Source organism: Python bivittatus, unplaced genomic scaffold (genome assembly GCF_059951505.1).
Source record: "Python bivittatus isolate LINGU-HERP-01145 unplaced genomic scaffold, Pbiv_v1 ctg000560_np1212, whole genome shotgun sequence".
NCBI classification, from domain to species: Eukaryota; Metazoa; Chordata; class Lepidosauria; order Squamata; family Pythonidae; genus Python; species Python bivittatus.
The window spans coordinates 2,241,144-2,312,414 of record NW_028277083.1 but is presented as its reverse complement, the minus strand read 5'-3'; the positions used below and the strand labels follow the sequence as shown (position 1 = coordinate 2,312,414).

Below are 71,271 nucleotides of genomic sequence, written 5' to 3'. Positions count from 1 at the left end.
CCCAGGAGTATTATTGTTATTATTCTACTATAACTCAGGGTGGCCCCTCTGATCCTTTCCTCACTGGTTGGTTCCTCAGAACCGCCCTGTAGGGTAGTTTAGCCCTGTTGGATGATTGGAGTCCAAACATTTGTAGCCCTGTAGCTAAAGTTTGCTCTAACCACCACGCTCGGTGACTTTAAGTTCATTTAATCACCAACTTTTGCCCAGGCTGCAGCTGTGGAATCCTGAGACTATCCAAATTCAATCTGAGTAATTTCCCCGCTGAATTGTTTCCGGTCTGGATTACTGTTCTAAGAATTGTGTAACTTGTAGAACTAGACCCAACATTAGTTTTCCTCTTCCCTCCTCTTCCCCCTTTCCTCTTATGTGGCTTCTTTTTCTATTCCTACCCATAGGATTTAAGCTCTTTTGCCTATATGGCTCTTAAGAACTCAAGCTGAGAATCTTTTTGGTTGAAGAAAAGGGCCCAAGGGCTTTAAATAAAGGATGGTAGTGTGGCATGCTCTCAGTTCAGTTGCCGCGTCATGGATCTTCTCTCTTCCCTTCTGAAGCACCACAAACAGGATCAGACAGACCAGGGATTCAGAAGCAGAGTCAGAACTAAGCAGAGAGTTAGCAACGCTATTAAGAAAGATAAATAACGGCCTATAAATAAGCACGGAAGCCGCTGAGTCACTTTCACTTTTTCCCACATTAGATTTGCTGTAGCTGATTGTGGTTTATTTCCTTCCCTCCTCTTCATCAAGAAAGGGGCAAATGTGGACGATGACTTTTTTAAAGACGAGCAACTCTAGAACTACTCGAAACAGGCCGCTCCTAGCTCAGCCCAGCACGAGCACAGATTTTATTTTATTTTATTTTATTTTATTATTGTATTTACCTTATTTTATTTACTTTCTTTTTTATTTGACTTTATTTTATTTACTTACTTTATTTTTATTTGACTTTATTTTTTATTTTATTTTTATTTGACTTTATTTTTTATTTGACTTTATTTTATTTACTTTATTTTTATTTGATTTTATCTTTTATTTTATTTTTATTTGACTTTTCTTTTTTATCTGACTTTATTTTATTTACTTACTTTATTTTATTTTTATTTGACTTAATTTTTTTATTGTACTTTATTTTATTTATTTTATTTTTATTTGACTTTATCTTTTATTTTATTTTTATTTGATTTTTCTTTTTTATCTGACTTTATTTTATTTACTTACTTTATTTTATTTTTCATTTGACTTAATTTTTTTATTGTACTTTATTTTATTTATTTTATTTTTCATTTGACTTTATTTTTTACATTATTTTATTTGTTTTATTTTACTGGACGGAGCATCAAGAGTGAAAACGTGGGAGCCAAAGTAGTAGCATTCAAAGGCAGGATCCCTTGCATGAAAAGCCTTTCTTCCCTTTATTCCAGTGTAAAAATCTGTGAATCTTTGCGACTCACTATTTTGATGGGCAGGTAATGCTGTGACTTGGAACGGAGGCACTAGAGATGGGTGGGGCGTGTATCACCCTTTTGGGGTTGGATCCTGGGGGTCAACCCAGGGGGTGTCCAAGGGTGCGGTCAAAAAAGTCAAGATGGTGGTCGTGGTGGTGCGATCCAGGCTTTGCCTGTTTCTCGTGGGGATCGGTGAAGCCTCAGTCACACCACGGGGACACCACCTTGATGTTTTTGACCACATCCTGTGGACAACCCGCTTGGATGGCAAGATGAGGAGAAAGCGATGAAGAACTGCCCGGTTTCTCAGGGACCTGCTACCCGCTGTCCGAAGACTTTTTCCTCTGACCCACCAATCAACAGGGACATCTATGGGGCAGGTCAAAAAGGTCAAGATGGTGGCCGCAACTGGGTGATCGAAACACTGTCTCTTCTTTACATGCATTGCATGTGCAACACGGGTTGAAAAGGGTGGGGCTTGATCAGACAGCCAAGGATGCCTTGCTGAAGTTTTTGGACCCCCTCCCAGGGACCACCCTGTGGACAGGCGTCTCAGGTCCAAACAGCCCTCTGTTAGCCGAGCTGATTCCAATCCGGAGCTCCTGTTTTTGGTGGATTGACCCAGCGGCTGGCGGGGAGGAGGACAGCACTCTCATCTGCCAACCCCGCGATCCCTTCCTTTCCTTAATCCCCCCCTCCCCCCAAGAAGCACATTTCCAAAGCAGCCCTTTGAGGTGCCCAAGAAGGTGCTGAGCAGCTTCGGAATTGATGTTAGCTTGTTTTTTTCCTTGGACAAACAAAACTCTTTTAATCCTCTCCTCCTCACCTTTGGTACCCTTCCAGTTCATCATCATTTGCTACAAGGGGGTTCCTGAGCAGAATGGGAGGAGGAGGAGGAGGAGGAGGAGGAAGGGGAGGGGAGGGGAGGGGAGGGGAGGGGAAGGAAGGAAGGAAGGAAGGAAGGAAGGAAGGAAGGAAGGAAGGAAGGAAGGAAGGAAGGGAGGGAGGGAGGGAGGAAGCCAAGGGAGAGGAAGGAAGGAAGGCGAAGAGGGAAAGTGTCTGAGACAGAAGACTTACAAGCTTTGTCTGTTTTCCATAAGCACAGATCAATTACAAAGCAGACAAGGCAGCGATTCACAATGTCAATTTCACGCACTCCATAACCATTTAAGAAAGCACCTCATCCTTTTTTCTTTTTTTCTCCTTTTGCATTTGATAAGAAATCTGCTGTTTCTGCTTGCCTAAGAAAAGGAAGAGGGAGAGGGAGAGGGAGAGAAAGGCGGAAGGAAGGGAGCAATCAAAGTGACAGCTCAGTCAGATTGCTACAGAAACTTGGTCGTGTTCCTGTCCTTCGGCCCGTAAGTATTTATTTCAGATACGAGGGGCTTGTTTGTGTGCTGCGTTGGATGAGTGTGTGTCTTATATTTTATGTACACTTAGGAATATGCGTGTTCTCCTACTTAAAACAGAAAACAAAAACAGGATGTCAGGAAGCAATTGTCAACCTCTGTTACTGCAGCCAAAGTGAGAAATGTGATTTTTTTTTTTAAGTTCAACTGCCAGCAGGGGCTTTTGCAAGGGGGAGGCAGTTTAAAAAAATCAAGATGGCAGCCGGGATCATGCAACTGAAGCCCCGCCCCTTTTTACACGTGGTGTGAACGGCCAGGGGTCTAACAAGGGTGGCCGTGATGTGACGGAAGCAACAGGCAAAGCATGTTCAGGCCATTTTTCATTGATGTTTAAAGGGCTAGGGAGGATCGGGTTTCCTTTTACGGGAAACCACGCGTTCCACCTTCCAGAGGTTCAGCGTACCTATTTTTAAAAGGCATTTATTACATTTACATCCTGCCGTTGCTCTGAAAACCAGAAGAGAGAAAATACAGGCTTTAGACAGCCGATTGCCAAATATACTCTCTTTGCAAGCTCCTGTATTCTGGCCTCCACTGAGATAGAGGTTGGGCCGGATGATCTCGAGGAACCCTTTCGCTGGCCTACCGGCGATAACAGCCAGTGCATCTTTGCCTTCTCCAATTCCTAGATTAATTCTAGAAATGGTCCTGGTTAAAAGGGCCACCGGGAGACCTAAAACATACAGGACAAGGAAGGCGCGTTGGACGTGGAACCGGAAACTCCTTAACGGATGGGGCCGGGCTGTGTGCTTAATTGATTTCCAAAGGTTGCAGGAACAATATCGAAATTAACCGCATCGCCCGAGAGAAGATGTGGAGGAAGAAGGTGCCTTCTCTTCAGGTTTCCTTGGGAGCGGCCGTCGACTTTCCGGGAGCTCAGGAGGGATCATCAGAACACTTCACAAGACCAAATTAACCCCAGTGGACAACCCAACACTTGTTTACAAAGCCAGGATGGAAATTTATGGTGTCACTAAAAAGAACTTCTCCCCTGGCATGCGAGAGAGAGGAAAGGCGTAACAATAACTCCCATTGCAAGGAAGTGGGAAAGCTCTTAACAAATCAATACTGTTATTTAGTCAATAAACCCACAAAAACAGCCCCTCCAGGGGATAAACACAGAGAAAATTCACTGCTGGCAAACCGACAGACATGGCCCTTGCCTTAAATATGGGCCTGAGTGCATGCGTGTATCGATAGGAGAGTGCGCAAACGAGGTGGCCATGTGCACGCGTTGCGAGAGAGATCCTCGCCCTCCAGAAAGGAGCAGGGAAGCCCTGGAGATGCTGCCAAGGTTAAGATGCTTCATCCCTCGTGACAGGGATTGGTTCTCTGATTCCTTCCCGAAGAAGAGGCATCCATGGTTTGTTTGGTGAGAAGACGACAAGGGTGCCTTGATATGGCAGCATCCTCAGGAGCCGCAGACAGAGTGAAGGCAGAGACTAAAGACGATGCTTCTACATCAAGTGGCTTCCAGAGAAGATCTTCCAAGCAACGAAGAAAAGCGGGGGGGATCATCTAACGGTGTTCGGCGGTTGGGGTATCACGGGGTTTGGCTTGATTGGGTGCAGGAACCCAGCCAATGGTCTATCTTCAGGAACCCCTGGTTCGACCCATGTGATCCGTGAACCAGGTCTAGGCCCCAAAGCACCATCACCCTTCAGGCTGCAGATAGCAATCAATAGGTGGGTGCCCAACGGGGTGGATTTTTCAGGCTGGGCTGCTTGACGGGACCTCTTCAGCGGTCCCCAAACCAAGGCACCATTGAGGACGAGCATGTTCCTGGGGTTGAAAAGCCATCTGGCCCTCAGCTTGCCTCTAGCCCCTCCTCCTCCGCCCCCTCTGCCCCCCACCTCAGCTAATTCAAATGTATATCCCTAATGCAGAGCTTATGACTCTTTCCCAGGATAAATGTGCTGCTTCCTTAAGATTACGCTGAGAGAGAAATGCACAAGCCCACCATTGAAAGAAGCCAGCCTTAATCTGTTGGGGGTGCCAGATTCAAAGTGAGTCCTTCTTAATCTTTCTCGCTGCTGAACCGTTGAGTCTGTATCAACCTTCAGCGGGCTGAGCTAGAACAGGATGCTAAGCCGTCCTCGTGAAACTTAATAGGCGGGGGCTGTTACTAGCAGGGTGTTCTCCCCTAAACTCCTCCACCCGCCAACCCTTTCCTGACTGGGAGACGACAAGGGGGAGTGGAAGATAGAAGCCACCATTGATAGAGCAGAGATGAAGATCTCTCTGCTCCTTGGTCATCTCAAGCCACTTTGATCAACATCACTGAACCACCCGTCCCATCAACGGTTGCGTCCCTACTAGATGTACGCACGCTTGCACGTGTGTCTGTATTTATGCATTATTTCCCTGGGCATGGCTGGCCGTCTCCAGTTCACGACTCGTCTGGGTGGCTAAAACTATACAAAACTGTAGAACCGTGTAAAAAAACAGCCCACATGCCATCAGCAGCTGCAGTGAAAAGAACTGGCACCAATAACTTAACCCAACCATTGCATGGGCTCTGCCACACATCTGGATCCCCAAGTGACAAAACGAGGTCTTGTGGAAAGCCAGCAGAGTCGGGCCAAGCCACGCTCCGGGGATTTGATGTTCCTAAGGGCAAATGCCGTGGCAGAAAAGGGTCTCTTCCTGCGCCCCACCAGATGACGTTCCCTAATAGACAGGACCTAAAGCATGCCTCTTCTGCATTTTTGCATGCCTTAAAACCCCACAAAACAAATAAATGTGGTGCACATTCTGGGAAAGTGCCAATTTTGAAGGATTGCCAAGTGCCAGTTCACATTTCGGGCCCATTGTGAGAAATACAATGAGTTTGCACACTGACATGGGAATCAAGCAAAACAGTCTCTTGGCCATCACAGAACAATTAACTAAACATCATATAATCAATTGGCTCAGATTCCTTTGACCAGATGTGATCCACATTACAGAATTCAATAGGATTTACTCCCAATTATTATCGATTTGGGATAGCAGCCTGAAGTTATTTCTTGCACTGGTGTTGTTCCTCTTACCCTCTTTCTTGAAACTAAACAAGAAAGAGACCTGGAGGCAAATTCCAGTTTTCTTAGAAACTTAGCTGATTTTAGACTATATATATATATATATATATATATATATATATATATATATGTTAGCAATGTTGCACCAAGTCAATTTATATAACCCCAGTCCATTTCGGATTGTGCAGTCAGCAGGAAACAAATTCAACTTGAGCTTTTCAAGCCTCCTTACTGAATATTACAATCACTGGATGAAATCTTTTGGCATGGACAGAAATTGCTCCAGTTTTGTCCTGCAGATCTCTTTGGGGAAGATTTTTAGCCTATCGGAAGCAAGCTAAAAACTTTTGGATTGCTTGCTTAGGTAAGCTTTGTTAACTTCACATGGGTTAAAACACAGTTTGGCTTTGATTTCGTAAATGATGGAGTCTGACTCTTTTCTGTGACAGATGGGGTGAACAATGCATGGATTTTGTTCAACTGCAGAAAAGCATCCTGGGTTGCCAAAGACAGAATATAAATGTTTTAAATACGTTCCCTTCTAGGGTAGGAAAGGGGAAATCTTACTGATGAAAATGCAGGGTTAATTTAATAAATAAACTTGGAAGAAACCTGCTGTTTCAGTTGCTTTCAGACGGGCTAAGGTTGCCAAATTCAAATGAGGCCAAGGTGATCTCCTTCCATCCTTTGATTAAGCAGCCAGTTCATGGCAAAGCTTGTTTTAGAAATCTGTAGGTCCAATCTTGGGCTCTTTGCTACTGTTAGTAGTAGTACTAGTAGTAGGGATAGCTCAGTTGGGGAGATCAACAGTGCATCACTCTTGAGCAAGACGTTCTTGGCTGGTCACCTGAGGCTAAGGGAAGCCTATCCCATCCCTCACTTTACTGGATTAAAATTTAGATCCCGCCGTCCTAGTGTCTGTGCACCGTGGGAGGGGCAGTTCCTCCACCATTCTGGTCTGGTGCTTGTGGTCCAATCACCAATGGAAGGATGGAGTAAAACAACACGAAACCAATTCCCACAGGGTTATCACCCAGCTGGCTTTGGATTAATAGTTTGTTACTCATCCAAAGGAGCAGGAAATACCCCTCTCTGCGTTTCCTGGAGCTTGGGAACGATGATTTCCCCAAACCTTTACCTTTTTCCTGGCACGGAAGATAGATCTCAGTCAAACCTGGGGCCGTGGGCTCAGGCCGCCAACGGGTACAAACCCGTTCTCTAGGTGATGTGGCGGTTGCGGTGGTCAAGATGCCTCCTTGCCCATCCTGGTCCAAATTTGCTCGCACAAACCCACCAGATGCAAAACTGGAAGTCTGATGGCTTCCCCAGGGCCTTGCTGGACAATGGGGGGTCTGCCCCTTCCCCCCAATGCAGCTGTCAGCCCAACCCATATGCCAAGTAGCTTGGCACGTCAACCTCAAGGCGCTGGCCAGCCTGCCCGCCGAACGCCGGGTCTGAAAACCCCCGGCAGGGCTTGGCCCCCTCCATTTGCCAAGCCCACCAGGCAGTTGCCCTAAGCCAGCCTCGAGACGTCATTATTATTTTTTTATTCAGCCTCCGCTCATTATGGCCTCTCCCTCCTGCTTGTTCCACCTGGATGCCCGTCTCCGCCGCGGCTCACCCCGTTGGCTTTCGATCCGTCCCCTCCTTCAGCGCCTCGCTCGGGGGCCGAGGCAGGATCGGCGGATCCCCCGGCCAACGCCGCCGCCTTCCGCGGAGAGCCGTCGCGGGAGTCGGACGGGCTCTTTAAGGCGCCCGGTGCCGCCGCGCCCCCTCCCCGGGTGCTGACCCAGTCGTGTGCCGTATTAGAATTGTAGAAGTAATAAATGAACAGTGGAGGGGGTTTGTAATGATGATTAGAGACTGAAATTGGCTCAGATTTACTGTGTCACTCAGGAACGGAGGGAGCTGGGGGGGGAGAGAAGCATTTGGTGCAGTCTAATGGATCCATCAACTCGTTTTGGCTGCTCAGTGGGCCGAACAGGGTCACCAGGCTTTCCGCTGGCAGCACAAAGCACTTCAATTTTGTTAGGAAATGTATCAATTTAACTGACTTGAGCAGCACACTGCAAAACCTAATGAATCTGGACTCAATTTTCCGCCACACTGCTTCTGAGAACTGTCGGAAACAATGTCGGTGGCTGGGGGTGAAGCCGCCTCCGATAGGCTGCCTGGCCTTGCCTGCCTCCGCCAGGGTTAGCGGAGAAGAGACGCGGATCCTGCCTCCCGCCATCCGGTGACAGCTCTGGACCCGGTGCTTGCCACTCTCCTAACAATGATGTCATTAAAGGTAAATTGGCCTCTATTTCAGCAGGATGATAGTGCTAATTGAGTGGGAAAATATAATATAGGGAGCCGTTGTCTGCAGTTAAAGGGAGGAGGGGGACAGATTAAGTGGCCTACAATGGGGGGGGTGTCAGGCACGGCAGATGTTGCGTTCGGCTGATAACTGCACTGACGTATCTCCAGCTTGTCAAGGCCGGGCGTTTGCAGGGAGACTTACAGCAAAAGGCGGCAGATGGCCGCTCGGAAGGGAATGAGGTGCTTAACCAGCCTGACTGCTGAAGGCAGCTAGTTTGTAAACAGAGCGAGCCGGAGGCATCTTCCGGATGGCCCTCCCGGCCCGCCCGCCCGCCCGCCCGCCCGGCCGCAGGGAAGGCCAGAGCGAGGGGTGGCTTGGGCTGAAAGGTCAGGACGCCTCCGGGGAGGGAAGGGGCATCTGTGCCCAGCCCAGAGGGTCAAAACAACTGCCCTGCGGAAGGTCCAGATCAAAGCAGGGTCTTTCAGAGGCCGCCTTCTCAACCTCAGCTGGGGTAACCCGGTTCCTTGATTTGTTCGAGGTTGTTTTTGCTGAATTTTCCCTTTGTCATAGGCCGTCTTGGGCAACGTGAAACGGAAAGGCCGACGACGTTCAAACGAGCGTGGCGACAACTCCTACTCCTGCTCCCACCACTATCGCTACGGTGACGATGGCGATGATGATCGGGAACTCAGACACAAAGATATGGGTCTACTTGACATGCAGCACGAGGCACATGATGAAACGTGCTAGTCCTCTTGAAGCTGGGAGAAGGAAGCCGGGTGCACAAAGGTGGCACGCCCCCGAGTAGAGGGTGGAGCCTGACCCATTGGTGATTGAAACAAAAAGTGAAAGAATTCTTCAATGTGGTTGTGGTCATTCCACAAGGCTCATGGAGTTAGTGGGATGGAGGAAGAAGGGAAGGCTGGTTGAGAAGGCTGGGTGGTTGGAGCTGAGTTTTGGAGTGGACCTAAAAGAAAGAAGGATCGATTGTAATATTTTCATTTTCTGTTTTTGGACGTTCTCACAACCCAACAACTTGGCAAGAAAGGTGGGATAGCTGTTAGCCTGGATCCATTCTTCTCTTCCCCCAGCACACAGGTCCCTCCTTACAATGCCATAGATCTCCAACACAAACTTAGGAGCTTCCTTCTAGTCTAGTTTTTGCTGACCTAGACATTTTCTTTATTCTACCTTCCCTGTCTTTAAAAGAGAGAAAATGAGACGAATTTTTGGAAGCTAAGACCATCAGTGCCTGTCACTCCTCTTGGCTTTATACTAAGCAATTTAGTCTACTCCTCTACTTTAAATAAGGTTTATCCTAGAAAACTAACCACAAGTAACAGGTCTCCAGAGGTTGTATGTGGGTCTGTGTCTGCAGATAGCAGAACTGAATCAAAGACCTTCTGTGGACCAAGTACTGTATGTGCTCTAACCCTGAAGTACAATTCTTCTAGGAGAGATGGATGGAGATACCTACCAGGTAGACCTTCACCAAGCCTTCTGGCTTGTCTTGGACATCCCAGCCTGGTCACCCAGGGAGAGAATTTCTGCTTCTGAGCTTCCAGTTCAACAGATGTAATTATTTCTATCCTGTAAGTAAATCAGACAAACTGTTTTCACCGCGGGCAAGGTAATAGAAAGATGTTGTCCCAGGTGGACACAGGCAAATATCTCACCTTAGATCAGATCAGGGAGGAAATGTCATTCAGTTTGGCCTAATGGGAAAAAGGCACTAAAATGGTATTCCGCTAATATCCTGTAGTCTGGGATCAGGGGACCACAGGGTACTTGTGTGATCCTCCTCAAAGCTCTCCTCAGAGCCATTTAGGGAGAGAATATAGGATGAAATAGTTGGATAAACCTTAGAATAGTCTTGAAGTATCGCCATAAACTGGGAACAATCCAACATTCCTCTTCCAAATGGAAAACTATCAGGGAAAAGCTCTGAAAAATCAAGGTCCTGCTCATTTCCATGGTTCAGCTGTTTTGAACTCAGAAAATACCACATCTGACCCACTTAAATCAGGTCACTTTACAAACCTAGTGGCTGCCTTTGGACAACATAATAAAACTGGGTGTGTTTTCGTCTTGGTTCATTTTGGGTTTGATTTGGATTTTTGTAGTTGGCTTGGCTTGTTGTATGAATGGTTAGTTTATGGCTGTGTGAACAGAGGAAATGGTTGGATTAAGCCCTGGTTAAACATGTTGTGTGAACACAACTTGCAGATCTGATCCCTGGACAGTGAAAATGTGTTCACACCAAAACTCTGGGGGGAAAACATGAGAAGTTTTCACTGAATAAAGTAACCTTCAGAACTCCCGGCACTAATGTGGTTGAAACTCTGTGTGGAAGCAAACAGGCTACAAAGTGGGTTATAAAATATTGGAATTCAACTCGTATGTTGTCTGCATTTTGACATGCTGACATTTCTCTTCTTTTCCAAATGCAGTCTGATGACGCATGGGCTTTCTAACATGAAAATGAAAGAAAGATCTGTCTTTTGACAAGTGACCTGAAAAGAAATCAACTTGCAGAGAGGCAGGAGGGAGCTGTGAGCAAGGCGTTACCCCTTTACAAATCACCCTTCTATACTTCTGGACAAAATACAAAAATTAACCTAATAATGTGCATAACTGAAAATTAAGGTGACCTTTCAAGAGGTGCTGATTTGGGAATGTCTCTATGTCAGCATGAATACAGCGCTAAAAATTTTTTCTTGCAATTTGAAAGTTCCCCAATCTTCACCTTTCAACTTTTCTCACCTATCTTCCTTACTCTTCTTCCTCATCCTCTTCTTCCACTCTTTTGCGTTCACAAGGAGAACATTACACTTCTATCTGTTGAATTCCTCCAGTAATGTTGTGGTGGGGGTAGTGGTTTCTTTTAAACAAGTGTTATTCTTGCATCACTTTCCTTGCAGGACTAATTTCTAAAGTTTGACAGCTCCTACAATAAAGCATATTTCCAAGTTTCCCTATAAATCATCTCACCGTATACTCTGAAACACACCTAATTGAATTTTATTACGGCATTGCTGACATGTGGAAACAAGGGGAATTCCAGCAGGTGATCAAGGCTTTCCTGGATCCCACTAAGCGTCCCCTTGGTCCAGCAATCTGATTTTCTGCAGAGTCCACCTCAGGAGCTATTCGTGGTCTGATCACATCCTTCAGCACTTTGCACTCAAAGACTGGCTAACGTCATCCATGGAGGCTCCAAGAGCTATGAAAGTTAACCACCACAGCTCAAGCTATGCTCATCCCTGATGTTTTAGACCAGAAGGGAGAAACTTTTCTTTCTTCTGAAATATGCAGTCCCTGGGCTGAAAAATATGACTGACTAGGAAGGCAGTGTTTTCGGTTGGAAATAGGCACGGCCAGTGTTTAAAAAATGGCAGTATTACAAATGCCATATTTTGCAATGAAGACATGGCAGAAAGACATATCCATCTATCATTTCTTTCTTCCTTCCTTCCTTCCTTCCTTCCTTCCTTCCTTCCTTCCTTCCTTCCTTCCTTCCTTCCTTCCTTCCTTCCTTCCTTCCTTCCTTTCCATCACTTGGAAATGCAAGAAAGAAAAATTGAAAATAGAACCCCTAAGGCAGCGTAACCTAGAGAGAATCCAGAGGTGAGGCCCATCCGGTTGTGGAGAACTTCCTTGAATTCATGGACTGGAGCTTCCTTGCCCCTTTGTTTAGATGAAGTACAAACCAAGGAACTTACTAGACATCTGTTGGCTTGCAAGTATGTGCTATCTATTGCTAATATATTTACTAGATAAGCCAATAATAATAATAATAATTATTATTATTATTATTATTTATCCCCAACTTTTTCGGGCAGCTCATTTTTGGTATCTATATTCCCAGCTGCTTAATACCTTGGAAGATGGTAATTCCCATATATTAGGGGGGATCAGGGGTGAGGAATCACATACAAAAAGAAGCTAATGGATACAAATAAGAAAAATCTACATAATTCAGCATTCTGCCTTCCCCATGGGCCAGATAGCTATTTCTGGAAAATTCCTGCAGAGAAGAAGACAAGTTGGGATTTCTTGTCCCCTAATTTGTCCCCCCCATGTTTCTACACACACACACACACACACAGCACTTTACAAAGAACAGGCACAATATAAGTGCCAACCTCAAACAATGCTTCCCTTCCAAAACTGGCACAAGAAATAGGGCCAGGATGATCAGATTTTGATGATCCCATTTCTTATATCGAAGCATTCTGTTTACTTTCTGTCCTCGCAACCCCCTCTTCTATTTCAACCAGCCTGGCACCGAAGCTCTTCCAGTTGTTTCAGCTTTTATCCCTCTTTCTTGAAAACATACACCTTCCCAGAAGAAGGTCCACACATTATCTTTTTGGGGGTGTTGGAAATGTACAACTGAAAGGGTGCATCTGATTAAGATGACCAATATCTTCAAGCTCAAAAATGGCTTCTCCTTTTTCAGCGATACCTTTTGCAAATAATAATAATGATGATGTTTTGAGGTTTTTTTCTAGACGTTGTCCATGCATGCTCCCACCTTCAATTATCTTTAGGGGCCCTTCGCCAGTTTTTGTAGCATTGTGATGCTATGATCCCTGACTGGCTAGGATGGCTCCCTTAACAATTTAAGCAGGAGAAGTACCACCAGCCATAGAAGCCATGACTCTGAACTAGGTGGTGAAGATGAATCTCTGAACTGGATTTTGCAATCCTAAGTAGGCTCGCTGGCGAAAACAGCTGAGGGAATGAGACTTCTGACCATGGAGTTATGAAAGAGCTAGGGTGGAGAAAGATATTACTACAGCCAAAATAGCTGTTTTTATAGCTGAAAATTATAAGAAAGCACTATAGGGTGAAATGATAGTAATATGTTGACAGTAAATGAGGTTAAACTTGGGTTTGGAGGTCCATGCGTCATATCTGTGAATGTGAACTGTTTCTACCATGAAAACAGAAGATGCTTGCTGGAATAGATTAAGGCATCACATTATCTGCATTCAACTTCCCCCAGGAAAACATCTCCAGGCCCTCAAATAGGTCAACAAGATGTCTCTGCTTCTTCCTCTTGCTGTCCAACAGCTATTATTCCCTGGCCTCTAAATGTGGAGCTTCCATTACACCTCCTTAACCCAGAGGCACTGATACAGGCAGGGTTTTCCCACAGCTAGCCCCGATGATCGGTGCAAAAGGAAGAACCGTGTCTTTAAATGAAAATGAAGACAATGGATTAACTGGACACAGGAGGGCAGGGTTTTTAAGAGTCAGCCCAGCATTTAAAGTAATCAAGGATGATTCAAATGACAGGTTTTGTGGTGTTTGCTAATTTACTTGAGATTCATTTCGAGGAACAGCTGGCTCTACCCCAGCAGGAGTGAAAGTTGCTCATGTCCACCTGCTGCCAGGCAGACGGGCCACGGGTACAGCTGTACTTAAAGTTCAGGAGATCTGATATGCTCAGCCAGGGGGGGGGGGGGGGGCTTTCCAACTTATCTCAACAACTTACCTGCAGGAGAGATCCTCCAAGTCCTCTGCAGCTGCCTCTTGTGAGATGACTAAAGTGGGGTCCTCATTGCCAAGAGAAGAATCTCAAGTCCTGGAAACCTTTGGACAATGAACAAGGGCTGCAAGGTCATCAGCCAGTGCCACCAAACCCAGCAAGATCAAGAACTTCTCCTTCTTTGTCTGTCTTGAAAATGAGGGCTTTGATCCAACCTGGGTCCTCTGAGCAAACTCTGGGGTGTAAATATCATCCCATTAAGCCAGCCTAGAGCTGACTTAAGCCTAGAGCTGAATTCATTAAATTCAGAGCTGAAATCACTACGTTCTATATCTTGGAATGATATTCCACAATTGGTCTGAAATGGAAGGGAAGATGCCTGATCTCTACTATTTTGCCTATTTTTTAAAAAAATGCGTTTCTACTGATCATTGAAGGAAAGCAGCAGCTTTTGAAACCACTCTAGCGCAGCCTTGTTTCTCAGGAGTTTCAACCATCTCACGCTCCCCCTTTTTAACAGAAATTCTTATGAAGCTGATGGCTTCCAGATGGTTATCAAATGTTTTGCAGCCCAGATATGGTTAACCCTAACCTATCTAGGACTTGATGCCCAAGAAATCAAGACACTAAGAAGCTTTTGAGCAACTAATGGGGGAAGTCTAGATTGTTTTGTCTTTTTTGAATGGCGTGCATGGTTCTTGCATCTTGTTTTTAATTGCAAAATATTGTTTTAAAAAATGTACAAGGGCTGAGCAGAAGTGTCTTAGGAACCCAAGTGCTAGACAATCAGCCCTGAGTGTATTAATTTGCCTGCTTGTCTGACTTCAGAAGTCAACCTTGGAGAATAAAGTGGACCATTAGACAGGACGTGGTGAGGTAGCTTTATGCCAGCTGCATTGCCCAGTCTCTCTGCCTTGGTCTGCAAATGGCCGGCCATCATCTGCATTGTTCTCCATCTGATCCCAACATCCATTCTCAGAGATGGACTGTCCCTTTTCCAGCTCTTTGGATCACCATTGCAACAGGTCCTGCATCTCCCTTCTGTTTGTACAATCTGCACACACCAGTAGAGCTCCATGAATAATAAGAGCCAGAATAACCTTCCAATTGTTTCTGTCTGCTCCAGTGGGCACTGTATGCAGAGACTCACTCGTTTTACCAATTCTGAATTTTTCTTTGCTAAAGGATGCATTGCATATGAAGAGCAGTTGGAATCATCTCTCTCACTTTCACTTCTTTCCAAGGTCAGCATTCATTTCACACCCCAGTGACCCTAAATGGGCATAGGGGCATCCTCTCTCCCTAGGGATACCCATCTTACCAACCTATATGTTCACCCCAATCATTAGGCAAGTGGGAGATTGCATGGAATGGATCAGCCTCAAATGGGCATTGGGTTGCTCCTTGACAGCCCCCTGAGGCAAGCCAGGTCAGGAAACAGATACCTCAAGAATTCCAAGAGCACTACTTTATTATTATAGGATATTATAACTGAATCTTGAAAGCCTGCCAGGGTTTCCTTTGCCCCCTCTTCTACCAAACAGAATCAAGCTGGAGTTATTTTGAGCTTTTTTCTCATACTTTCTCCTTTGTAAGTTCTAAGTTCTCCCTTCTCCTCCTTAACAGCTCCTGCGTTCCTTCCTCAAGGCGATCTCCACATTCCTCTGCGTCACTTCTGCACACCCAGCACCCACCTCTTTCAGGGACTTCAGAGCCTGACATTCCAAAGCCATCTGGTTCCCGTATCCTTACAGTGATGCTCAGCTTGGGAACAATCACAGGTAGCAAATGCTGGGCATTTTGGTCATGTGGGTCATTGGCAAGAAAGGACGGGAAGAAATGGTGTTGGCCAAATGAACTGGAAACCACCTGTTTCTGAAAAACATTGGATGACATTCCTGATGAGTTATATTTCTGATGTAACTTGTTATACTTTTAATGGAACTTACTTCTTGGGGACACTGTGAGGATTAAATGAGTGGAAGGGGTAGCCTACTCTAGTGGATGGATGGATGGATGGATGGATGGATGGATGGATGGATGGATCTAGAGATAGATGGATGATAGTCATCCACAAAGGGACAAGATGGTGGTCCCAACCACATGATCAAAGCCCACCCTTGCCACTTATGTGTGATGCACGTTAAAAAAGGGTGGACCTTTGATCAAGTGGTCATGACCATCAACTTGACTTTTTTGATTCCTCCTCCGTAGATATCCTTGGGACAGATACACAAACACATATGTGCCTACACACCCTCAGATATGTAGGTATATATACATGGGCCATACAGATTTTTGAGAGGGTGGCAAGCATGATGGTTGGAACACAGCATCCCTCCAAAAACCAACCTGGCCCCCTCCTTTCTGAGAGCAAAACCTTTCTTTACCTGATCCAATGGGCACTTGTAATCCTTGGAAAAGGTTGTCCCAACTGCTGCCAATGCGAAAGGATCCGTGGGGCCCACCAATGCATACACTTTGCAGCATGAGGGGCCTTCCCAAGCAGGCTGACGCCATTTGCACAAGCCTACTTTCCATTGACAGTATCGTCATGTTAGCAACAATGTTTAGGAATTTAGCAACCTTCACATAATGCCCAAAAGTTTAGATTCACCCCGGCAGATAACTAAAAGCTGGTCATTAGAATAGCCTCTGTGTGTAGCCAATAGATTCATCTTCAGCCAGAGTGAGGACAGGATAGCCCTGGGAACCCCTTTTCAAAAGTCACAATCTTCCAGACCTCAGTCAACACCCTCTGCAATCATCTTCCTCAACCTGATGTCCTCTGGTTGTGGGACGGAGGCTCCCGTCATTCTCACCAGGGTGGGCCAGGATGGGAATTACAGCCTATGATACCTGAAGGCCACCTGTTGAGGAAGGTTGCTTCCCACCTGTTTGGTTACCCCAACTCAGTTGACCTGCACGCTGGGGCCCACACGCATCTTGCCAAGCCAAGATCGCAGGAGCGGCCGGCCAAATGGGGCCCTGTCACAGCTCCCATTTGACATCTCAAAAGCTCTTAGGTCCATGCAGGTCCCATCAAGGCCGCCTTTGTAGTCAGCGGAGAGCATTGTGTCCAACCAAGAGCTCTTCTAATGAAAAAAGGCTGTTCTCTTCTCCAATCGGTCGTGTGTCCCCACAGCGTTGTTATTTAAAGTCAGGTTTTAGAAGAAGAGGAGGGGGAAACCGAAGAAGAGGAAGGGGGGCGAATCAGTAGACCGGCTGCGCTGGAAGCCGGAGGACAGGAAAAGTTAGAGATATTTATTTGACAGGGTCAAGGTTGCAGCTTTCCCCTTCTTTCTCCCCAGGTCCCATAGGTGTTAGAGTGAGAGACATTTAATCGAGGGAGTAGCGGTTTCATATCTATAACAAAAATCAAATAATGCAAGATGATTTACTCCCCCTAGCAACCGGGGAGCTTACCCTTAGCAACCAGCCTAGCCTCAGGCAGCGGTGTAATCAGCTTGAAAATATTTCAATTATTGTGTTGATTTTAGTGGATTTGAGAAGCACTGTGCGGGGAGACCAAGCACATTCTACCCACGACCTAAAGAGGAAGATATTGATTTAAACAGGTGTCAGAAAGGAAAAGTGGAGTAAATTTAAATGCAGCAGGAGAACGGAGGCTGCTGAATGTGGTTCGGCGTGGGGGTGACACTTTGCTCATTGCCTTGAATGAAAGTGACTCGACTGAACTGGAAATTTCACCTTGAAAATCATCTTCCGTCGACACAATCAAGCGGGAGACATTCAGCCTCTCTTCTCCTTAGGCTGCAGGGAGACGTCTGGGGATGGGGTGGGATGGGGGTGAAGGAGAGCGGATGGGCCTGGGGTTTGGCTCCAAGGGACGATAAAGCAGTATTTAAAAGTAGGCTGGGGAGACCCGCTGGAGAGAAGGTCCAGGTCTATTCAAAAGATAGTCTGCACAGAGACGAATATGGACACGGGTTTCATGGATCGGCTTCTGGTGGACCCTGAAGTTCTCTCCATCCCCAGATTGCAGCACAGTGTCTCAGCATTTTCAGCCGCAAAAATGACAAAATTCCACCCGCCTAACATAGGCACCCAGTAGTTGGGCCAAGAACATTCCCAAACTCCAAAACTTGGGGGGGACCTCAGAAAATCTTGACTCTCCACCTAAATGGTTTCTTCCATGTTTCATCCTTACAGGCCCAGCGCTCCCCTAAAAGTGTGCATTAAACACTTTTTAATGTTTGGCCCAGAAGGCTTTGCAGAATTTCTGTGCTGCCACATGACGCTATTCCCAGAGTCGCTGGGAGTCAGGTGACATATATATTTATTTATTATTATTGTTGCTGTTGTTGTTGTTATTTGCTTGGTCTACAAATAAAAAGATGCAGTGCGATGTCCAACAAATATCCAACTGCAATGAAAACATAACCCAGCACAGAAAATTGATAGCACGGGCAAGTCTTAAAAATGGGGAAGAGGGGACTATTTGTGTCTTTCCAGATGTTCCTCAACCACAACTTCTACCAGCAAGACGTCATGTAGGATGTAGCCCAACATTTAGAGGGCCACAAGTTAAAATTTGGGCAGATTTAAAGATAGGAGACTCCAGTTCAACTCAGCTTTTAGAAGAACACAGCCTTTGCAAATAGATCTTTCAATTCTCAGCTCCTTCAGGATTTCACAACTTTTTCCAGGCCATATTGGCCAACGACTGGAATGTAGACAAGGACAAAGCAAAGCAGTGAGTGTGGTTAGGGACATCCACAAGAGGGGGGCTCATAAAGTGACGATGGCAGCTGCAACTGTGCAATGAAGCCCCACCCACTTTTTATGCAGATCGTGCACATACTCACCACTGTCCATCTTATTACATTGGTGTGGGGAATCAGTGCTTTTCCAAATATGCTGCACACAGCTGGAATTTCTCATTGTCTGCATTCGCACAACACACTTTCTCCAACTGCAACCCAATTTGCACATGGTAAGCTTGGACACTTTTAGTCCTTCCTTCCTTCCTTCCTTCCTTCCTTCCTTCCTTCCTTCCTTCCTTCCTTCCTTCCTTCCTTCCTTCCTTCCTTCCTTCCCTCCCTTCCTCGCTTCCTCTATCTCTCTCCTTCCTTCCTTCCTTCCTTCCTTCCTTCCTTCCTTCCTTCCTTCCTTCCTTCCTTCCTCGCTTCCTCTATCTCTCTCCTTCCTTCCTTCCTTCCTTCCTTCCTTCCTTCCTTCCTTCCTTCCTTCCTTCCTTCCCTCCCTCCCTCCCTCCCTCCTTCCTCCCTCCCTCCCTCCCTTCCTCCCTCCCTCCCTCCCTCCCTTCCTTCCTTCCTTCCTTCCTTCCTTCCCTCCCTCCCTCCCTCCCTCCCTCCCTTCCTTTCATTGTTACCTGAACCAAGACCAAATGGCTTCCTGAAACATCAGTGCATATCCAGTTTAAGAAGGACATCACTCAACTGCATTAAGATCTTAGTTCTTAGTGCTGTGACACTGATCCACCCTGCATTATTGCTAAGTTGAGCTCATAGGAAACCTCTGGACAGTTTGCACACTTGCCTTGGCTCCTTAAGTGTGTGCGCCTGTGCCTGCGTGTGCCTGTGACAGTTTGTATACAAAGCACTTATCACCTGCTTTCCAGTACAATAAGCAAATAGTCTGTGGTGAAGGAGTGACCCCGCCAGTGGTACGAACTTGATGGGATCGATAGAAGAGGAAAAAATAAATGTCACAACCACTCGGGGGCTGAGTTGCCTTCTTTGTCACAGCAGCTTAACCTGTCAACTCCTTCTTGGTGGCTACATCACCTACATCCCAGCCACTGTCATTATAGGGAGGGAAAAGGGGGTGGCGTGTCCCGCCCTTATTTCTTGGAAGTGGGCCAAGGCAGTTTGGGTTGTCTCCAACAAGCCAGTGGGCAGGGACCGAATTTTAGTAAAACAGGGTGTTTTGCTCAATTTTCTACCCCTGTTTGTCAACTGTTGTAGGCCCAACCTTCGGTGCCTTTCCCAAACCAAGAAGAAACCCGAGATTATAGGAGAGGAATACATTTCTGCAAATTGCCTGTGCCTCCAAATCTGAATCCGTTTGTACCTCCCTTCTGTTGCCTTCGTTTTTTCTTCTTTTTTCTCATCTTTGCCAATTCCACCCTTATTTAACAGCAAGTGACCAAGAGACATGGTCCTCTCCTCTCCTCTCCCCTCCTCTCCACCCCCCCCCATCTCTCTCCCTCTATCCACGTGCTGCAGTGCCGATGACGGTTCACCCTTCTTTGGGTTCAGTTTCAAAAGTGACCTTTTGGAGCTTATCACTTGCCATTTATGAAACGGGAATTTTGCTCCTCGTTCAAAAGGCCTGGCTCGTTTCAATGCCCTCTTGGAGGAATGAGAATGCCACACGATCTTCAGAGAGTTAAGGGCCGCGTATTATCTTCAAAGAGGGGAAACTATTACACCACCCTGGGAGATCTTCTTGTACTGTATAATCAACTGGCTCCTTGACTTCTGAGTCGAGCAGATCTGTTTCTCACATGCCTGTCAGTTTATGGGGTACAATGGATGGTTTATTAAAGCAGGGAAGCTCCAGTGATGTTCTTGAGCCTGGAAAACATTGAGGTGGCTGTTCTTGAAGTCAGCCTCCAGGAGGTGGGGAGGTGGGACAGGGATGAAGAAGTTTATGCATGTATCTTGGTGGCACTTATCTTAAAACACAAGACACAGAATATTTCCTATACCCACTTGGGACTCAGGTCCCAGTCATTTGAGCTAGTATGGCCAATGCTGGGCATTATACTTTTGCAAATATCCAGAGGTCACAAGTCCTTTGCTTCAGATATGCATCAATAGGGAGCATTAGTCTTAAACCCTATTGGCAAACACTCTCCATCCATTGACCCTTAACTGGTGGCTCTTGAAATCTGCAGAAGGTTTTTTTTTAATAAAAAAAAGTAAAGAGAGCTTCAGAGAAAAAAGGAGAGAGAGGAAGGAAGGAAGGAAGGAAGGAAGGAAGGAAGGAAGGAAGGAAGGAAGGAAGGAAGGAAGGAAGGAAGGAAGGAAGGATGGATTAGGATCTTTGAGGGCCAATCCAATATTTTCTTCTCTCTGGCCATCAAATAGAATCTAGAGAAGGAAGGAACCAGGAATCCAAATTCAGACATCCCCAAGAGATGACTTTCCTGCTTCTGCAGAAACACATCTCTTAAAGGAGAGCCAATCATCTCCCTTGGCAGGGGAGTCTGAAGGAGGGGTCAAAAAAATCAAGGTGGTGGCTGTGAACGTTGCTCCTACCATTCAACCAGAGTCTACTTTCCAGGAACATAAACCCCAAATTCCTTTCCTTCCTTCTGGGGTGAGAGAGAGCAGGTCTTGCCTTTCCATGTGACCAGAAGTCATAGAACTTCATTTCCACCTATCTGATCATCTTTGGTGCCATTTTTCTGGATCTTCTTAAATCCCTGATGTCTGGACCTCAAGATGGGACTTGATTCAGGTTAGTAAAAAAATAGGCCAGAATGGGATCAAGTGAAATAATACTGATTTCTTTTAAGAGCAAGGCACGTTCCTATTGCCAAGTCAGGAGTTTTGTCCCAACTTCTCCGCTTAGAATGTAGGCCTTTCTCCACCATCTTTGGTAGACACCCTTCAGATCTTTTACAGGCGTGTCCTTTTTACTGAGGCCAAACTGAGCATAAATTTCACCCCCAAGTCCATCAAGCATGGGTCAGTTTCAAAAGCGCCTCACTGGCACCTACTATTTAAGGGACACCGTCCCAAATCCTCCCCTTGCCAATTTGGACTAGCCCCCTGCCTCTTTGGATCCTGATCCTCCCCAGTGCAGAGGTCCCCCTCTGCTTTTAAACCCCTGGCCATGACTGGAGTCTGCTTCAAACTGGTGCTGTTTCACCTATTCAGCCAAAATATCAGCAAGTACTCCAAGATAGCTCATTAGAAGCATCCCTTGTCCTCTAGGTCGTAGGTCAGTTGGACAGGCAAAAGCCCTGGTTTCTCAATGCCTCAAACATAACCAGACACATTTCCAGGGGCTTAAGTTTCAAACAATGGCTTGTCAGTTTTAGAAGTGCCCAGTTTGTCTCTTAATATGTTCTATCTCACTCCATTTCATGGTCATTTTTCTTCTACCAGAGTTGAGCGTTGGCACTGAGGTAGCTGTATTGGTGTCCAAAATAGCTGCCAGGCTGCTTGGCTTTGACGAACGGCGGCTACAAGTCCTATTTTCTTTTACAAACTTCCCAACCATGCGTTAAGACGGAAATTCATTTCTCATTCATACAGCTCCCGGCCCCGAGAAAAGAACAGCATCTTCGCCAGGTCTTAAATGATTTCCTTGCCCTTTCCCTCCCGCCTCTTTCTTCCTTGAAAATCTGGGTTTGGGAACAACAACAACACATGGGGAGTGCAAATGGAGCATTCAGGGTTAGAAAAATGTTGCCCAGATTTCGTCTTCCTCATCGGGCGAGTCAACACATTAAAAATGGTTTGGGGATCTTGGAAGGCAGTCACAACTTTCTCTGACTTGGAAAGGCTCACAGGTCATGCCGTTTGTTTGGGTTTGGATCTGTTGTGTGAATCTAGCTCCTGTGCTTTATAAACTGCGTTTTTCAACTCAGCATGTTGGTTGACTAGCCGATGCTGGTTTATTCAGTAAACGGCAGTTAAACAAACCCTGGCATCATCTGACCTGTGCGCCCACGCCCTTCAGGCCTTATTGTCCATGGTCAAAGAATGGAAGGCAAATAAGGAGGGTCCAAAAGAGATGCCTAAAATATCTCTAGAGATAAAAAAGGAGGGGGGGTTCAACTTTCTCTCATAATGTTGGAACTCAATTGTTCCAAGTGATGATTGCAACCTTTAAAAATCAGAGAAGAGTCCTAGACACACAATGGCTGGTTTCCCACCACATGCAATGTCCAAGCAATAAACCACATTATATCTCATGCGTTGGACTGTCCACATGATACACTGAAACAAAGTCTGAGTTTCCTACAAATGGTTGAAATTGCCCACATCCCATTTTCGTCTAGTCTGGTGTCTGGCGTGGTTGCAGGTTGTGTCCTTCAACACTATCCCTGTCCTCTTGGGAACCATTGCAAGGTCGCTCTCCCTCATCTGTGTCACCATCTCTGTCCTTCCAATCTGCCTACTCAAACCTTCAATGCGCATGGTTCCACATATGTTATGGTCCCATAGGCAGAGGACCACCAGTGGGATCATCATTCAATAATTCAGGAGCACAAATAGCCACTGGGGCACTCACAACTGCACAACTGAAACCCTGCTCTTTTTTTTACACACATGTGTGTGATGTATCCAAAAATGGGATGAGATTTTAATCAGACGGTTCCGGCCACCATCTTGACTTTTCTGAACCTCTTCCGGACACCCCTGCCTAACAGTAGAACTCCTCCCCAAAGTTTATGGGGCTGCCTTTTATAAGATGCAACCTAGGTTCTGCACATTGAACCAGCGATGGTTTCTTTACTGAAGTAAGCCACAAGTAAGCAAAGCATGGCTTGGTGTCTTCTGTGAATCCAGCCCCAGAGTCCTATCAAACCAGAAGCCCCTGGCCACAAAGGCCTACTGATGAGAAAGTGCTTAGGAGGGGATTTTCAGCTGCAAGCAATGAAACAGAAGAGGACTCGGAACAGCCCAGAGCCCATAAAATTTGCTGTAGGGAGGGCTGTTCTGCCCTTTTTGCTCCAATGGTTATGGTGGACGTGGGTCACTACCCGTTGATCAGAGAAGGACAAGGCTAGAGGACTCTGAGAAACTAGAGTCAAAGTGTGCATGGCCCAAGGATTTGGGGGAGTAGGAAATTAGGAGAAAACATTAGCTAGGAGATGTGGAAGAGAGATCAAGGGCTAAGGGTATGAACTAACTTGAATTTAAAAGGATTTAAACTAACTTGAATGCTCTGTTCCTTCCAGTTAACAGTTGCCATGTCTAGGACCATCAGATAGGAGAAGGAGGAACAACAATCTGGTACTTAGAGCTCCTGAGTTGCTGAGGTCTTGCTTGCTACAACATGTAGCTAATGAGTAATACCCCAGATCACTTTTACCTCCTTCCTCCTAAATTCTTCTTGTTCTGTGTCTTTTAGATCAGGGTTCCTCAACCTCAGCAACTTTAAGAAGGGTGGACTTCAACTCCCAGAATTCCCCAGCCAGCATGGTCTTTTAGATCAGGGTTCCTCAACCTCAGCAACTTTAAGAAGGGTGGACTTCAACTCCCAGAATTCCCCAGCCAGCATGGCTGGCTGGGGAATTCTGGGAATTGAAGTCCACCCTTCTTAAAGTTGCTGAGGTTGAGGAACCCTGTTTTAGACTATAAGCTTGCCAGCAAGACCTAGCTCACTCTTAATTTTCATCCACTGGTCTGGGGGAAAAATTAGCAGAAGGATAGGGTCGACACGCTTTGGGAAAATAACCAGTGTGGGGCTTGTTTGCCATTTAACTGGTTTTGGAGCCATGGAAGGAAGTGGGAAGAGAAACAAGGTAGAGGCTGGCTTGCCCAGAAGTTATCTTGGTCAGCTCATATTATCTGACAAACAGCATAGCCTTTTTCTATACAGGAAAGGTTTTCTTTTCCCAACACAATTCATATCAGATTTTATAAATTCCATAACAGCCCTGTTATTCCTCTGTCTGTCTTCATTTCCTCGCCCGTTCAACACGACACCAAATATATCATAACCTCTCCTTGGGGTTCCCCCGCAGCTGCTGTTTTATAAATGCATTCTCTTTAGCATATCATATATGGAGCACTCAGCTTCAGCCTTAACACGTTTGAACCTTTTGGTGAACTTAAATATCTAGAGGGGGAAAAACAACAACTCTGTAAGGGTTTTTTTTTTTTTAGTCCCTGGCATATGTTCATCCAAATCATGATGCTTTGGTGAGACTTTGCCACCCAGCGCATAGATATTTTTCATGCCCTCTAAAAGTTTCTCTAACGGGCCGTTCATGTTTCTCTCAAGCCGACTTTCTGTTTGCATTAGTCTGAAGAGGCGAAGTTCGCAGATAGTAAGATGGATGGCACTGCTTTAGACTAAGGAAGTAAATCAAATATCTGTACTTTCCTTTATGGACTTCTTAAAAAAACCATAACTTCTGTGCAAGTAGAAAACGAGCCATAATGTGTCATAGGTAAACAGCTACTACAATGATGGAGTGCCCCATATCGATGTAACAGTATAATTTCTGGTCCCACTAGGTAGGCCAGACCAGAACATCAACCCCACAGGAAGCCTATGACTACTTTTATTGAGATGGGCAATCATAACACAATCTTGGAAGTTTGATTGTGCTGGACCTCCTCCTCCTCCTCCTTATTGTTCAGTGAATTAGGGAGGTGTCTGTCTGAGCCACTTCTGAATGTTAGCTCATAGTCCTGGATTTAAGAAATCTTTCGGCCCCTTTTAGCTAGGCAACAGCTTCTGCATCTCTCTTTCAAAGTCATCTTCCTTACTCTCTACAATAATTAACGTAAGGGGTAGAACGAGGCCAAGGTAATGACCCAAGAGACATTGTTAGGCCAAGATTTTGCTGGTAGGGGACGGTCTTTTGGATGTGTTCATATAATAAACCATGGCTCATTTAATCTTGGTTTGCAAACCACAGATAGGGTCATATGGCATGCTAAGCTGCAAACAAGGAAGTTCCGTTTGAGTTTAGTGGGTTGTGCGAACCCAACATTGGCTTCTGTTAAGGTTATTCTGGGCCTTATAAAACTGACTCTGAAAGATCTGGATCAGGCCACTCATTTGTCCTCCTTAAGAAACAGTAAATACTTTGGGTTCCAGACCCTATTAAAAAAACCCACTCATGATTCTTCCATGATCTGGAAGCTGCTTATTGCAACCCTTGGTTTAATATGTGTTCCATCTTGAGTCATGTCCACTTTGCATCCAGCATCCTGTATTTTTCATCCCACAAATAAGTCCTGCAGATCTAAAGTGCTTTAAAAAGACACTCAGCACTGGTCCATTTTATGTGTCCCCTTCAGCACGTGGTTGGAAATTCAAAGCTGTCTTTGCAATATGAGAATCCTTGGGTGCGGGAGAATCCACGCTGGTGCTTCAGCCATCTGTTTATTTACAAAGCCTGGGCAGATATTTACAGGGGTGCAGAAGTGAGCACACCCATGATATGACATCCCAAGCTGCATTTTTATTTATCTGATTGATCAATGAAAACTAACAAAATTTGCCACGTCATTTAAAAAAGACCTATAAATAAATAGAGCAATTCAAACATTTGGCAGAGGAAAAATTAGAAAGGGACAGTAAAGAATGAGACAGAACATTGACCCTTGGTAGGAAAGCAATGGGGAATTCATTATCCATCTAAACTGCAGCAACATCGTTAATAATAGACCAGGTCTCTAAATTCAAAAATCAAAATTGGGTTTTCCTGCTTTCCTTGCACACTTCATGCACAAGTTAAAGCTCTTTTTTAACTTTAAGTGCTCGGAGCAGCCTGTGGTCACTCTCTTATTTTCCATCGGTCACAGAAGCAATTCAGGATGAGGGACAAACATTCCTTCACATGTTGCTTTCCTTTCATAGCAGCATTTGTGAAGGTCCTGGGGCTGGCCTTCTCTTGCCATTCCATCCAATGGCCCCTGACCTGCTGAAGTTGGTGTGAAACCAGGATGAGTTTCAAATCATTAGCTCAGGGGAAGAAGACCCAAGGCAACATAGCCAGGGACCTCATAAGACAAGATACCGCCTTAATGCCATCTTTGGGTTCAAGGGATGAGGGGTACCTCCATCTTCTCAACCATATAGAAATAAAAGATGGGAGAACCAGGTAAGGATCCTTGATCCTCCAGGAACTAAGCATGCCAAGATCTGGTCAACCAATATAAAGACTTCAGTCCATGTTTGCTCATTGCTGAGACAATGTCTTCCTATAGTGACCTTGGTAAAGGAAGACCATGAGAGGACTTCAGCTAGAACTCAGTGGGAGCTCTCCAAGGTCCTATTTTCTTCTGCTTTGCTTGTTTTTGTTTTAATTTTGTTGGACCCTGCCAGCTTTGCTTCAAGCCTCAAGTGCCCATGGAAGACATTTCATTGTCAGGAACTGGGGTGGGAGGGGGTATCGCTTTATTTCTTCATCCCAAACGCATTATGTAGTTCCTATTGGGAGCAGAATCTGGGGTGACCTCATGGAGCAAATCTTTATGCCATTCACTCCCCCCCCCCAAAAAAGAAACCTATAGCAAATTTCTCAGTTCTGTAACTCTACACACAGCCTTCCAAACCCCACCGCTCTTACGCAGCACTCACACATAATGGATTTTTTTTTCCTTTTAAAAAAGGCAGCGGATTTTGGAAACAGTTGTCAAATGCAACGGCATGCTCTTTTGTTGAAGTGAGAGCATCTTATATTTTTACTACCACCTGAAACACCCGTAAAAATATTTTCCTTGCTGGCTTAAAATATTCAAGCAGGACTTGACACCATACCAGATGTTGGAAAGCAGACACGTGCAGAAAAAAAAACCAGTATCCCAGCGGTGGAGTTTCACAAACACCATGATACCTAGAGACCATGATCTGTTCAGAGACAAGGTGGGGGCCTAGTTAGGTTTTGATCCCATATGTTAGCCCACATGCTCAAGGATGAGAATAAATTGCTTATATTTATTTCCATTTTAAATCGCTGGAAATGCAGAAGGAAGCGAAACAATGTGAAAGGCAACAGAGCAGAGGACTTAACCGTGTTGAGAGGCTCCAAGTCAAGATGAGCATCACATTGACTGACATTTTTCTAACCCTGCTTCTAGTCCCTACCAACCACGGCTTTGTTCTCCTCCCTTCTCCAATCAAACAATGCTGTGCAAAAGTATATTCCTATTAGCTCTTCTAGGAATATACTTTTAAGATCGCCAGCGTTCAAGTCAGTTGCCAACGCCGTTGGGTAGGAGCTGATCATCTCTGTGCAAGCTGTCCCATCTATTAAAGCAAATTCATATCCTGAAGATGTTGGGGATGTGTGTTTCTTGATTTTCTTGTAAGTTTGACCCGGACTTCCAAGTGTTAGGATATACTGCTCTCCGAGTCATCTGCAGTCGGAGGGGTTTTGAACTCCAGTCAAATGAAGGAATGCATGTAAATAAAAACCTGATTTTTATCTGCCTAATTTGGACTCCCTGAGCAAGGGGTTTTCTTCAGACTACTGTGTACGTTTGTACGTTGCTCTTATGAATCCCTGGGGCTGTTATTAACTATGTTTTTAGGTTAATGTGTTTGGTTTCTAACCTGAGTTGCAAAGGTGGGCAGGATAGGGTGCTCAGAATCAGCTTCAAATGGCACCGTTTATATGTCTTGTAAATAAAATAAAATACTTGCCTATCCAATCTGATTTCAACCTTGATTAAAATCAGTTCTGCCCACAGATACACCTCATCCCTCTCTCTGCACCCACGTGTGCACGCTCACCCAAGCACATGCACACATATTCATGGTCCCTTAGGAAAGAAAGAGGAAAGGATGCAACTTTCGCCCCAGAGCTTAAAAAACAAATCCAGAGTCAAATAGGATGTTAAAGCCACTGGTGGCCATGACGCTTCTTGGGTACGACCAGGGCGCTGTTCTATCTCTGCAACTCTATGGTGAAAGCCCAACGGCATGGCCAACTGAAGGTAAAGCTGGCAATCTTAAAAAGAGCCCCTTCGAAACATACCCCTTTCCCCTTCACTTCCGTATATTCCAACACAAAGGAAACCAGACTATTTACAGAAAATAAAACGCTTGCAGAACGAGGCTCTGAGGGGCTCGGTAAATGATTATGCTAATTATATCTAGAGCGATTCACTACCACCAAAGTGAATGCTCGGGAATTTTGAACCAGAGTTTTTAGTGTGATTACAGATGATATTAAAATTCTATTAGGCTTCCCTTAGCCATGCCAAGAAGGCGGAGGAGGAAAAGGTTGGCTCCGGAAGAATTCCAGACTTCTTGGATGATGCTGGGTTTGGGGAGGGGGGGAGAGAGTTAGGAAGGGGCGAAAGAATGGAGGAAAGGGGGTTTTTTAATGAAGGCCACGCGCAAAATACGGAATATAATCCATGACATTGGTGACTCCCATTTCAAGAAGACTGGACACAAACAGATTGCTTAACGTTTTCCAGGCACCCCAAAAAAGGGGGTGTCCGTTGGGGTGAGATCAAAGAAGTCACAATGGCAACCTCGACCACCATCTTTGCTTTCTTTTGCCACAGTCGTTCTACTTCTATTTGCAGGTCTTTGTTGTATTATTATTATTGCTGTTGTGGTTGCAAAAATTCCAGCTGAGCAAGACCAGCCCTACTGCTGGGTAAACTGAGGCAGCTGCCCTATTTGAAAATGACCAGCTGTCCCTGGCTTCTACATGCGCTCAGTGCGCCACGTATGTCTGTGCGCGTTCTCCTTTGCCTATAAATTTGGGACATCGTTTTTGGAAATGAGACCGGCCCCAACCCTCCCAGCGAATCCTAAACAATGGGTCATTCGGATCAAGCTGACTTGTTGGAAAACCATGATTAAAAGTCCTTCAGACTCACCCTTTCCCACCCCTGGAGAAGTCCCCTTTCCTCTCCTTGCCTCTATTAAAGAGAACCGGGGGTGCCAGAGTCCCCTCCTCGTGAGATGGGCGGTGACCGAATTTGAAACACAAACAAAAATAAGTAAATAAATAAATAAATAAATAAATAAATAAGAGCAAAGCCCCGCCCCTTTTGAGCACCCCTCAAGGGGTGGGGCTCCCGTTAGATGGTTGCTGCTACCCTCCTGAATTTTCGGGAGCCCCCCTTGCAAAGCCCGCTCCAGTCCCACGCTTCCAAGTTTGCGCCTTGCCCCACGAAGAGCCGTGCTTCATAACGGTGGGAACTGTTTTCTCCCGTTTCTTCCTGCAGCTCCGACTCCCATTTCTTTTTAACCTTCCGGATGCCCCGTAAGCGAAAAAATAATAATAATAATAAGAGAGAAAGCATTTTGTTTCCATTTTCTTCTCTCCCTCCCTGTTTTTTTCTCTCTCTCTCGCCTATGATAAATTCTTAATGAGCACCTGTTACAATGTTAATGAAAGTAAGCTCTGTCTGTAAATAAAGAAAATTTAATAAGTTAACAAGCTGGATTAAAATTCCCAACCTGGCCTTTGATAATCTAACACCAAATACCAAATAGTTACCATCTAAGCAGGAAACTCATTAATGCATTCACCTCCGTGTACTTTGCTGACGATAATTAATATTTTAAAAATTTATAAAACCGAAATGGTAGGTTTGATTGTAACAAACAAAATGTCTGTCTTTAAGGTTCGGTACAATCCCCTTAAACTAAACTCTCAGGCAGTGGGTTCCAACAGCGCCCAAGAGATATTTGACTTCGTTGGTATTCGTCATATTCACGGTCCCGATAATTGTATTTCAAATTAAGGTTGATCGGCCATTCTGTAGCTGAGTGGAAGCATGGAATGAGAACATGGTTTCCTCTTTAAAAAGAAACAAAATCAACCTGATTATGTAAATAACTTTCAAGTTTGTCCTCTGGACTCCAAGGGAATATTAAGACTTGACAAGGGGATGGGGTTACTTCTCAAAGTAAAGTTATTTAAAGAGGCATCAGTTGGGTTTTTCTTCCACAAAATATTTGGGACTTATTAAAGAAGAGGCCATTGGTTAATGAGAGACTAGCAACAACGGTGTGGCTGTGGTCACACAGAACATGTTTAACTTGGTTAATGGATTAAGCCATTTTCTGGGTTTGCACAATCCACTGGACTAAATCCATGGGCTAGGTTCATTCCACGCAGCTAATCCACCCAATTTTTTAAAAGGAAAAAAAACACTAACCAAGGTTCACTTTAACCAAGTTTTGCATGTGTGCAATGCAGTCCCTAAGTTTATAATGACCTAGTCAATGGTGTTGTCTGACTATGGCTTGTGGTATAGAAGGTTCCAATCTCTTCCCACCAACTACAGGTATGAAGCCTGTAGAAGTGAGTGTGGAAAGATCTTTTGTCCAAGAGAGTCACCACCAGCTAAAATAGACCTTCTCACAGATAGACAGTTTGAATACAAATAGGTCATTTTTTTATCACTACCTGGGTGAGGAAGAGGACAACATTGTCACAGGATCTGACTGACTCCTGGGCCAGTCTATTTTCTTCCCCTTCAACATACTTTCTGACTTTGCAAACTTCTGATGCAGGTATGATCTCACCTGCCCAACACGGTCAGTCTTCTGTCTAGTTCACTCTCCACCTTGAATGGAACAGAAAGTGTTAGTTGATTGCTAGAGGTGGAAGTGTTGGGATCATTACTCAAATTTCAAAGGGAGCGCAACCCATCTCGCCACCTTGGAGAAGACTTCGGACCAGGTGATTTTCCCAGCTGGTGGGTTATCTATGTGTTGTGAACTGCAGATGGGTAATTCTCTTGTCTTGTCTTGGGTTATTTTCCTAGGTCATTAAGCTGGACTTGGACCAAAAAGTCCCTTACAAGCTGGACTGTTGTGGCTGTTGAGTAGGACATTCCTGAATTTTACAGGATTTCATTATTTCTGCAGATCAGAAAGGTCTTAAGAAAAGTAATTTGAAAACAGCTAGAACTTTCCTTTAAAGATTTAGGGCAGAAGACGAAATATTGAATTCTTCTTGGAAGCCTCCTGTCTGAGATGAGCATTTCCCATGGAGATGAAAAATCAAAGTTGTCTTCATCTCTCTCTCTCTTTTTTTTACCTCTATGATCCTTGAGTTTTTGCAAATATCATTTGGGCTTGATTGCAAGGCGCCAAGGGTCATATTCTCTTTTTCTCATTGTCACAACAAGAAGCAGTTCTCCCATTAACTGAACAATTGTGAAGGTAATAGATGTACAGAAAACAATCTCGTTGAGAAGCTGAGCTCCATAACCTGAAAAAATGCTGTGGTTTGTTTTTTTGTAAGTGATATATATTTTCCTTCTAATTTTTACCACCCTTCCTTCCTTTGACTGTATCCAAAATATATTTATATAAACCAGCACCCCCAGGTCGACATTTATATGGGTTTGTGTGTGTTTTGTCTCCCCCCAACTTTGTTGCTGGTTTTTTTTTTTAAAAAGAGCAGAGTCAGTTTAATACATCACTGTGTAAGTATTTAGCTTAGTCATTTTTCATTGTTTGACCTCACTTTTAATTAGAGACTAAATTATTAATGCCGTTTGATGGGAGACGGAGTACTCCAGAAATGTCCTCACTTCTCAGGCCTGTTCTTAGGAATGACGTGTTCAGATTTTGAAATTTTCAAATGAAATAACAAGTGGCTGCCGGAGAGAGAAGGGGAAACAAAACAATTTACATTTATTGCCCTAGCCAAGTGGACATCTATCATGAATTTGATTTGAAACTACAGGCAATACCGCCCACCCTTCAGAAACCAGTCAGGAAAAATTAGAAAATTAAAGTTCACTTGCGGCCTGACTCCCTAAGGACCTTTCAAGAACTTCTACAGCTCTATAAAATAAGAGGAGGATTCATAATCTTAATAGTTGTTTTTTTTTATTGTTCTGCTGTCTTCTCCTGTAAGAAAGGTTGCCGTGGCATCAGAAGAGTAGAGAAATTTTAGTTGGGGACAGATAAGAAGGAATTACCAGAAACAGTGACTTTCACCCAGGCCTAGGAAGAGGGAGACCACTTGCTTCATCACACTTGGTCTTTCCTTTTATCTTCTATTGATATTATTGTAATTTGCTGGATTGCTGTGAGCCACCCCCAGTCATGGAGAGTTGGGCGGTATACAAGTTTAATAAATTATGGTTGGTTGCCCAGTCAGCCAGATGTTTAGACTGGACTTGGCATTTTTATCCACCCTCGAGTCCTTCCCAAGGGCCTGAGATAGGCAGATGTTGTGGTCTGATGGTGTTCAAGGTATCATCGCCAGATGGAAGCTGTTCCAAGTAAAGCTTTCTTTTGCAATGGACTGAAGGTGATTTTGCCTTTGCCAATGGTCTTCAAGCAGTGCTCCAGATGTTTTGGGATGGTACCCAAGGAACCTATTACTATTGGTACTCTCTTTGCTTTCTTTTGCCACAGTCGTTCTATCTGCAGGTCTTTGTTGTATTATTATTATTGCTATTGTTGTTGCAAAAGTTCCAGCTGAGCAAGACCAGCCCTACTGTTGGGTAAACTGAGGCAGCTGCCCTATTTGAAAATTAGTGGCCATTGCTGGCTTCCACATGCGCTCAAAACGCCACGTATGTCTGTGCGTGTTCTCCTTTGCCTATAAATTTGGGACATAGTTTTTGGAAATGAGACCGGCCCCAACCCGCCCAGCGAATCTTAAAAAATGGGTCATTCGGATCAAGCTGACTTGGCTGAAACCCGTTATTAGAAGTCCTTGAGACTCACCCTTTCCCACCACCGGAGCCCTCTAATTCTCTGAGGGCCGAAGCTAAATATTCCATCATTTTAAATAATTATTAAATATCCTTTTGGGGAGGATTATAATTGTGCTCTTGATTATATAACTAATAGATCGATCTATCTAGGCGGATCACAAATAACTGGACCATAATGATGATTGAAATATATAATCCTCCCAGAGATAGTTAGACTAAATTAAGCTACCCACGGCTTAATTAAAGGAACTTGGTGGACTAGATTTCAGGTTTCCGAGGCAAGAAGAGGAAAGGGGACTCAAAGTTATTTGGGGCAAAAACTAATTTTATCCCTCTGGAGAGCTTAACATCTGAGAAGTAGGAAAGTGGGGACAGACATGGGGGGCAGACATAAAGGCAGGCAGGAAATAAAATCACAAAAAATCAGGAGGAGGAAGAAAGGGGAGAAACTTTCAAGTTTCTGCCAGAAAATTCTAGTGGAGAGAATTGTGGCCTTTCCCCCACCCCATTTTGTGGAGAGTGCAACTGAGGTTGAAGAAATGGACCAGACTTTCCTTAAAAGGACTATCTAGCGCATCTGTTGCAGGACGGGCTCTTCATCCTGGACGCTCCGAACATCTCGCAAAGCGCATTTGCTCCTGACATCAGAGCTCTTTGTGACTTGTTTCAAATGCATTCTGAACTAAGCTGGTTTGAGTTCTGCAAAGTGACGCAAGATGAATCTGGATTGTTCCTTTGGCACCAGTCCCAATTTCACGGGGGCTGGATGTCAGGCGATGATCTGACCTTGCCTGGGGAGGGCTCGGTGCCCTGATGCTGCCAGAGGGCTCAACCATTCTGCTCAACCCAACCTTCTCTAGAGAGAGGTGCCCCTGGGACTCAACCAGGTTTATGGGGGCTTCTGAGACTCACAATGTCAGGAGGGGTTGCGAATCAGGCAAAAGGGTCCATCAGATCTCTCTGAGACCCTGCTAGCGAAGGGGGGTGTTGATGTCTCATACTTTTAATGATATCTTCCTCATTCTAAGGCAGTGTTTCTCAGCCTTGGCAACTTTAAGGTATGTGGACTTCAACTCCCAGAATTCCCCAGCCAGCATGCTGGGGAACTTTAAAATGTGTGGACATGCTGGCCTGGGGAATTCTGGGAGCTGAAATCCACACATCTTAGAGTTGCTAAGGTTGAGAGACATGGGTCTAGATCCATCTTGAAGTCATCTTCCCAATTCCTGACACTCCATCTCAGCCCAGTTCATGCCGGCTGGGGAATTCTGGGAGCTGAGGTCCACGTATCTTAAAGCTGCCAAGGCTGAGAAACACCGTCATGAGGACTAGCACTTGATTTAAAAAAAAAGAAGAAGTCTCCAGAAATTGAATTCTGTGCCCAGGACCACCCTCTCTGCCCTCTGGGACTTATAATGCAAAACAGCCATCTCTCTGGATGTATTTTAGAAATAAAGACCTAGTCCTTCTCCCTGCCCAGCCACCCACCCCCCAGATAGCAAGGAAGCCAACGGGAAAATGAGCCCTCCACCTCCCTTCCCCCAGTTTGGCCCTGCCAATACAGCCCTGCGCCCGAGCGATCTGTTTGCCTTCCCCTCCTACTGACAATAAATCCAATCACACTTCAGACGGGTAAATAGAATTGATCAGCCCCCACCCCGCCCCCCGCCAGCTCAGCTGGCTTGCCAATGCGCTGTAAATTCCTCTCCTCCTAATGAAGCCCAAATGAAGGGAAGAGGCCCTGCCTTGCTTCCCCTCCTGCTTTCCGCCCGCTGATTGCGGGGAGACCAGGTTGTCCGTAGAGGGGGTGGGGGAACCAGGGCCGGGGAATCACAGCCGAAATCTCTGCTCGTTCAACGGCGGTGGGGAGAAGAAGCTGGGCCAACCCCGAAGAAATACAGCTGGCCGGGTGGAGAGAAGACATTTTGATCTGAGCCCGGAAAGTGGGAACTTGGCAGCTCGCAAAATGGGGGGGCTGCGGGGTTGGAAGGAAGAAATGAGCATAGATTCACCGCACGTGTGAATGAGTAGATTCGCTGCCTGTGGTCCCTCCTGAAAGAAGGCAGGGGAGGTTCCCCCACTGACGCTCCCCACGGGCTCTGCTTGGTGCACATTTGAAACCCAGAGGTCCAGGGTTTCTTAACTACCGTTACAACCGAGCCGGAAGATCCCTCCATCGTCTGCCCCTGACTGGCCAGACTCTTGGATGGAGACCCAACGCCTCCGCCCCCTGCCCTGGACTCATCTTCAGGGCCACTCCGGGTGCCCGGAGCGTTTCCTGAAACATCTGCCCAGGCGCATGACCCCCATGGCTTGTCCTGGTTTGTTGGAGCCTCATCTCTGTGGGCCTGCGTGCCTGGCCTGGAAGAGGTCAGGACTCTTTGTGGGGGACCCTCCTCCATCCGCGGGCCCGATTGGGGGGTGGAGACCCTGCTCTGATTCGGAGCATCCCGCAGTGGCAGTCTTTCTTTTGATTCCCCACAATGCCCGAGGGTGGCACCCGAGGCATTGTGGGAAGTGAGGTTTTTTTAAAAAAAATTGGGGTTAGTCCAAAAGAAACAAATAAGATTGACCCCTTGGGTTGGTCTGAGACCTCAGCTGTCCAAGGAGGTTGGATGCTGGCCCCCCACCCCTAAATCCAGTCCTTTATTTCAGAAAGCCGTCCTTTCGAGTTCTTTAATTCGCTTATTTATTTTCTTGGTTTCGCTCTTGAATTTTCCTTTGAAAAGCAAAGTTATAAACATAAACAATGTTTTAAAATTCTTATAAACCTCTTTCAGATTTCCTCTTTTCCAGGTTTGCCCTTTATCTTTTCCTAGAAAAGATGGTTACTTTAGGTCTTTAAAAAAAAGTTTATATTTGGAAGGGGCTATCTCAGTTCCAGCTCATTTTACCCCTCGCAGCATCCCCTGAAAATGCTTGGTTGACACATCCCCCAAGCCCGTTTGTTTAACCTCGGTTTCTTGAACAAACCACAGCAGGTTGTGTCACGTCACGTGCTAAGCCTTAAACCACGTTCAGCAGAGCACAACTTCTGGGCGCCCACCATGCCCCGAGCCCCGAACCCTTATACCCCATGGTGTTCTCCACTCCTGTCGAGGGAAAGATTGAATATCCCGCAAACATTCGTGGGGTGAATTGGGAGGGGGGCATGTTGGCACTGAACTCACCAAAAAGCAGCTGGGGGGCAGAGGCGGATTCCCGGGACGGTGGGCAAGGCCAAGTCTTACTTTTGCCAACCCTTCCTTGCCAGCTGATAAAGCTGGTGTTGGACTTACCCTTCTTAATGAAGTGAATAATTTTTAAAAAGTTGATCATCAATTAGTTACTTCAATAAAGGGCCTGTTTTGCTTTCAGATCTCTCCCCCCCCTCCTTATTTTTGGGTTAATCAATCTGGTTCTTAATAATGTGCCTCTGCCAGGTTGCTAAGCAACTGCCTCCTTGTTTAAAGGTGGCAACTGCCTCCCAGGGTTCCCCGCCTTAAGAGATGGAGAGGCCGCGCACCCGGACTCCACTACCCCGACTTGGCCAAAACTTCCCAGCCAAAATACCTCCCCAAAACGCCCCCCGTCTGACTCCCCATGCTCCTCCTTCCTTCTGGGGGAACCCTGGGCTCAGCGTCTGCCCGCTTTTTGCAGGAGAGCAGAGAAAAGCATGTTGCAAGCTAAAGGAATCAAACTTCCCCAGAATCTCAGGTTTCCTTTAAAGTTGGATATCAAAAGTGCACCCAGTCAAGTTTCTGGTCCTCAAGGAGGCAAAGTTAGGCTCTGTGCACAAGGAGGAAAGAACGTGGTTCCTGGCCACCAAAGGAGGACGCTCCAGTGCCCTTTAGATGTATCCTGGAAGGAGGATAAATCATGCCCAGCAAATAAATAAATCAAATAATAATTATTATTATTATTATTTAATTAATATTTAAGTAAATATTACTTAAACTTGTATGCCACCCAACTTTCAACAACTCTAGATGGCTCACCGCAATCAAAGAACTTACAATCAATTCAACAAAATGTAAGAAATAAAGGTAAACGAGGGGTCTCGCTCTCCCTCGCCAAAGGCCTGGGTGAAGAGCCAGGCCTTCACCGCAATTTCTTGCTTTCTAAAGATAAATAAATGTAGTTATAAATAAATGTATTCATGCATAGTTATGCATGTCCTGATCAATATATTTATTTATAAATATAAATAAATTTATAAATTTATATTTATAAATATAAATAAATAAATGCCACGTTCGATCTGCATCATTCATTCCGATGGCCGATTTCTCGCTCCTGTTGCAAAAGATGCACTGCGGGTGTTGATTCGGTTTGCTTTTCCAGACACAGCGCCCCTTAAAACGTCTTGGGAGTACCAAATGGTGGTTTGGAGACTGTATTTAACCCGTGGGCTGTTAGTTGCCCACGACTGAACGTGTGCCTGTGCACGTTAGGGGAATCCTCCGCTTGGCTAGCCTTGAGTTTCTCCTTTCGGTTGCCCTCCAGCACTTCTCGGTCGTGCCAATGAGGGGCTCCATCTTCCCCCAACTGAGGTCAACACTTGACCAACAAATCCAGAAGGGAAGGAAAGACCCCCTTCAGGGGCAACGGGGCAGAAGGCTGCATGGGATGACCTGTCTTCTTCCTGGGGAAGAGCGAGGCCTCCATGCCTCGGCGCATCCAAGGGCTTCCAGGGGTGCCTGCCAGGAAGGTCAAGAAAGTCAAAACGGAGGCCACAGCCACAGGACCCAAGCTCTGCCCTTTTTTGATGGGTGACTCTGCCACTTGGCTCTCTTCCAACCCATCATTCAGACTCATCCAACTGGCCTTGGGAATTTCTTTCCTGCTCCTGCGTCTGCACGGAGAGAGTTGGCCACATGGATGTTTAGAGCTTTGGGAATCTGGAGCTTGGTTTTAGCTCATCTCTGTACTTTTGGGGGAGCCGCTTGGGGTGGGGGCCATGACCCCGAATGTGCGGGTCGATATCTGAGTAGTACATGAAGCGCTAATTGGGGAGCAGTGGTTCCCTTTCGAATCAAAGCAGGAAACGGCGAGTGGAAGAGAGGTGGGTATTTTCCAGCCACGATCGCCAGGGTCAGACAGCCCTTCCCGAGCATCGGTCTGGGGAAAGAGGCTGGTTTTCATTTAGAGCGCTTGCCAAAATAATGGGGGTGCAATCTGAAATCGCTTATTAAAAAGCAAAAAGGGATTCAGAAAGCCATCCCTGAGTAACTGGGATCAATTACAACGAGGAAAGGCTTTTGAATTCTCTCTAAACGGTTGGGAGAATTGGCCAGAGAGAGAAAGCATGTTATTATTTACGCCAGATTAAGAAAACTATCCAATTTGCTGGCCATTGCTTCCACTGGGAACCTGCAGAAATTTTATTATTGTTCTTTTGATTTTAATATTCGCTAAATGAATTACAGTAGAGCCAGGTAGTTAGTCAATAATCTAATGCAATTAATTAATTTTCCATCTTTGTTATCTTTTTGCCTTGGTAGAAGGCAAAGTTTCCTGAGTTCTTTCTTGGATAAATTCTCCACCCACCCACCCCCCAAAAAATTCAAAGCAGGCTTTTGTGTACACTAAACAGAAAAACCAAAATAATGATTTGAAAACCAGCCCAAGAGATTAAGTGATGGTTTCTTTCGAATCTAGAAGATGGGGAGGGGGGGGTCCCTTCTGTTCCTTTTTTCTTCCTTTCCTCCTCAACTGTTCCGTGAATTGTACAACATAACTAGAACTGAAGCAGTACATTTCTTCAAACAATGCTTTCCTCAATTCCATTTGTAACGGAATTGGAGGGAGGAAATGTAATTGTGTGTTAAACATGGAGCAGCCATACATGAAGATAAGAAGAACTGTGACTGACTCCAAATCCAACTGCTTCTAACTAGAGGCTGGGGGTCTGTTTGGAAGTGAAATGATTTTCGGTGTATGCCGCCGCATTAGCCGTTCATAAATATATATCCGTAGATATGAAACGGGGACATTTATTTACCTTGTTTTTACTTTGCTAGTGGTACAGAGTGTTGCAAGGAGCAGGTGAAAGGAGCAGAAATAATACCTTGAAAGCTTTTCCACAGGTTGACATGTGTGTTTTCTGTGAAGATGGAAGATAGGTAGATAGGTAGATAGATCATAGATCATTGATAGATAGATCATAGATCATAGACGATAGATAGATAGATAGATAGATAGATAGATAGATAGATAGATAGATAGATAGATAAGGTTATAAGCAATAAAGCCGCCTTTAGAATATAGAAGCAGAATATTCCTTTTCTTGTTAAAAAGCAATGTGGTTCATTTTAGGCCGTGTTTGGGGGACTGTATTAAGTCCCAACCACCTGGATATAGTCAGCTGAATATCACTGAGAGAAAGCCCTTCTTCAGAGAAGCACAGATTAGTTTATTTTTTACTATTTTAACCTTGGATTTTGCAGGTGGTGAACCAATACATTTACATTATTTATTTATTTATTATTATTATTGTTATTTTAAATTAATAATAATAATTGTTATCAATTAAAATAATTAAATGAATTAAAAACCACAAAACAGACAAAGGAGTAGAAAACGAAGAAGCTAAAGTGCTCTGGGACTTTAGAATTCAGACAGACAAGCACCTGCCCCACAACACCCCAGACTTAACAACGGTGGATAAAAAAGGCAAAAAAGTCTGGACAGTGGGCATTGCAATACCTGGAGACAGCAGAAGAGAAGAGAAAGAACTGGAGAAAATCACAAGATACAAAGGCCTGCAAAGAGAACGACTGTGGCAAATGAAAGCAAAGAGAGCACCAATAGTAATAGGCCCCTTGGGTGCCATCCCAAAACATCTGGAGCACCACTTGAAGACCATCAGCATTGAAAAAATCACCTTCAGTCCATTGCAAAAGAAAGCTTTACTTGCTTCCATCCTGCCATGATACCTTGAATACCATCAGACCACAACATCTGCCTGTCTCAGGTCTCGATAGGTGGACAAAAATGCCAAAGCCAGTCCAAACATCTGGCTGACTGTGTGACCAACCATAATAATAACCATCAAGCTGCGGTTTGGAATCTTGCACCCGAGGCCAGCTCTACCATTAGCCAGAGTGAAGTGGCCATCTCCTGCAGCAGAAGCTGGGCAATGCAGAGGAGAGGAGCCCCCTGGTTCTCCCCCTTTTGGAGGGCAGAACTGTGAGTGTCAGGCATCTTATCCCGCCCTCCCGAAGGCCCTGGAATGAGAAGGATGATACCCAATCATTGGTATCGAAGCAGGGTTCAGCTGCCCTGGCTCTTCAACTCCTCTCAGGGTTTGGAGTAAGGCCCCTTTGATAGTTAGTCTTGGGCAGCAAGTGTCTTGGGAGGTCCATGGAGCCCCTGGGCTGCACCTTTGAAGTGGAAAAAAAGTCAGTCTGGCATCTCTTTGCCTGTGGGGTCACTTAAGGCTTGGAAGGGGATGGGGGGGTGGCTCAGCATTCATCTTGGGAACTCTCTGCCACAGGAGATTGGTCTAGACCCCTGTTTCTCAAGCTCAGCAACTTCAAAATGCATGGACCTCAACTCCCAGAATTCCCTGGCTAGCATGCTGGGGAACTTTAAGATGTGTGGACATGCTGGCTGGGGAATTCTGGGAGTTGAAGTCCACACACCTTAGAGTTGCTAAGGTTGAGAGACACGGGTCTAGACCCATCTCGAAGTCATCTTCCCAATTCCTGACATTCCTTCTCAGCCCAGCTCACCTCCCAGGATTATGGTGAGGGGATATTGTGGGATGTACGCTGCCTCGTGCTTGTGGGGAAAAGTTGGACTGTAGGCCTAACAGATAAAACATATTTAAACCAGGCCTGCTGTATTTAGAACCTATTTTGCTGAGCAAGGACCTTCTTTATGCTCCTTACTCCTTCCCTGTTAGCTTCAAACTCTTTATAGCTTATTCCTTTCCTACTCACTCCCCTTTCCCTCCACCCATACACACCCATTTTTATTCCACCGAGCTACCCACTAGACAGCACTGTCCATTCTCCAGGTTAGGTAAATCTGAGTCAAGTTCAAAGGACTGGGTGGGTGTGCTCTTGTAGTTTCCCTGGCAACACATGGAAAAGCTTCCCCCGGGATCTTCTTCTAGGATGGTTTCCAACTTTCCCATCCCTTGGATTTCCTGATCATTTCCCATCCAGATATTAACCCAGCCTAACCCTGCTTAGCTATCTGACATCAGCCCAGGTGAGTTAGGTGCTGCCCCCTAGCTGGACAGTCCTTGTGTTAGGAGATGCTGCAAACATCTCAACACATTGGAAATTATCATGCATACTATAAAATATACCATATTAACATAGCTAAAATATATTTATTGATCAGATCCATAGGATTTTTTATTGCTTTTCAGGAAAAGATCTTACAGGGCAATAATGCAGCCCCGCATTTTCTTCTCAGAAATAAGTTTGGAGGTAGGCGTTTTTAGGAAGATTGCCCAGGTTGAATTTTTCATACATCAATTGGGGCCAACATACTGGAGTTAAATCTAATTGGTTCACTGATTCAAAGACACAGAATAAAACAAACTTCTGAAACAACAAAAGCTGGTTTGAAAGTCCCTGCAGATATTGGTTAAATGAGGACAGTGCAGAGCGTGTTAGAGGCCTGATGTCATCCTATAGTCATCTCAGTTGTTTTATTTCAACAGATCTTCCTCTGGAGTTTATTGACTTTCTTTAAAAAAAAAAAAAAGGCAAAAATTCAGATTAAATTCCTCTCCAAAGACCCCAGATTAGAATCAACTCCACTTTCAAGCCCTTCAAATAATTAGAAACAGGCACCTAATACACACTCTCTGTATGAGGTTGATGATGCTTTCAAAACAACGTCGTCCTAACCAGTGGATATTTGGCCAGGTTTACTCATAAACGCTGTTGTTGCTTTTGGGGATGAAAAATGTTGGTTTGTGTTCTTTTCAAAAGACTTTTTAAACAACGGTAACCCGCCTAGAATCCATGAGGATGGAGGCGGTAGATTGCATGAAGAAAATAAATTACAGTGTTAAAATCATGGTTAATTCCAAGATCTCCGAGATGAACCTGGCTCTAAATCACTTTCACCCACCCCTCACCCACCCTCCTTTTTTCTCACGTCTTCCCATCTCTATTTGGACAGAAAATCTCTCGCCTTTTTTCTTCCAGATCGTCTTCCACCCGTAATGATTTTACAGCGAGCTGATCTGCATTTGTTCCGAAAGTCCCGTGCACCCACCCCACCCCGGAGATCAACCAAAAGGAGCGAGATTATCCAAAACTCAAGTCCCGCAATAGACGGGACGTGGCCTTGGCGCACCCAGCTGTGAAATCCCCCTTCTTTCCCCCTAGAAAGTCCAAGCCGTTAGAGGCAAAAGATTTCGGGGAGGGGGGCCACCGCAGAAGCTTTGGCGGGGACGATGCCTTCCAGCGGTCTTTGCAGCGCGTAGCACCCTGGAAAAGAATCAGCGAAAGGAGCTTTAGAATTCAGTGAAAATTGAATTTCCCCGGAATAGCTCGGAGGTGCCGGCAGTTTACATTTTCTAAACAAGTGATCGGACTCCCCCACCCATCCCCGGATCTAGGCAATGTCACCAGGGCGAGGGAAAATAAAAAGCGGGGTGGGGAGAAAAATGACAAGGAGGCGTTGTTTTCCCCGGCGAGGCGGAGGGCTGCTGCCCGCCGAAAGCGCAGAGCAGAAAGCGCTCTCCGATGCGTAATTACGCACGGCTTGGCGAGTTTCCTCAGTCCCCGCCTGGACCCTAACCGTGCCGAGGTCCTCAGCGCCATCGCCCCTCTGTTCAGCCCGCTACATCTGGGAACGTCATTAAGAGTCGCCTCTGCAGTTCAGGAAGTTTTCACACTTCACGTTTCATTAAACGCGGGGCTTCTCGGATTCCTTGGGAGAGAGAGAGAGAAAGAGGCGAGGGGCTGGGCTGGGCTGGGCTGGGCTGGGCTGGGCTGGGCTGGGCACGGCGAGGGATTTGCAGCTGCTGTGTTTGGCAACGCAAAGACCACGGCCAACCTGCGGGGCCACTTCAAGCTGGTGGCTCGGAGAAACGGGTTTCCAGACCGGTGACCCACTCCAGAAAGATGGATTCCGGCGTGGGGAGGGAGGAGGGCTGGGGCTATAAGTGAAAGGCGCCGATGCCCAGGTCGCTTGGCGAAGGAGGCATCAAGTCTACGAAGAGGGTCTTCCTTATGGGACTCTCCGCGAAGGTCATTGTCCAGACCTTCGGATTATTTGCTAAAGTCCTGGAGGGCGCTGGGTCTTCGGTGATCATTTCAGTTCCTAGAGCACTGGCCATGCGGGCGGCGGGCTGAGCGCAACCTAGAAAAGGGGGTCCTTCTTGCCCTCTCTCTCCCCCCCAGGAATTTATAAAATGTATCCAAGGAGAACCAATAGAAGGGAGGCAAAGGCGACGTAAGATTGTGAATGGAAGAAAAGGGAAGACAACCTGTGCCTGGGCGGAAGCAAATGCAGAGCCAGGTTTGGGGTTCTAGAATAGTTTGAGGGGGTAACTCCAATCCCTTCACCAGAGCCGGAGGGGCATCAAACTCTCACTGCGGTTTTCTGTCTCCCGTTGAAATGAAGAGTCTCCTCCCACCTTACAGGACTCTACTTTTTAGAATGACACAACTAGCCCCCCCCCCCCCCACACACACACACTTTGCAGAAACCAGGAATGATCCAGCAACTCTGTAATGAGTCCCCGCTGCTTTCTCCACAGTTCCCTTTTCTGCACAGAAGAGGCTAAAGAAGATCGTCCTCTTGTATCACCCTCCTTAAGATTACCCTCAGGGTCTGGGGCAGCTGTTGTGGCCAAAAACCTGGCTCGCTTTAATCCACCAAATCACTTTGAAGAGATCACATAAATGTATTAAGCAGGCAAACAACAACACTCTACACCGAGCCTTCCAGCTGTGTTTGGAGTAGGACTTCAGGCCCCAGAATTCCCAGAAGATAGAGCCCAGGGCCAGATTTGCTGGGAATTCTGGACTCTGGAGGACCCCAAGTTGGGGAAGGCTGTCTTACTAAATACAGATGCTTCCTTGTGCTGTTCACTAATATAATCTATTATTCTGTTGTTTGGGGGGCTATTAAACATTAAAAGTATTAAACATTAAAATGTTAATGTTTAAAACATCAACCAGAGAATTCCCATTATTGGGCTGATTACAAGTCGAATAAAAGAAATAAATGCACTCCTTCTAGCGCCATTCCCTACAGCAGGGTTTTCAGCAGCTGCTAGATGTGCTTAGGAAACAGGGCTGGTGGGCCCAACCATTGAACAAAATCTGTGGCAGCAAATTTTCCATACCAGGGCAGAGGAGCAAATGGTTAGCAATTTCCTATGCTTTTCGTGTCTTTTTTACTGCCAGGAAAAGGAGCTCAATGCAACTAGTTTTGCAGGAGTGCAGGGGGTGCACAGGGGTCAAGAAAGTCGAGATGGGGACCACCACTGTGTGATCCCAGCCTTTTTTATGTGTGTCGTGACATGCCATGCACATTAAAAAAGGCAGAGTTTCAGCCACACTTTCATGGCCACCATCTTGATCAGCAAATCAATAAAAGTACTGCACTTTGTGGGTGCAACTGGTCCAAAGCCACACTTTTTAACCAATAAAGTTCATCTACATCTTATGTGCTGAGGGCCACATGTTTTAGGAAAGATCCCTCAATACATTCACCCTTGGGTGGGCACCTGTCTAAAAGGAACTCTTCAGCATCGAAGATAGTCCACCTTGATCAACCAAACTGTGATGGAAGAGTGACAGCCTTGAGGCTTGGCTTGTATGTCCCATAGACAGGGCTTCTAAAATGGTGATTTTTTGATTGATTGATTGATTGATTGATTGATTATGTGCCATCAAGTTGTTGTTGACTCTTAGCGACCGGATAGAAAGATTTTCTCCCACCCTGGCTTCCTTCAGATAAGTTGGGGTTGCACCTCCAGAATGCCTCATCTTTATGGATCGGGGAGGACCCAGTTGACCATGGGCTTTGAGATCTGCATTTTCTTTTTGGCAGAACACCATAAAAGTGTTCAGAAAAATTAGTTTCCCACTTCCTTCTTAATTTAATTGAAAGGTGGTGCATTCGTGTCTGCACACCCTCGCTGTGAAATGTCTCCAGCAGGCCTCAGACTTTTGTTGTTATTAGTGTGTGTGTGTGTGTGTGTGTGTGTGTGTGTGTGTGTGAAAGAGAGAGAGAAAGAGTTTGCCTGGATCACTTCATGACCTGGCTCTTTCCAGCAAATGACACTGAAATACTGAGTCGTTACCCCGAATCCCTCAGAAGCCCAAATTTGGTGAAATAGACTCAGCTAATTTTCTGAACTAACAGTGCCTTCACTTTGATAATGGCTCAGAAAACAAGCATTTCAACTGTCAGATATTTTGCCTCATATCCAATCTCGGGAGAAAGGAGATCCTGGGGGTAGAAACCCTCTCTTTCTTATATTCTCTGACTTTTGACAACCCAGCCCATAGATCTATTACTTCCCATGCCCAAAAATAACCCAGGCTTTTTCAGTGGCTGCTAAAGGAACCCTTGCAAGAGACATCTCCATTCTTTTCTTTGCAATCAACTGGCGAGATGGTCTTCCTCCCTCCCTCCCTCCCTCCCTCCCTCCCTCCTCCTTCCTTCCTTCCTTCCTTCCTTCCTTCCTTCCTTCCTTCCTTCCTTCCTTCCTTCCTTCCTTCCTTCCTTCCTTCCTTCCTTCCTTCTTGCTTTCTTGCTTTCTTGCTTTCTTGCTTTCTTGCTTTCTTCTTTTCTCTTTCTTTCTTTCTTTCTTTCTTTCTTTCTTTCTTTCTTTCTTTCTTTCTTTCTTTCTTTCTCAGTGGGCTGATGGGAAAAGGTATCTATCCAGTTCCAAAAACTCATCATATTTTAAATAATATGATTGTATCATTCCTGATATTGTTTTAATGTCTGAAGGGGGTGGTTAAGAATATGACAATTACAATTGTTTCTACTTAAATTTATTGGACGGGCAGAGGGCCTGATGTTCTGTCTGCATGTCAGATTTCTCTTGCCCCCCCCCTTCTTCCTTTCCCCATAACTTAAATGTTTTAAAAGGCCTTCCTCATCTGTACTTAACAATGAACAAAATTAAAAAGAAACAGTAAAAAATATTTGAAAATGAAGTGCATTCCATATAATAAATTTAAAATGAACAAAAGCTGCCAGATTGAAAGCAATATCAGTGCTCGCCTAAGGGCATTAATAAAGATTGGGAATGGTTTGGATTTGGGGGCTATAGGTGGTGGTGAGGAGACACTATTTTTTTTTCTATTAAAATTTGAAACTGCTTTTCAATATTAAAAGGGTAGGTGATGAATTTTCAGTGTTACGCAGACAGGGTCAGAGACTAATTTCATTTCTGTCTCCTTTTTTTTTTTTTTTCCTGGTCAGCATTCTGTCGATAATTAATCAAAAGCAGTGTTTCTTAATGAAACACTTTTCATAAGGTGATAATGAGAGGAAACTGGAAGGGGGTTGCCAAGAGATATTGGGAGCAGTGAGAACCAGAGTGGAATTGGAGGAAGGAGCAAAGATGGTTCCTGAGGAGGGAGATCAGAAAATGGAAGGATAATGAGAAGGAGGAAGACAGGAAAGGGAGATCAGCTTAAGTGGGACCACATAATGCCGTAGTATTCCAGGAGCCATGACCTTTCCCAGAAATGCCATGACGTTCCTTGGCTCTCTCCCTTCCATGTTTTAATGGTTTGTCTTTGCCTAACATAAACTGATCTGCTTGGGTTTCACCCCCCCAAAGGTGTGAGGATAGGGCGTCTGTGTATATACGTGTGTGTGTGGGGGAGGTGTACATACACATTGCAAAACTTGGTGCTTCTCCAAGCCTGTGAATACCAGCCTCTTGTGCATAGAAGTGAGTGGAACCATAGCCAAAAAAATGCACACACGGAGAATGAATTCCCTGTTGGGGTGTTCCAGCTGCAATACCCACTGATACATAAACAAGTCCCTACAATAGACAGAAGTTTTGATTTTGCCTGGCGTCGACTCCAGTCTGCAACGGTACCAGCAGCTGGCAGCTATGTGCCAATTGGGGCCTTGGTTATTCACTACTGAATGTATGAACGGAGTCCTTTCAAAAAGGGTTGAGATCCTGTTTGGTGACCAGATGGCGCTGGGTCCATCTTCGTCCTTCCCATTCCTGGGCTGGCTCCTGAGATCACCGTGCTTGGAGCAAACCCATTCAAAGCCATAAGAGCTCAGGGATCTCATGTACTCTGATTTCAGGGAAGGCTCCACGCAACAACCCTGGGATAGAGTAGGGCAATTCCCTGGGACTTGCAGTGGGGTGTGAGTTGAGACTAAGAAACACAGGCCCCAAGCCCATCCCAGAGGTTCTGTCCTTCCAGCGTGGCTGGATTTAGCCACGGGCCTGAAATACAGAGATGAACACACAATTGCATCATTATTGGCAAAGTTTCCACTTGATCCATAAACATGTACAATCGGAGATCCTTGCAGGACCTGACAACCCTGGCAGGAGTAGGGGTGTGCGGGAGGGAGATTCAGGCAGGGATGAAAACACAGCAGGTGATCTGGGCTTGTTCTGGCCACCAGAGATCATGGTCCAGGAGCACATCTGTAAGTGACATCGTTCAATCCTGGCTGCTGCCATTTGCAAAGGATCAGCTGGCATGTCATAGACAAGAGCACCTTCTGCGGCCCACTGTTTGGAAAGCTGCTGTGAAGCATCACTTGATGTCAGATTAGAGCAGGTAAGCCTTGTTGTCTGGCAGCATGAAGTATTCTTTTATCACTGTGGTATCACACGGGGAAGGAGTAGCTGTGGACCACGGCACACCAGCCCTGACATCTTAATGTGGGTGGCAACACTGAGAAACCTTGTCTGACCTCTGAAGTGAAGCAGGGTTAGGACTTGCGTGGAATCCCACCAAGGACCGCCCAGGCTTTAGGCTAGACTGAGAAGTTGTAAAAGGATCCATGGATAAAGCAATGGAAAATCCCTCTTATACTATTATCCAGAAAGCTACAGGGATGTCTGGCAACATCAAGAAGCAACCTTGAAGACATTCACAAGTGTCTCTGATATTACCAACCTCCCCCATGATCTCCAGAGTCTAGGATAAACTGCCTTTATAGATGGGATGAGTTCTTATTGGATATCATGGATAAGAGCTATTGATGGGCCTCCTCCCACCCTCATGAGTGTGAACACCATGGACTGAGAAAGTATCCATCGCACATCTGGCTTTCCAGACTCACCAAAAGAAATAGGAGCTTCTGGCTTCACAATCATCTCAAGAGGTCACAATGAGTAACCTTGATTGATTATGTGACATCAAGTTGGTGTTGACTCTTAGCAACCACATAAATAGATTTTCTCCAGGACAATCGGTCCCCAACCTGGTCTTTCAGATCTTCCAATGGTACACCCATTACCACTATAATTGAGTCCATTCACCTTGCTGCTGCTTGTCCTTTTCTTCTCTTTCCTTCTCCTTCTCCAGTATTGTGGTCATCTCAAAGGAGCTGGGTCTTTGTATTCATTGATCGATTGATTATGTGCCCTCAGGTCAGTTTTGACACTTAGTGACCACATAAGGTTTTCTCCAGGACAATAGATCTCCAACCTTGTCTGTCCAGTGGTATACTATGATGGACTCAGTGACCTTGACTGATATCAAAAAAGGATAAACCAGGTCAAGGCTGGTTAGTACTTAAATGGGAGACCACTAGGAAATCTCTGGGTGGTAGGTTAGGCTGGGAAGTCCAAAAAAATCTCAGAGGAGCGAACCACTTCCATATTGTTGAGAAGACCATATGTGTATGCAAGCTCATCTCAGCTCACTCAAGGGAGTCTTTAATGTTATCTTCTTCTTGATCCACGTGTCCCTCCTTGAATATCACCAGGCAAATGGTCAACCCCCATTTTCCGCATGTAGGAAGCCCTTGGCCTCTTCCAGAAAAGTTGGAAAAATTCCAGACCTTGGAATGTCACTAGCTGTTGAGCTCTGGTACCCCCTAAGCCACTTGCTGTGTTCCTCAACAGTCTTTCTTTTCAGCCTTCAGATCCCAGCAAATTCTTGCTCCCCCTACTTATTGCTTAAAATAACCATTAATGAAGCCCTGGATGAGTCAACTGAATGGTCACCCGTGATTTCCTTGGACTTTCACCTCTGTGTTGAATTGGCAGCTGATTCAAGGGCAGATGGACTCTGGGTGTGGATTCCTATGACTAAGACGATGCGTTTCCTACATGGAAAACTCCATACAGAGAAGAACACCCAGTGCCACAGAGAAGGACAAATCAGCGACCATCCATGAGTTCCTCATCTGTGGTGTTTTCCTGCTACCACCCTACTAGAAATCTTTCTCTCAGTTGCTTGTATCTCATTTGAAGCAGTTGGTTCTTCTACAGCAGGAAGAGGAATTCAGACCCACCAGGTCTGTGTTCATCCCACCTGCCTCCAGTGCAAGAATGGGCTGATTACAGCTAGCTGCAGATATCATTTTCCAAACAGCAAATTAGGTGGGTGAAATGTTTTTGGGTTGTACAACTTCACGAAGGGAGGGGAGGGACAATATGACAGAGCAGTCTTCTGTAGGAGCGATCTTTGGTAGGAAGGAGTGACATACCGTAATTCAATCACTGTTACCATCTAGCAACTAGGAAATACACATTGGGGTTAAGAAAAATAGATATGCTGGCACAAATCCAGAACCATCTGGACCCGTGCTCCATGCTTAGCCCTTCTGGCTGGAAAACTATGATTTATAGCTTGGTAGGTTGTGCAAATGCGGCCAGTTGCGGCTTGATCAGTAAATAATGATTAAGCAAAATATGTCTTAGTCACACACCTTCTATGTGCGACATATGAGCTATCCAAGAATAGAAGGATTGGAAAAAGATAATCCTGCATAAGATAGGATGGCTGGCCATTCCTGATTTGTTTATTAACTGAGATTCTGGGGTAGACTGCTGTTATACATGGAGGTTTTATCTTAATAGAATGAACCAGGATTAATTTGGGCTGGCAGAGGGCTGTGATGGGTTTAATTAAAGGGGGGGAGGTTGAATTTATCCCCTGGGGGAGTTGCAGTGAAGAAGTCTTTTTTGTTTACTCCTGCCTGTTCCTTCCTTTGCTAGAAAAATAGGAGATATTAAAAAAAAAAAATACAGTTAAGGGGTTGAAGAGTAAATGAAATTAATGAAGAAAATTAACAGCAATTAGTGCCGTTCTGGGCATTTCAAGGGTTTTTGTGCGCAGGAGAGAATATCTACTGACAATTAAAAATGATACTTTACGCATAAACAAAGGAAATTAGGCTCTGGAATGATATTAAACAGTCTAAAATTAACAGAAAAAAATGTAATAAGTGGGGGATTAAAGAGAAATCTGGCATTAATTCATGGTTATGGATACAGAACCCCTGTCAAAGCGAGCAAGGAGTAAGTTGAGCCTTTAATTAATATTTGGCTTTGCATTCAGAATGTGGGTTGATGTAATTATGCCATAAACAGGCAACAATCATTTGTTCAAATAACCTGCAGGTGAGATTTGAACTCCAAAAAGAAAAAGGGGAAAAAGGCGGGGGGGGGGGGTGGATAATCGTAGCAGTTAGTTTCTTCCTGAAGTAGAGCCCTTTCGCCTTTTTTTGAAGGGAATAATGCGCTGTGTTCCTTCTCCAACAGACCCAGGCGCACACAGATGGACACGGGGAGCCCCACGCGCCCGCGATTAACATTTTCTAATCCTCGGGTGAATGACAACAGGCAGACGCTTCCCCAAATTTGTGTGCGTGTGTGTTTAAAGAGGCTGGGATAAGTGAGGGGGGGAGAGGGGGGCCCGTCTCCTGAAACGCTGCAAACTTTCAGATAAAGCTGAACGGCGGGAGGTTGTTGAAAAGATTAGATCACTGATAGTTATTGAAAAGTCCCCCAAATCGGATTTTGAAATCGGGCGCTCCTGCGCCTTTAATAGAATTCCAGATAATCTTTTATCACGACAAGACACCCATAGAATTATTTAAACAGATCAGGGCTTCTCCAAGAGGAAATTTCAATTATTCCAAGGCTGTAATAAATGTGCGTTGGGGGTGCCTATTCAGTTCTAGGTCCTTAATCCAAATTTCACCGTTTAACTGCACGGCTTTCTTTCTCTTCTTCTTCTTCCTTCCTTTCTTCCTTCCCATATCCTGCCGCTTTCACTATTATTTCCTCTTCTTTTGGGGGGACTGGGGGATGATCAGATGCCATCATTGGAAGGCGGCGAAAGAAAAAGGAAAAGTTGGTGACCTAAAGGGAAACAAGGAAGGAAGGAAGGAAGGAAGGAAGGAAGGAAGGAAGGAAGGAAGGAAGGAAGGAAGGAAGGAAGGAAGGAAGGAAGGAAGGAAGGAAGGAAGGAAGGAAGGAAGGAAGGAAGGAAGGAAACGGACTGGCTAGGAAGCCGGTAGAGAATGCGGGAAACGTAAGGGAAGAACTTCGGAAGGGAGACGCGCAAATCTTTTGTTTCAATATTTATTTCCACGCAGGCTCGGGCTTTCTCCTCCTCTCGCCCCCCACCCCGTTTAAAAGGGAACAGCAGGTGAGCGGAAAAGGGCAGCCCGTCCAGATCTGTCAGCATCAAGCCAACTAAAGGAACCAGGAGAAGAGGGGCGATATTTTGAATTATCCGCACACACTGCGGCGGCGAAGGAGCTAAAGCCGCGGATGGCTGGCCGGGAAGGGCGGGGGGGTGGTCATGCAACTGCTGGGGGGAGCCGCTTTTGCCCGGCTTCCCCCCCTCGCGGGGCTTCCAGAGAATCCGGGATCGGGCAGGGCTGTCTTGGACGGGAAAGGGGCCGAGTGTCCAAGGGCTGGAAACGGGGTGAGCTCAGCCGGCCGGCAGACGATTGGAGGCGGTGGGAAGGTTGTTGTGTCTGGAAAGTCCTCTTCCTCTTCTTCCTCTCCTCCCTTCCTTCTCACGTTTTTGAAGAGAGAAAGAATGAGAAGCCAGTAGCAAACGGGCAGGGCCATCCTAACAGTCCCCGGAGCAACCAGAAACAAACGTGTGTATGTGCAGACCCGGGTATAGGTGTGGGTGCGCGCCGGTGGGAGTGCAGAGAGATCTGCAGAAAGAGAGGGGTCTGGCCTCTCCCTAAAGGTCCCCCAGGCCAAATCCGGGGGCCTTTCTTCCTCTTGCCAGCCACTCCGGGTTCCTTGGGTCGCCCTCCATCCACCTTTCCAAACAGCCCACGCCACTGGCACCCGAAAAAATCCTCCCCCCACAACCGCACCCCGACAAATTTCTCAGGCAAGGAATAGGAGGTGAGGGGGGGGTTGCTCCTTTGCTGAAAGGCACTTTTCGGCCCATTTCCTTGACGGACAAGCTGAGGCTCTGCCCAGGCCCAAGAGGATCCGCAAGGCTGTCTTGGTGCCCGTTGGGAGCCGGCTTCTCTGGCAGGGAGGGCCAAGGGGCTTCGCTGGGGCCCCTTCTGTAGGAAGTCACCTCGGCTCCGCGCCCAACACGGCCTTCCTCGCTCCTCCCCGCCTGGCTGACCTCAGGCTCCCAGTTCAGGGCGCGCCAGGCCGGAAAGAGCGCAGGGACGCGAGACTTACTTCTTATCCCATAATAAGCCTCCCCCCACCCCCGCCCCAGCACTCAGCCCAGGGATCGGAGCCGAAGGTGGCGGCCTCTCCCTGTGTCGGCGGCGGGGTTCACTGAATCCAGCTGGATTATGAAGTCCCTCTTTCTAGAAAGCAACCTGGAGCTGCGAGAGGCAACAATTCGGGGGAGCCCCCACGCACCCACCCACCCAATTTCCCCTCCCTTCTTCGACATCGAGCAGCGAAGACCCCCCTCCCCCAGCCCGCTTGCTTCACCCCTCTCGTCTGGGAGGCGGGGGGGGGGGAAAGCCTGCGGGGCTGCGGGGTACTTAACAAACATTCAGGTTGTTAATATTTCAGGTTTGACCCTGAAAAAAAAGCGGGGCGCAGGCCGCCCTCTGGAGTTCAGGCACTCTTCCCCCCCTTTTTTTTCTGGGTAATCATCTCTTAACTACCCAAATAACCGTGCTCCTGAGGATTACCTGATCCGCGTATTTTATTAACTGCTAGAAGCATTCCTGTAAATATTTGGTTTTATTATTTTGGGGGGGGACCCAAATGAGGCTTCCCCATCTCCTAGCCGCTTCCCTAATCCACTAGGAGGTCTTTTAATGGGAAATCCAAATAAATAAATAAATCTGTTCTTCATATAGGATTATTATTATTATTATTATTATTATTATTATTATTATTATTATTATTTTAGAGGAAGGGATGGCAAGTTAAGGAAAGGTTTTTTTTCACTCTCTCTCTCTTATTTATTATTGTGAAAGGCGGTAAACATTTCCCTGTGTTTGACCGGCGTAATTGTGTAAATCTTATTAGCAATATGCATATATTTACTGTCGTGCTAGCCAGTGTTAAATGGATTTTAAATTATATAATTACCGACAGCTCTCTCGTCCTAAATGGATATTTGAGGGTGGGGGCCAATTGAAAAGGGCCTCCACAGCGCCACGACGCAGCTTTCTACCGAGAAATCCTACTTTCCCCTCTCTTTTCTTTTAAATGCATTGGTTTTGCACACTGGTATTGGGAAAGGCGATTTTTAGAAGCGGGGCCTCCGTGTCCTCACCCTGAGAGAAGCAGGGTGCTCCTTCCAGTGATCGGGAAAAAGTTATTTAAATCCAAAAGGACCGAATAACAGCAACGAAAGCAGGAAGGAAGGAAGGAAGGAAGGAAGGAAGGAAGGAAGGAAGGAAGGAAGGAAGGAAGGAAGGAAGGAAGGAAGGAAGGAAGGAAGGAAGGAAGGAAGGAAGGGACAAAACCGTCCTTCTGGAGTTTCTTCTCTTCTTAATTTCCTTTTTCCCCATCGCCCCATCTTTTGCCCTTCCTTTGTTTTTCCTTGCAGCGCTGACCCCCCCCCCCCCCCGGAATGAAGAGAAGGAAGAAGAAAGGACCGGAAGGAAAGGAAAACTCTTCCCAGCCTGGCGCAATTTAACTCGAGTGCCCGGTGCCTAGCTGGCTTATAATCTTTGTTTAATGTTGCATTTCTGAGCTAAGAAGCCCTGTATCAGCGGTTAGATATTTAGTTGTATATAATTTACACCCTGATCGTGAATCGATCCGACACCTCTGGATGGAGTCTCTCTCATTTTTCACGCTCCTTCCGAGGTGGTGAAATAATATCTTCTCATTAGGAGGCTGCGAAGCTCGGCTAATTTATCCAAACTGTCAGTGCCTTGTACAACCTCAGGTTAAAAATAAATCAGCAAAGAAACTAACACCCGCCCCATCGCTTCTCCCAACCCACTTCTTTTTCTCTGGCTTCTCCCCCCACCCACCGCACAGAAGGACACCACCGGCGCGGTGCTCCCAAACCGATCCAGGGAACCGATTCAGCCGCAACGTTCAACTTCTCTCCCTCTTACGGAAGGGCACAGCCAAATCTATAGGCGTGGGTCTGTGTGTGTGAGAGAGAGAGAAATCTCCCCACGGCTGTGGCCACAGGTCAGCGGCCACCTTCTCCAGAGGCCTGGCTGAAGCCATTTAGTAGCACCACGTTTGCCCAAAAAGATGCTTTCCCAAAGCTGTGAGAAGTGCAGAGCTGTGGAACGTCATCAATATTTCGAAATGCCCGAAGATTTCTGGTCAATTTCAAGAACCCTCGTCAAGGCGAGCTAGTCAATTTCACCTCCTAACAACCTGCCCCGCTTTGGGCTCCGCTGGAAGGACCAGGAGTGCCTAAAAATAAAAATAAAAAATAAAAAAGGAAACAAAACACAGACACACACACACAGACACACACACACCTGCCCTTAACCTGTGTCTGATCAGTTGAACTCACAACTCGCCCCACCGCGACGAAGACAGAAACGACCCAGCCGATCATCCGGCGCCCCCCTCCCTACCCACACACAAAAAAGGGAGAGAGAGAGAGTGGGGGGGAGAGAAATCCCATCACGACCCAAGCACAAAATTTCTAAAGTCATTAATTTGCTTTGGGTAGTTTATTCGAGAAGAGCTTTCGCCTCGCAAACGAGGCTCTTGAAAATTACGTCGATAATTAATTGTGCAAATTTGTTTCTATTAAATAAAAATAACACGTATTGAAGAACTCAATTAGCATTAATTAAGCTTGATATCCTAATTTGGAAGTTGTGTAATAGAAAACAAGCGTTTTAGGAGGGGGGTCCCCCTTTCTCCCCAACCCTTGGCAACTCCCCCCTCCCTCCCCTCGCCCCAGCTTTCTCTTTTCTGCTGTTGGAGAGCGAGCGAAGGCGGCCCCGACTGCCTTTGGCTTGGTGCTTCTTCCTCCCCCCCCTCTTCCTCCCCTCTCTCCTTGGAGAATTGGAAATGAGAAATGGAGATGGGGAATCAGGAGGTGCTAAATTAGCTGACTGATCCGCGCTTATTGCCGCATACACACACCCCATTACAGGGGCTTTCGGTAGTTTTCTCTTAATATTCTAGGCATGGAGAGCCGTCTAGATAGCAGATTTATCAAATGGGAAAATGAATGTATGATGATCAGTTAAATTGAAAATCAGCCCCTGCATGACAGGCCGACCTGACACCTCCGTAATTAGAAAGAAAAATGATAGCGTCCGATGCATAATAGAGCAAAAACAATTTACACTCTCCCATAATGATCCGGCGTTCAAATTGAAAATTTCTCCTGGTAGAAATTGAATTCATAAAGTATGATTCATGGCGGACGCATCTCCTGGAGGCTGCCTCAGACCAGATCGATTGATAGTTTGTCTAGAATCACACAGGCTCCTGCTTCGGGGGCTTTTTCGAGGGGGAGGGGAGGGGGAGGGGAGGGGAGGGGGAGGGAAAAACGCCCCCTCTAAACTGCTTAAGTAAATCAGTAATTTCACCTTAAGGACACGAATGTGCGGGCAGCGATATTCCAACATTCAAACGCAGATCCATTATACATGAGTTCCCCCCGCCTCTCTTTTTCTCGCCCCCCCGCCGCCCCCCCGCCTGCCTTTCCCTAGCTTCCACCGCCCAAATGAACAGCCGCAAATTGAAGGAAGAAGCCGATTTATCGCGGCAAGACAAATGGTTCACCTTAGATAAAATAACCAACATTTTTATGCGCAATTTTCTGCTACACTTTCTCAAGTTAAATGACATTTTAAATACAGTTGGACGCGGGGGGGGGGCGGGTTGGTAGGAGAAAACGATTTGACAGGAGGCAGATTGGGGGGGGACAAAGGGTCATGTCCTGGCAGATCCAGATTGTTGGCGGGGGGGGCGGGGGGAGGAATTTCCAAATTGTTTTAGAAAAAAAACCTGAGCGATATGCGATTTTTTTTCTTGTTTTCGTCGCTCTTAGAGTGAAGAACTCCTTCTCTAGCATAGGGTAAGTGAAATATGAAATAAGTCAACAATTTATGTTATAATCGGGATTGATTTCGGGGTGGGGGGGGTAACCTCCGGCAAGCCTCAAGAAATGTACTTGCGTAACTTCTTCCGCAATTCCTTCCATTTTTAGCGCTTTTTACGCAACACAACTTTGTCGAGAAGTTGACCTTCCGAGTTTACAATCCCTTCTCACGCTTTCCCTTTAAGCAAAAGAGGTTTTTTCTTTTCATTTCTTCCTGATTTTTCCCCTCCTTTCCCCTCTCATCCCCTCCAACTTTCTTGCTTTTGATCTAATTATTCACTGCCCTCCCCCTCCCCCTCCACCCCCACCCCCCCGCAATAAGCCCGGTCTCCGAGAGAGCAAATATCAGAGTCACTGAGCGAAAATTATGTAAATATTATTAAAGGGACTCAGGCTCAGAAATTCATTTGCTTCGACAGAGAGGAAAGAAAACGAGGGGGGGGGGGAGAGAGAAAGAGAGAGAGAAATCCGCTCCCGTCCTTCTGATTATTTTCAATTTATTTGCAAATAAAGGCCTGATGACCAGGAGGGATCAGAGATATTTAACGAGGCTGTAAACATAATTCCACTGCGCAGAGACTCACCAGAATTAATGGTTTTAATAATTGGCAAGACAATTTCTGGGGAATTGGTTGGAGTTTTAAGCGCCCTGCAAATTTCAGGAGACGGGCGGGGTGGGCTAGATAGATAGATTTTAAAGGGATTGTTGGTGGAAGGCTGTGGTGGCAGATTTTTTTTTATTATTATTATTATTTTTTTAGACCCAGCCAAGTTTGCTAATATATCTTTGGTGCAGCTGTCTTCCAACCCCCAAAGGTTCCCCAAGGACCCCCAACCCTATTAGAACAAATGCGTTCGCCTTTTGTATAAAAAAGGAGGAGAAAAGGGGGGAACATTTGCCGCGGCTGTCCTATTACGCGCGACATATGATCAATAGGCTGATAACGCCGCAACATCAATATAAGCGACAGAACAATGAAACATATCATTGGACATCTATCTTAATATAGCTAGCTACAAGAGGGCTGACAAAGCGGGGGGGGGGGAGGAGAGAAGAAAGGAGGGAGGCTTGACTTGGGAGGGGGCCGAAGCCAGCCCTCATGAAAATTCCGCCCCGCGTATTCCCATCTCCGCTCCGATATGCGCGCCCACCTCCCCCAGCTGCTAAGGCTATTATTTTCCAATTTCAATTTGACACCCCAGCCTTTCATGCTAATTCTATTATTGTAGGAAGTTTATGTGATTTCATATCACTAGAAATCGGTAATGTATAATAACCCTTTGGGCAAGGAAAGCGGATCCCCGCAGCCGCCAACGGGAAAATAATTACTTTCATATCAAAACGCACCAGGAGCTGGCCTGGTCCTTACAGCCTGAAGCTGCTAACCTCATGTGGGTGGGGGGGGGGGGGGGAGAAAGGAGGTTGGGGGGAGTGACGGCGAGCCTGGCAAAAAGAATGGAGGGGAGGGTCGTTCGAGGAATACATTTGTTAAGCAATGAACACGCGTAGGGGATCTCTAGAAGCAAGCGAGGGAAGATGTACAGGGTTGTTAAAAAGGTGTTTGTTTGTTTGTTTGTTTTTTAAACTCACCCATTTTTAAGCTACTCTTTAAAATCAAACCCAAAATTATCATGATTCATATTGGTTTTTAACAATTAGCTTACTGTCATTTTTAAAGGATTCTTTTTTAAGTGAAGACGAAGAAAAGGCCAGGTCTGATTTTTAAGCAGATTTTTATTTATCAAAAAAGTGTGTTATTTTTTTCTCTTTTTTTTTACATATATAAATATCTTTAAACATTTTTGCAATTTACAAGGTTTGAGGAGTCGCTGTTGTGTCTGGTTAGTTGGGGTTTTTAAACAGTTTGCATTCAGGTCAAGTCCAGCTTCTGCCAAAGAAAAACTGAAGTCCCCCACTGCCCGGAGCTTTTTGAAAGGAAACCAAATAAAATAAAATAAAATAAAATAAAATAAAATAAAAAAATCCCCCCTTTTAAAAAAAATCGGTCACCTGATTTCAAGAGGGCAGAGTTAGACCCTGGGGAAGTGAAGGAGGGGGGAGCATGGGAAAATATAGGTCACGAACCGAGGGATAAGGAGAATCCAGGGGAGAACTTTGGGAATGTCAGAAGTTTTGATTGATCCTAAGATTTGCCCCCTCCCGCCCGCAAGGAATCTAGCAGATAATGGTGCTGATCTGGCCCCCTTCCCGCCCCTTCCTTAGTCCATATCCACCTCCTCACAGTCTAAACTGTTGGTCTCCGTTGGACAGCTTCTCTCCGTCGGGCGGCAATCCGAATTGCCTTTGGCGTGAGCGGCCTCCTTCGGGGGCGATTTGGGGGGCGCCGCCAGGCCGCCGCCGCCGCCGCCGCCGCCGTCCCCCTGGGAAGCGGAGTCGCCGTAGGGCGCGGGGGAGGCGGCCGACGAGCAGGTGGCGGCCGCGGCCAGCGGCGAGGCGAGGCCTTTCCTGGGGAGCGAGGCGCCGCTCTCGCCCGGCGCGGAGATGGCGGCCGTGCTGCTGCTCTTGGGGGGCGCCGGGTCCGGGCTGGGGTTGGCGGCCGGGAGCGGGGAGCCCCGCGGGGGCGTCTCCTGGGCCGGGTTGCTCTTGAGGGCGGCCTGGGGCACGATGAAGCCCAGCGGCTGCGTGATGGGGTAGAGGAGGAAGTGGCCCTTGCCGACCAAGGGGCGCGCGGGGGCGGCGCAGGGGGCCAGCGCGGGCGAGAAGTCCAGCGCCGCTTTCCGCCGTGGCGGGGAGTCCGACAGGAGGCTCTCCACGCTGAAGGGGTTGAGCTTGGGGACGCCCGGGCCGGCCGGGGGGGCCGCGCACTCCGAGCCCGACGGGCCCCCGGGCGGGTCCTTGGCGGCGCAGCGGCCCGGGTAGAAGGCCGAGGCGGCCGGGTCGCAGCCGCCGGCCGAGGGCGGGTTGCGGCCGTCGGTCGGGTCCGGGGAGAGGCCGCCGCCGCCGCCGCCGCCGCCGCCGCCGCCGCCGTCGCTGTCGGAGCTCTGCGTGCTGCTGTTGACGGAGAGGCCGCTGGGCGAGTGGAGGGCGCGGCCCTGGCCCTTGAGCAGCTTCTTCTCGTGCTTGCGCCGCTTCTTCTCCATCTTCTCCAGCTCCTTGCGCGCGATCTCCTCCGGGTCCATGGGCTCGCCGCTGCAGGTGGTGGGGTGCGAGTTGTGGGCCGGCCGGCCGGGGCCCTTTTTCGTGTTCTCCTTCTTGCGCCACTTGGCCCGCCGGTTTTGGAACCAGACCTGCGCACCGAGGAGAAGGAGAAGCCGTTAACAGGCGGGCCCCCTCCCGCCCTGGAGGCCAGCGGGACGCCCGGTCGGGGCCGGGGCCTCCGCGCCTCGGGCTTGGCGCACGCGGGCGGGCGGGCGGGCCGGTCGGCAGCCCCGAACGAGTCCTCGGTGTGTTGTCTGCGCGCGCCTTTTAGCGGATATTCGGAAGGGGTCCGGGTTTTTTAGAGACCCGGGGGCTTCTGTCCCACGGGCCAGAAAAGTTCGGGGAGTGCTGGGCAGGGAGGGCGAAGAGCTGAAAAGGGCAGGGCTGGAGCGTTGGAAGCGCCCCGCGAGCGGAAGAAAGCGAGGGAGGGAGGCCTGAGACCCTAATCAAAGCGCTTTCTTTCCTGCCTCGCGGAAAGGGAGATTTTCGGTCCCCGGGTCTCCGCTCCCCCCGCCCCCACCGCTCGCCAACCGCCGACGCCGCCTCTTTCGCCAGCAAAGTTTGCGTTCCCAAAAAGGCACCTCCCTACAGGACTGGGGCGGATCGGTGAGCCTTAACATTTTCCATCTCTACAGCGGCTGGCGGGCTATCTTAGTTGTAAAAAATAATGAAAAGCTACGGTAAAAAGGGGGCAGCGTGCGAGGCCGACATTGCCTCGGGAGGGAGACAGCCAGAGTGGATAACTTTGCGCAAGTTCTAACAACCGAGCGGCGGAGAAGTCCGCCCACCACCGCGCCGTTCTCCTTTTCGGAGCGGAAAGCGGCGTTTCACAACAAAAGACCAAGAGTTTGGCGGACCCCTAACCGATCTAAGACGGCGTGGATGGGGGAAGCCTTGGAGGATAATAGGTCACCTCAGCGGAGGCAAATCTCCCCGCTTTTTCGCAAGGCGATGGCGGGGAACCCCCCACTTTTCGCTGCCGAGAAGGCCCACCCGGCGCTTTCTCGCCAGCTCCGCCGCCGCCGCCGCCGCGCTGGGATTTGGACCGGGGGGGGGGGGAGCAACTGGGCGAAATAAAGACCCACGTCGGAGATCGAAGCTTGACAACCCCCCTCCCGAAAAATCAGACGCCCACGGACCGCGAAGCAACTCTGCCCATTTAAAAAACCCTTTTCCACGATTTGTCTCCCCAACTTTAAACGTAAGGATGAGATGGGGGAGAAAACGCGGAGGCAGCACATTTTCTAGCCGGGGTGGGGGGTGATCAGCCATCCCTGACCAGAAATTGCAAAAGAAGGAGGAGAAAGGTATCACAGAAGGAAGGATAGAGCGAGGCTGAATATCCAATCGTTAATTTGATATTAACTGTTCAACCGAATAGTCTCCTCTGAAAGGTTTCAGCGTTAAAAATTCACATATTATTCTTTCTAAATAATAACAATAACAACAACCCCCCCCCTTCCGTCTTTCCATCTCTCATTCCCATTGTAAACCTCAGTGGAGGAAACTAAAATCAAAACAAAATATGCGCTCTGGAAAAAACAACCATTTATTTAAATAATCGGTTTTCCAAATCAAAAAGCGGTTTAGAGGCGGGGAGAATTAGGACCGCGGTTGGCGTTTTACTGTTTTCGGGATCTGTTTTTAAGGAAACGGGGGAGGAGGGACAAGGGGTCCTCTGGGTAGGCAATTTTACTCAAAATCCTGGTTTTCAGTCGTCCCGAGATAGAATCGGCTCGGCTGGGAGCAGGTTGGAATTCCTGTTCCCCCCTTTTACCGCCTCGGTGTTAACTTCCACCAGCCCTTGTCAGGCAGAATTACTAATTATCGCATTAGAGGGGGAATCAAGGATCTTGACTTCAGTCAAAACCCTTTAACAAATTGGATAAAAGGATTTCGAAATAGAAGAGGTCAAAAGGGAGGAGGAAGGGCAGAAGTGTTTTGTAAATACACTTTTTAGACAATGCCGGCGTAGATTAATAAGAGCCAGACCCCTTATTAGTGGGGAAAGGCAGGGGGCTGCTGTGGCTTTATTTCTTTTTTAATTCTATTTTATGCGTCTCCGGATGTGCTCGGATGCATCGCGTGGTTGTGAGGCTCGGGCCGACCCATTCTTCCGGTTTTAGGGTCAGGATTTAATTTCAGCGTCCCTGGGAGCTGGCTTTTGGAGAGATCCTGGAGGCTGGATTCTCGCCTCGGTTATTCGGCCCAATTAATTAGCCCTTTTGAAGCTGGGGTGGGGGTGGAGGTATTAAAAGCAGCCCAGATGCAACGCGTTGCGGGGGGGGGGGAGGAAGCAAGTAAGGAGAAAGGGCGGACGGATCGAAAGGAAGCCACGGGGGGAAACAACAACAACAACGTGGGTGTAAAAGCATTCCAGGCTCCATTCTCACAGCCCCCATCCCACCCTCCCGCAAATGCAAAATGTTGCGTTTACCCTCGCCGGACTTTTGCAGAGATTTAACGCTGGTTAGTTTTATGGAATCTTTACCTATCGTAGTGGCTTTCTTCTTTTTAGAATTTGGAAGGGGGGGGGAGGAAATAAGACGAAAATGAATCCCAAGAATTACAGGTTGCCCCCTTCCCCCGGGAAGAAGAAGGGCGCAGAGGGGTCGAGGCAATCCACCGGCCGCCCGGAAGGGATTCGGAGCCGGAGAAGCGGCAGATCGATGTGACTTCTCCGCCCGGGCGGGGGCCTGCTGGTCCTAGCCACGCCGCGTAAAAGTCAGGCTCATGGGGGCGGGTGACGGCGGAAACGGAGCGGAAGCAGGCCCAGATGGTCGTGGGCACCGTCGCGGACGAGGCTCCCCCGGCCCGGGTCGGTGAGGAAGGGGGAAGCGGCGCCGCGGTTTACCTGCACGCGCGACTCCACCAGGTCGAGGCGCAAAGCCAGGGCTTCTCTCATGAAGACGTCGGGGTAATGGCTTTCGTTAAAGGCCTTTTCCAGTTCCTCCAGTTGCCAGCCCGTAAAATTCGTCCGGGTCCGCCGCCTTTTGCACCCCGGACTTTCCTTGTCCGGATCAACCGAGTCTGGGGGGAGCGGAGAAAGCAGAAAGGCAGCTAAAGGAAACGGAGCCGACCCTCCCCCCCTCGGCCCTCGCCCCACGAGTGCCCCTTAGAAGCATTTCCACGCAGGCACATTTTCGCCTGCCCAGCAGTGGGGAAAGCAGAGGGTTTTAAAAATACCAGCCCCGAGGGAGGAATCCGAATCCACCCGCCCCACGTCTAAAAGCTTCACTTTTTTTCCCCTTCACTCCTAAAACTCCTTACTTGGAAACAAAAGCGGCTGTTTACAACAGATCACTCGAGGTGAAAAAAAATGAAATGAAATGATTGAAAGCAGCCAAACGCTGCTCGGTCGCTCGCTCGGCTTTTTAAAGAGGATTTCGCGCTGGCTTTTTCTCTTCCTAGAGTAAGCGCCCACTTCAAAGCTAAATTGTTGGGGGGGGGCGCGTGGGTGTGTGTTTAGAGTAAATGGCCACGTGCCTCGTCGCCTCGCCCGTTTTTCTCCCCCCCTCCCCAACAAGGTAAAGTTCAAGAAAGTGCTTTTGCCCAAATCAGAGATAACCGGGGGTCTTACGGGGATCTAGAGAGGTCTTTTCGAAGGGCTGTTTTCTGCACACCACTGCAGAGTTGAGAAAAAAGGAGAGGCCGCTAGACTCTAGCTTGACGATTCCCGAGCCTTTGGCTAGAACATCAGCCAGCTCCGCCATGAAGCATGATTGAGGGATGATGATGACGATGATAATAATAATAATAATAATAATAATAATAATAATTGTTGATATTATTATTATTCCTCTTGAAAACCTTCCTTGCAGAGGCTTTCGGTGTCTCTGCAAAGCTCCCGTACCTCCAAAGGCCTCATCGCGACTCCCCCCCCCACTTTGCTTTCTGTTTAGGCCAGGGAGGCCCCCCCCCTAAGCCAGGAACCCAGCGCTCAAATGAAGGATCGCGTGGGAACAGAAACCCCTGCCTCTCTTCTTTCCGGCGCGCGACGCGGGTCTCCAAACAATCCGGCTTCCCATCTTTGAAGTCGTTGTTGTGTTAAGAAGACTCCCTGTACATCTCTTGCCATTACACAGCCCCCCCCCAAAGATGCCCAGGGAAGGTGATCCCCAAGAATCCGATTTTTTTCCGGACAGACTCCCGCGGAAAGGACTCCGCCCGGCTTTCGCGGGAGCAATCCTGCCTGGACCAGGTTGGACAGGACCTTCTTTCCCCCGCCCCCCCCGCCTCGCGACCCCTCCCCAATTTCCTCAAGACCCTTTCCCTCCCCCGGCCCAACTTTCAGTATTTCTCACAGCGAGCGTTTCTGCAGCGAAGGAGCCGGAGCGACTGACCCCAATGGGAGGGGGCGGCGGACTACAAAGCCTGGCCAACAAAGGCCAGTCTCGAAGCCCCCTCCCCAGCTCCCGTTCAGACAAGCCTAGGATTGAAATCCCGGTTTAGTGGATTGTAGCCACCATCCCCCTCCTCCAAAGCAGCTGCTGGTTTTCACCCCCACCCCACCCCACCCCACCCACCCCCTTCCCCCATCCTCTTCCTCCTCCCGGGCTGCAAAGCCGGGTCCGCCCGCGGAGGAGGGGCCCGGACTCACCGGTCAGCTTGAACGGCTGAGCATCTCCGTTGACGCCGCAGCCGGAGGGGAGGAGCGGGCTCGGGTTAACCACCGAGGCGGCGGCGGCGGCAGCGGCGGCGGCGGCGCAGGAGCCGTTGAGTAATCCGTCGATGGAGAAGGGCACCGAGGCGGCGGCGGCGGCGGCGGCGGCGGCCTGGAGCTGGTGGCCGGCCAGCTCGTAGACGTGGGGGGGCCCGATGGGGTAGGGGAAGCCCACCATGCCGCCGAACTGGGCATGGGGGTGCTCGAGGAGGCGGCTGTCCATGCTGGAGCGGGGCCCGCGGGCGCTCAGCGCAGCTGCTGCCGCCACCGCCGCCGGAGGAGCGCGGGGGTGGCGGCGGCGAGGCGGTGGCTCAAGCCGGGCCGCCCGGGCGTTTTAACTTTAGCACCGGCAGGCCTCCCCATCATTAGGCGCAGGCCCGGGGAATTTGGGACCAATAAGAAGCAGGGATCGGGCCTGACGTCAGAGGCGGGCCGGGCGGGCGGGCGGGCGGGGGGAGCCGACCGTTTTCCATATCGATTGCTAATTATACCTGACATCCACCCTCAATAAACAATATCACAACTGTCACAACAAGACAAGGAGAAGCCGAGGGGAGGGGAGGGGAGGGGAGGGGGTCTCTCTTTGATAAGAACTCCAGCCCCCGGGGGAGGGGGAGAGGACAGCCCGGGCCAAGCCGGAGGAGAAAAGGGGGGCGCCGGGAGAGGCGCCGAGGAGAACTTCCGAGGCTGCGAACGGAGACCCCCGAAACCCTCCGCAGCATCCCAGGGCCGCGTTCCGCGCGTCACCCGCCTCTCCCCCTCCGCGCCCAAATCACTAATAGATTTCCCTGCGTGCTGGAAGGAGGGCCGCCCTCCTCCTCCTCCTCCTCCTCCCCCCCTTCTCTCCTCCCCCGCGCCGTCTTCTTCCTCGTCTACACCAGAAACGTTTCGACTCCTCTGAACCTTTTAAAGTGCTGTTGCTCCAATTACAAAGAGACATTGAGCGGCAAATAGACTGATCCAATAATAGGAGATTCATCATCCTTTCTTTCCAGGCCTGTCACAATGAATTTAAAACTACAACCCTTTTCATCTCCTCTCAGGCTTCTCTCTCTCTCTCTCTCTCTCTCGAGCGGGAAGGAGGAAGACGAAGAGGGGGCGCGAAAGGGAAAGGCAAAAAAGTGAGGGGAGCTGGAGGAGAAAGAAGGGGTGCGCGTGTGTATGTGCGTGCGTGGGATATATATATATATATATATATATATATATATATATATATATATATATCAGCGCCATCGGGTCGTATCAATCAAAATAATAATTAAAGCTTTCCCCCACTGATCCCTGGAGAAAATAAAATCACACGCGTACTAAATTATGAATGGGCCAGAGGGTACCTAATTAAAAAACAAACGGGCTATTTGGCAAAAGTGAATGCCTTATAATGTGCGCGCGTGTGTGTGTGTGATCCTGTACATAAATATAGTTATAGAGATGCACACAGAAACCCACGCGCAGAACCAAAGACAGCAATGCACATTCAAACCCGCACAAACCCACTCTAAGGCACCCCCCCCCCCACATACCCATTTTAGAAAGAGAAAAATCGGGCAGCAGGCGGGTAGGTCTGAACCCGGGCAAGCTGAAAAGACCGGGGCCGGCAGGCCAAGCTACGTTTCCCGGGTAGAAAGACCCTGTAAGGGAAAACTTCTCGGGGCGCCTTGGAGGAAGAGGGACCCGCGATGATCCACGGCCCAGAAGGAGGAGGGTTCGTTATGGGAGGCCGGAGAAGACGCAGGTTAGTCGCAGGGCCTCCGTTTCGCTGGCAGCCCCTCCTTGGGGAGCCAGTCCTTCGGAAACCTGACTCCTGTCCGGCGAGCCAGATGATGGTAATTGTAGTCCAGCCAGTCTAGCTGAAGTAAGACCAGAGCTACCGGTGCCCGCAAGGGCTGAAGTGCACTGGCGGCACAAATCTGCCGCGGCCCCCTTACTGGTGAGGAAGCGCTGTCTTAAAAGCTCAGGGCCTGGGGGAGTGGAGCAACTTTGCGCCCCCCTCCCCGGCGTGTCCCCCTCTGGTTTGGATGCCGTTGGCGGCCCGCCTGGGAAGCGGATCCAAAGTCTACCCAGAGCGACTCAGCGGGCACTGCTTCTTGGGCGAGAGTTTCGGCCTGGCTTCCAGCGCAGCTTCTTCGGGGTCCCCCTCCCCCAAGTCTTCCTGGACCGACCAGTCCGCGCTGCCACCGGGTAGGCGAGTCGTCTCCGGCTGCTCCTCCAGGTAACGCCGTGCGTAAAAGTTTGCCCGTCCTTTCCAAGGGGGGCTGGGTCCCCAGAGGAGGAATGCCAGCAGATGAGGTCCCCCCGCAAAGGGACCATCTTTGCAAGCCGAGGGGTCCTGCCCCTTGATACGGAAGTGCGGCGGACAGCCCTCAAAGGCTACTTCTTGAGTGGGCAGGGCAAAGGACCGGGCAAGGCGAAGCCCGCGGCTGGGCCTTGTTCGCCTGGCCAGCGGGTGCCCTGTGAGTGCAGAAAGACTTACTCTCCAGTCGGCCGCGCGCAAAAGACCCGCTTCACCCCCCGCCGTTGAAGCGGTAAAAACCGACCCTCCGCGTGGTCAGTCCCCCGGCAAGGAGGAGGAAAGGGGCCTTGCTATCGCCCCAATTCGCGGCGCGCGCGGCGCCCGAAGCTTTCCAAAGAAGCCGTGGGCCGTCCGGGGCTTAGCAATTCCTCCTCCTCCTGGTTTCAGGGGGTCTTCTCAAGCTGAAGCCCGTCGGCTGGGCCTAACCCTGTCCAGGTAGCCTTAGGATCTGCCTGCCCTCCTTTCAGAAGCCGCCGGGTCAGAAACGTGGTGCTTCTCCCAAGCAAAAGCGCCAAACGGGGTGACGAAGAAGCGCAAGTTGCGCCTAGAAAGTGCACCTCTTCCGCAAATATATAACAAAGTCCTCAGTTGGCTGGGCCTTTTCCAGGTTAATAACAACAACAGCAATTCTAAGTGGCATTTTCTTTTAAAATGGCAAGAAGATCTTTCTCTCCTGAGGAAGATATGCACAGAGAGAGAGAGTGGAATCTGCTAAACTGAAGACCTCTTTCATTTATTTTTAAAACTTCATATCTCTTTTAAAAGTTCAGATCCCTTTTACATTTTTGAAGTTTTCAGGAAGAACGTGAATCATCTCTGAGAAAATATATTTTTACAGTACCTTCTACCCAAAATACCAAGAATCCACATAGGTAAGGGTACCTAGGGTCAAAGAGGCATTTGACAGTGTGCGGATCAGCAAATTTCTATTCCAAGTAAACAGTGGAATGAAAACCCTAATCCGAATTGTCCTCGGCCTCTGTCACAGAACAGCCTGTGTGCCACTGAATATCCTACAAGAAGCCAAAGGTTTTCTCCCTCCCTCCTTGGCCCTCGATGGCAATTTTATTATTAAAATAAAATAAAATAAAATAAAATAAAATAAAATGGCATTTAGGTGCCCACACTTTCACGCAGACCCGCCCCTTCCCCACCTCAAGTCCACAGGGAGGGGAAGAAAAAGATAGGTTGTTACTAATTCCGGGGTGAGAGGCCAAGGGTTCCCCTTTTCAACATAATTTAATTTCTTTCTCTATAAATACTAAATGTAAACTGTAGCCACTGAAGCAAGTTTTCGCCTGTAGCAATAAAACCCTCGTTTTCGTCGGATTTCAGGACAAGGAATGCCAAAGGGACGTGGGTTTGAATACAAAGCGGTAATCAATCCGGCCCACGAATAAAAGGGGGGTGGGTTTTCCCCCTCCCCTCTTTCCCCCTCCCCTCCCTCCCATTTCTCCCTCTCTTTTATTATAATGAATTAATTCGACTTTATTTATCCCATTTTCTGGAGCTGACAGAATGTTAATTTGAGTTGAAATTTCTCTCGCCTCTCACTCTCTGACCTTTGCCCCCAGGCTGGCGTGTTGTAATAACCTGAATCTTTCAACAGAAGCCCTGATAATTGTTACCTTATTAGCATGCAAATTGTTTAATTAATATTATTATGGAGAAGCATACAATCCGTCCGTCACTTGACCTCAGAGCAAGTCCACGTAGCAACCAGCTCCATGCATTTCAATGGACACGTTTCAAAATCGACTTTGCAATTATATATATATATATACACACACACACACACACACGCACGCACACGCACGCACGCACACGCACACACGAATCCTCCTCCTTTTCTTCTTTTCTGTTTCCCAGCTCCTTGTTGAAGTTCAAATAATAATGACGGTGGTGATAATAATAATAATAATCTCTTAAAATGCTTGAGAGGAATCTTTCCGGGGGGGGAGAAAAAAGGGGGGGACCCTTTGATCCCACTCTTTCTTGATATCTTTTCATACCGCACTCTCTCTTCAAAAAGAAAAAAGCCAGGCGCGCACAAATGAGAGAAATCGTTTTATTCTGTTCTCCCTTAATTTTTTTATGTGATGTTTTTTCTTTCTTTCTTCCTTTCTTTCTTCCCAACATCAAAATTTTTAATAATTGCTTCCACGCCAATAGCAGCGGCTTTCAAGGCAGCCGATTTTCGAGGGCTGTTCTTGTAAAGCTGCATTGGTAGGAAGCAGCACAGAGAGACAAGGGGGGGGGGGCGGGGGAGGGAGGAAAAAAGAACGGAGCTCTTGACATGCCGTCCTGGGAGACGTCGCATTTAAATCTCTTTTTCTATAGCCGAGTGACATTGTCAGATGCTAGCTTTAATTAACTTGATAATAAGACGTACAAGACGCGCATTCGGGACGCCGGCGCTCCCCTCCCCTCCATATATATATATATATATTCCGAGGTGCCTTATCTTACAGAGAACAACTTCTGCAGAATTTGGGTCTCCTTCCCTGCATTAAATTCTCCTGTCCCCCCCCCCCCCCGAATAACCTCGCTCGCCTTGGGCTGAAACAAGACGCCGGACAAAGAAGAGTCGAGGCTGGCTGAGAAGAGAGGGGCTCTGGGTCTGCCCCCCCCCCGCTTCTGCTGCCCCATCCCGAGCCTGCGGGAGACCTTTCTGGGGGCGCGCGGCTGCGCCGGGTTAGGAGGCTGCGTTTGGGGTGGGGAGAATCGTCCCCACCTTGAGCGCGGCTTTCCTGAGTAAGGCAGAGGGTTGGCCGGGGGGGGGGCACCCCTTGCAGGACCTGGGCGACAACCCCCCCCCCCGGCCCGTTGCGGGAGCGGAGGGTGCTGGGGCGCGCAGCCCTCTCCGTTGGCCTCGGCCTCTCTCTTCAAACGCGAGACCCCCCTCCGATGAAAGCCTTGCGGGGGGGGGGGGCGGTTCAGACAGGGCTTCTTCGCGGAAGCCGCTCGGAAGGGGCCCAGGGCACGGATCCGACGCTCAGCTTCGCAGCGAGGGCTCCCGGCGCCGCTGGCTTTGCAGGCGCGCAAGAAAAGCGGAATCCCGGCTCCTGCCCGCCGCCCTGCGCGCTTCCTCGCCTGCAAAATAAAGAAATAATCGGGGGGTTGACTTCTGAGTAGAGAGGAACGCCTACCCTTTATTTCCAAACCTGCTTATTATGTCAATAATAGCAATAATGATAGCCTGGTCGGCTGGTCCTCCCTCTCAGTCAAGTCTACCTCACCGGGTTGTTGTGAAGGGGAGCAAGGAATAAGGGGCACCCTGCTTGGACCCTGCAAGTCTCCGAGCAGGGAAGGGTGCGAGGCTGCATCACTGGGCAAGGGAGAGTCTCCCCCTCGCTGGGCCAGCACAGAAAAGCCAGAGGGGCCCTGGGCGCAGAGCCCCCCAGGATCGGGGGTCTTTTGAGGACCCCCGCCCTGGATCTCTGCAGACCCCTCTCCAGCAACTGAGGGGATGGGGCAGGATCCAAGAGAAGCGAAAATCGAAGTCTATAGTGGAGGGAGAGTGGATCCCCCCCACCCTATGCTTTCACACGCACAAACACACACACTCACACACAGGCAGACACGCAAGCTAAGGGGGGGGCAAAGCAATTTTATTCAGTGCAACTTCAGCTTGTCTGCGCCACTCACCAGTGGGAGTGTGAAGCGTCCTGCACCTTGTGTCGGTGAATTCCACTGGCTCAGGTCTGAGAGAAATGCCTCCTTTGGTTTCCCTGGGCAGGGGGAGAGAGCTGCTGTCTGCCATGATTTGACTATTATTATTATTATTATTATTATTATTATTATTATTATTATTTTGAAAGTGGGGTGGAGAGTCCTTGAAACCAGTGATTGCAAATTGGGGAGTCCCCAATGCATTTAGAAGGTCAGGCAAAGATGCAGCGGCCCCAGACATCTCCTGGGAGGTTTGGGTCACCCCCCACCAGGTCCCAGGAGCTCCCAAAGGTGGCCTGCCCCACATCCAAGGCCGGAATTGGTCTCTGGGCCCCTCGAGGCAAGCTTGGCTCTGCCCAGCATAGAGACAGTGAAGATGGAACCGCCATAATCCAACTCACCCGTCCCTTGGCTGACTCCGCTGGATGAACCCAGCCAATTCTGACCTGCAAGTAAACCATGGCTTGTGCTCTAGGGCCCCAGCTAATTATGGCTTACTCAGTAACCCCCAGTAGCAAGACTTTCAGGGAATGAAACGATGATGATGATGATGATGATGATGATGATGATGATGATGATGATAGGTGGACAAAAATGCCACATCCAGTCTAAACATCTGGCTGACTGTGAGAAGAAGGAGAAGGGGAAGGGGAAGGGGAAGGGGAAGGGGAAGGGGAAGGGGAAGGGGAAGGGGAAGGGGAAGGGGAAGGGGAAGGGGAAGGGGAAGGGGAAGGGGAAGGGGAAGGGGAAGGGGAGATGCAAAGCCTACATTTCTAGCACTCTGTCTGCTGAATTTTGCAGATGGGCTAGAAAGCTGCAAGAAAGAGGAATGGGATCCTCGCAGCCCTAAGGGCAGCAGATTGCCCACCCCTATTTATTTATTTGTTTGTTTGTTTGTTTGTTTTAAAAAAATTAAACCACCCCATAGCCAAAGCTGACCGCCACCCCCTCCCTTAGTGCAGTGTCTGAATGCAGGCGGGCCGGAGCTAAGATCATACAGCGCTGGGGCCCAAACCACCCTGCACAACCACAATCCCGTGGCTGGAGCTTCATA

General features: G+C 47.6%; 1 protein-coding gene across 1 annotated transcript; it reads right to left on the bottom strand.

The window, feature by feature from the left end:
- Positions 1 to 58,191: 58,191 nt before the first annotated feature.
- Positions 58,192 to 64,475, bottom strand: UNCX (UNC homeobox). The gene is made up of 3 exons (XM_088147771.1): positions 64,190 to 64,475; positions 62,444 to 62,619; positions 58,192 to 59,678 (listed from the first exon to the last, which is right to left on the bottom strand). The coding sequence occupies exons 1-3, from the start codon at positions 64,473 to 64,475 to the stop codon at positions 58,650 to 58,652; spliced, it is 1,491 nt and encodes a 496-aa protein (XP_088003897.1). The 3' UTR covers positions 58,192 to 58,649.
- Between the last annotated feature and the right edge of the window lie 6,796 nt (positions 64,476 to 71,271).

Excerpts from the sequence above, each read along its gene's own strand:
- UNCX (XM_088147771.1), bottom strand. The coding sequence starts at position 64,475 with ATGGACAGCCGCCTCCTCGAGCACCCCCATGCCCAGTTCGGCGGCATG. Across the intron at positions 62,620-64,189 it reads TCAGCCGTTCAAGCTGACCG|ACTCGGTTGATCCGGACAAG; the intron begins GTGAGTCCGGGC and ends CGCTCCCCCCAG. Across the intron at positions 59,679-62,443 it reads TGGTGGAGTCGCGCGTGCAG|GTCTGGTTCCAAAACCGGCG; the intron begins GTAAACCGCGGC and ends CTCGGTGCGCAG.